The following is a 72,089-nucleotide window of genomic DNA, read 5'->3' as shown; positions in this document are numbered from 1 at the left end:
ACCTAAAGGCTAAACTTTTTTTTTTGGTTTTGGATAAAGTGGAGATGGAGAGTCACCCTCTCTATCTGTACTGTTTACTGTTATTGTCAAAAGTAAAAGAAAATCCCAAATTTTGAGTTGACGTTATAACAGGAATAGAGGGAAAATCTTCCATTGGGGACACCCTGGGGATCCCAGTCACTTCCTGCTTTGGCTATGAGACAGGAAATTAAGGGACATCTCTCCAATAGTACACAGGTGGCAAAAATAAAACTGCCAGGGGTTATAACCCTCCTATACTCTATCCAAAATGAAAAGAATGTTTTGACCTTAGTTCTACATTAAAGAGGAAGTAAACCCTCCTCTACAACTTTTACCTATAGGTAAGCCTATGATAAGGCTTACCTATAGGTACTGTAAATATCCCCTAAACATGTACCGTTTAGGAGCTATTTACCTTACATGCAGCCAGTGACATCACTGGCGCATGTGATCTGAAGGGACGGCTGCTCGTACCGTTCCTTCAGAGTTCCGTGCCGTGACTGTCGGCTCTCCCGCGCGTGCGCAGGAGTGACGTCACCGCGGCTCCGACCAATCAGATGGCCGGATGCCGCGATCCCGGAAGATGGGCAACTGGACATGTCGCCCGTCATAGAGGTGAGTGAGCGGCACGGCGGGGGCTCGTTCTAAGGTAAGTATTGCATAATGAGCTAGTATGCGATGCATACTAGGTCATTATGTCTTTCTCTTGCAGGGTGTAAAAAAAAAAAAAAAAAACGAGTTTACAACCTCTTTAACCACTTTAGGTCCGCCCTATAGCATTTTTACTGCTACAGGGCGGCACCTGTGCACCAAATCACATACACACTTTATTGTCAAAAGTATTGAGACACCTGCCTTTACACGCACATGAAATTTAATGGCATACCAGTCTAAGTCTGTAGGGTTCAATACTGAGTTGGCCCACCCCTTGCAGCTTTAACCGCTTCAACTCTTCTGGGAAGGCTGTCCACAAGGTTTAGGAGTGTGTCTATGGGAATGTTTGACCATTCTTCCAGAAGTGCATTTGTAAGGTCAGGCACTAATGTTGGACGAGAAGGCCTGGCTCGCAGTCTCTGCTCTAATTCATCCCAAAGGTGTTCTATCAGGTTGACATCAGAACTTTGTGCAGGCCAGTCAAATTCTTCCACCCCAAACTCGCTCATCCATGTCTTTATGGACCTTGCTTTGTGCATTGGTCCAAATCATTTTGTGGAGGGGGACTATGGTGTGGGGTTGATTTTCAGGGGTTGGGCTTGGCCCCTTAGTTTCAGTGAAGGAAAAGCATATCTCCTAACTGTCCCTGATTCGCCGGGACTGTCCTTGAATTTCAAGCAAAGACAGGTGTCCTGAGAATGCGGGCTGAGTATAAGTACTAGACTCCACTAATCCCCCTGTCTGGTACTCTCAATGCTCAGCAGCACATTCCCCCACCCACTCACCTGCCCGCCAGCTCGCCCCATCCACTGTACAGGATGTACGAGGAGGGAGGAGGAGGTGGACTAGGTCAGCTTTATCTCCTCTCCATGTCCCCCTGTGCTTGCCCATAACCCCCAATGTGCAGCCAATCTGGAAAGGGGTTGTGTGGGTGGGATATTTTAAAGCAGCAAATGATCCTGATGTCTGCCAGAGCCTGGGGTGAGTAATCTCTCCCCTCTTTCTTCCTTCCGTTCCTTCCGTGTGCCACAGCGTTCCTGCCTTCCGTGTGCCACAGCGTTCCTGCCTTCCGTGTGCCACAGCGTTCCTGCCTTCCGTGTGCCACAGCATTCCTACCTTCCGTGTGCCACAGCATTCCTGCCTTCCGTGTACTACAGCGTTACTTCCTTACTGCCTTCCAGGTGTCACAGTGATTCTTCCTTACTGCCTTCCACGTGTCATAGTGGTTCTTCCTTACTGCCTTTCATGTGTCATGATTCTTCCTTCCAATACCTAAAGTAATCCTTCCTGCCTTCCATGTGTCATAGTGATCCTTCCTGCCTTCCATAATCCCATTGGGATTCTTCCTTATTGCCTTCCATGTGCCATAGTGATTCTTCCTGCCTTCCAGTTGCCATAGTGATCCTTACATTCTGCCTTCCTTGTGTCATAGTGATTCTTCCTTCCTGCCTTCCATGTGTCATAGTGATCCTTCCTCCCTTCCATGTACCATAGTGATCCTTCCTTCCATTCTTCCATGTACCATAGTGACCCCTCCTTCCTTTCTTCCATGTATCATAGTCATCCTTTCTTCCTGCCTTCCATGTACCACAGTGATCTTTCCTTCCCTTTTTTCATGTACCATAGTGATGCCTCTTTCCTTATACAGATATCATAGTAATCCTTCACTCTTTCCCTAAAGGTTGATTCAAACTGGAACACAGTGCAGGAAAGGGGCATTCCGTGTACATTTCCCGCACTGCATGCAACCATGCTACCCATGCGAGACGCACGTTAGTGCCATTAATTGTTAATGGCAGCATGTTTGCGGCCACCAAAACACATGGTACTGCAGTGTTATCCGGTTTGGTGTGGAACGATTTGAAAAAGTAGTGCTTTGCAGAGCGTCCCCATTCACTTGCATAGGTTGTGGTCAGAGGGCAGTAGTGCCCACCAATGCATCACCCCCCCCCCCCCCACTGCTGCCTCTTCAGCTAAAGGGGGCACACTTGGCGAGGTGGTAAAACCTTGTGGTTGAGCCACGTTTTTACCACCCCTACAACCACTACTGTGAATGTGCCCTGTTATGTTGCATATTTCTGACATTTGAGATAAGATTTCTTTCTGATACACATTTGTTCAAGCAATGCTGCACTATATACAGCAACAAGGCTTAGCTTCTGTTTAATCATCCCTCTTTAAGCCACTCCCACTGTTAGGAAACTTGACCATGACCATGTGCTACTATGTGCTACATGTACTGCAGTACTTATTCTTTGGCTTCATCCTGGATTTATCAGCTCCTTCCTAATCCTGGGTAAGCTTTCTGTCTAATTTCAGTGTATACAAAACCAGATGTATTGGAAGTAATTTTCTAAATTATTGTGTTGAGGTTTATATGTATCCCTGAGACTCCAACTTGTGGCACAACATTCAATCACACTTTATAGGTACAAGGAAGCGCAGATTATTTATAACCACTGCCCTTAAGCCCCTCCCACTATCATGTTTGGTCACACACACTTTTTGCTACACCAGCCGCAGGTGTATATATCCCTAAAATGTTCCTTAAGCCCCGTACACACGAGTGGAAATTCGGCCAGGAATTTTCGTCCGACGACCGATCTGCCGATTTTCGGCTTGTTAGTATGGTGCTCTCCAGAACCGACTCCGACTTTTTCGGCCGAAAAAATCCTGGTGTGCAGGCTATAAAATTTTTGTCCTCCATCAAAGCACGTCCGATTTTCGTGCAGTCAGTACAGATTTTGATGGGGAAAAATCTTATGAGCCAGACTAGGCATGCTCAGAGATGAAAGAACACATACAAAGCAATCCAACACATGACATCACTTCTGAAGTAGAATTCTGTCGTGCGGGAAAATTCGTGTGCAGTCTAGAGCACATTCCAACCAACAGACACCACTCTGGACAAAAGACGGACGACCGGTCGGCGGAAATTCGTTGTGTGTGTACGAGGCTTAATTCTTTAGTTCAAAAGTTGGAAGGTAAAGGTGTCAGCATACCAAGACATTTTGGACAATTTCATGTTCCCAACTTTGGGGGAAGAGTTTGGGGATGACCTCTTCCTGTTTCAACATGACTGCGCACCAGTGCACAAAGCAAGATCCATAAATACATGGATGAGGAGTTTGGGGTGGAGGCAGGGCAGCTTACTCGCTTGCATTAGGCCTGGGCCCCCCTGGGCTTGACCAAAATTCCCCAGGGCCCGCCAACTGGCTGTACCACCAAATTCACACACTGGCCATCCACCACTTTTATCTCTCTATATGGTTTACTGCATTTAGAGGGCATATCAAGAGCAGCTGATGAATTTTTCTTTTTTTTTTTGCCATGAAGGGGCCCCCTAACCCTCAGCCGGACCCCTTCCCTCTGAGCCCAGCGGTGGAACACCAGGGTCCAGTCACAAGTGCGACCGTTGCAACCCTGGTAGTTCCGCCACTGGCTTCAGTAGTTTTTATGTTTTATTTATTTTTTTACAATTTTATTTTTTTACAATTTTTTTAGGAGCCCCAGTGGGGGGCTTTGGTGAGATATCAGGGGTCCAGACCTCTGATGTTTCACCTTCGAGACAGAGAAAAGAAGATTGAGGACACAGCCCTCCATCTCAATTTCTATAACCTCAGCAGTACAGAATGAATGGACAGGAATATCATTCATTAAGACAAGCAAGGGCCTGGTAAATTACATATTTACTGGCCCCTTCCCTGCTCTCCACCCTGACACATCCCTTGCAGCAGCCAGCAGGAGAGGGGTGGGAGGCGCTGAGAGTGAACAGAGGGGGGGGGGCAGGGGAGAGCACAAAAATAAAAAAACAGAGCTGATTAAATACCACCAAAATAAAGCTCTATTTGTGGAGAAAAAATATATAAATTGTAATTGTGTACAGCATTGCATGACCACGCAATTGTCAGTTAAAGTAACACAGTGCCGTATTGCAAAAAATGGCCTTGTCATGAAAGGGGGTAAATCTTCCAGAGGTCAAGTGGTTAAGCAATTTTTATTTAGAGGGCAAAGGATTGTATAGCAATACTCCATTTTTAAGTCTGCTTTTGTGCTTATAAGAGATTTTACTAATTAACTACTTCTGGACCGCCCGCCGCAGTTTTACGGCAGGACTTTGACGTTAAATGCCGGTGTTATGGCAGCAGATATCTGCCATAACCCCGGTATTTTCTTACTCGGCCGGCCATCCTGTTTCCCAAACCATGCAGAGCTTATTAATAATGTTCATATAAAAGAACATCTGGGTAACAGTGACCATAATATGATTTTATTTAATGTTAGCTGTAAGCAAAAAACGCATACAGGAAATATAAATACTTTTAACTTTAAGGCCCCGTTCACACTGGGGCGATCCGACTTCCAGGGGCGACCTCGGAGCGGCCGGCACGGACTTCATAACATTGAAGTCTATGACGGTCGCTCCGGGTCGCCCCAAAGAAGCTCCGGACCCTTTTTCTAAGTCGGAGCGACTTGTGTCGCTCCTATTAGAACGGGTCCGCAGCTTCCCTATGGAAGGCGACCTATGGCGACCTGTGAGGCGAACCAGGTCGCCTCACAGGTCGCCCCAGTGTGAACGGGGACTAAGAAAGCAAATTTTCCAAGGATGAGGGCTGCTCTCCAGGACTTAGACTGAGAGGGAATATTGGCATCGATGAACACCGAACAGAAATGGGAATTTTTTAAACCGACTGTACTATATGCAAACTCACTGCAAAGTATATTCCCATGGGCAATATATCTAAAAGGCTATTTAAAAGGCTAAACATAAAACCTATGTGGCTCATGGCCAAAGTTAAAAAAGCTATAAATAGGAAAAGTGCTTTTAAAAAATATAAAAATGAAGGAACACTATCATCATTAAATTGTTATAAAGAATATAACAGAATATGTAAAAAGTAACTCAAGGACGCAAAAAAATTAAAAATGAACAACAGATTGTAAAAGATAGGACAAACCCCCAAAAATTCTACAAATAGATTAATAGTAAAAAGGTCAGGTCTGAGCATGTAGGCCCTTTACAAAATTATCTGGAGTGGGTGACTGGGGACAAAGATAAGGCAAATTTATTAAATACTTTCTTCAGCTCTGTGTATAAAAAGGAGCATGGGGGAGCTCATGACCATGATGAGGATGGTATTGACACAGCCCCAAACGATCCACAATGGCTCAAAAGTGATATGGTCCCGAAATATTTAGACAAAATAAGGGTGGATAAAGCCCCTGGACCAGGTGGCATCCACCCACGCATCCAAAAGAATTGAGCGCTGTAATTTCAAACCCTTTGTTTCTAATTTTTAGGGACTCGTTAACCGGTTGCCGACCGCCGCACGACTATATACTGCGGCGGTCAGCTCCGGCCAGGCAGAGTGACGTATGGATACGTCACTCGCCTGTCACTGACTTGCGAGCCTATTGCGGGCGGGCGCGCGCCCGCCGAGGCGCGCGCCCGCCGCGGCTCGTTCACAGACAAGTCAGTGCGTGTGTCCGGCGGACTCGATGTCCGCCGGTCACACTACGATCGCTCCTGTGAAGGGAGAAAGGCGGAGCGGCTTATGTAAACAAGCCGCCCGTCATTCTCCCTGGTGTAAAAATGAAGATCAGACGGTTCTACTATGTAGAACCGTTGATCTTTGCTTTTACACCAATAGCCATGTCCCTGCACAGTTAGAAACACGCCCCTAGGACACACTTAACCCCTCCCTGTCCAATAAAGTTAACCCCTTCCCTGCCAGTGTCATTTTTGCATATATATAGCACTGATTACTGCAGTAATGTCACTGGTACCCCCAAAAGTGTAAAAAATGTCAGTCAAGGGTCCGATCTGTCCGCCGCAATGTCGCAGTACCGCAAAAAAATCGCAGATCGCCGCCATTACTCGTTAAAAAAAAAAAACACCAAAAATGACAAAAATCTTTCCCTTTGTTAGTAAACGCGATAACTTTTGCGCAAACCAATCAAAATACGCTTTTTGCGATTTTTTTTTACCAAACATATGTAGCGTAAAACAATTTGGCCGAAAATGTTAAAAAATGTTGATTTTTAAATTTTTTTTGGGGGGAATTTCATATAAAAAAAAGTGAAAAATATTGTTATTTTTGCAAAAATTACGCTCTTTTTTTGTTTATAGCGCATGATCAAAAAATCGCACAGGTGATCAAATACCACCAAAAGAAAGCTCTGTTTGTGGGAAAAAAAGGACGTGAAATTCGTTTAGGTACAGCGTCGCACGACCGCCCAATTGTCCGTCAAAGTCACGAAGTAAAAAATCGCAAAAAACCCCCTGGTCTTTTAGCAGCCAAATCCTCCGGGGCTTAAGTGGTTAAGGACTGGAATACTACCACTGGATTGGCGTAGGGCCAATGTGGTGCCTATATTTAAAAAGGATCAAAGTCTTTGCCAAGTAACTATAGACCTGTTAGTTTAACTTCTATAGTCGGGAATATACTGGAGAGTTTAATAAAAGACCACATGGATGAGTTCTTGCTATAAAAAAATATTTTAAGCAACAGACAGCATGGATTCATGAAAGACAGAAGTTGTCAAACAAACGTGATTGCTTTTTATGAGGAGGTAAATAAAACCTTGGACAGAGGGGTGGCTTTGGACGTAGTATACTTGGATTGTGCAAAAGCGTTTGACACAGTTCCCCACACAAGGCTAATGTGTAAGGTAAAGTCTACAGGGTTGGAAAGATCAGTTTGTAAATGGATAGAAAATTGGCTCAAAGATAGAATTCAGTGAGTAGCAGTTAATGATTCTTACTCTGAATGGTCTAAGGTTATCAGTGGTGTACCCCAAGGTTCAGTGTTGGGACCCTTACTTTTTAAAATCTTTATGTAGCAATATTTCCAGGCCTGGGGCCTGAGGTGGGTCTGCCATCAGTACCGGTAACACTTCCAACACATTTAAGTTGTGAACCCAGATGTGAGAACTGAGACAATGACCATTCAGACATCTTTGGTTTGTTTTGTTTTATTGTATTTAGGGGATGGGAGAAGGGAATGAGTCAGATACTCCTCTGGCTCTTCTAGGCTTAACTGGGACTTTGTACAAAAATGCTCACTAACGCTGTCTTGGCGCCAGCTGAATGCCGACCAGCGCTCCCTGACGTTTCAAATGCTGCTTGACTGAATTAGTGCTGGAACCTCAACTTTAACTTGTTAGCTCAGATGCTCCAAGACTGTAGAACTCTTGACTCCTGATACTCGATTTAGCTCAAAAGTCACTGAACAGCTCCCTCCAACCCTTCACTGGCTGAGGTAGCTCCTTGTCACTACTTGTGCTGCTGCAACTCCCAACTCTGTACACTGTACACTGACTCTTCAGGGCCCAAACTGCAGGTACCCCTCTCTAATACTTCAGGGTCCTCTGACTAGGCACCCCTTTTAACAGTTAGCAGACTCCTGGATCCCTAGAACCTTGTCCGGAGTGGTCCCCTCTGACACTAGGCAGACCCCTAGGGGCAGTCCACAGTACTCACGACCTTTGTAGGCTTTCCTGGAACTGGACCCCTCTCTTTCTCCGCTTGTTCTTGGCACACCGGATCCTCTCTGCAGCTCAGCTCCGCACTCTTTGGATTCCCAGGCCGCCACCCGAGACACCTGCTTTCTCTGACAGGAGGAGAGACAGCCGTACTCTCCCTACTGGGACTCTGCTTCCCGCCAAAAACGCTGCATCATGCGTTCCTTCAGAACTTATACCCACTTCCAGAATCCTCTGCGGCAGAATCTGCCTTCTGGGGTAGATACAGGCCTGAGTGTGTCTCTGATTGGGTTCATGGAGCCGGTGGTGAGACTCCCCTCTCAGCAGACAAACCTGGGAGACATGACAGCCAGCTGAAATCATGGCCCTGCTGTTAGGCAGCCAAGGCCCACTATACTTTTACCTAGCACCTACCTGTAGGGTGCTACATCTATAAATGATAGAGTCTGGGATTAAAAGTACCATTTCAGTCTCTGCAGATGACACCAAGCTATGCAGTGGAATAACTTCCTTACAGGATGTCTCCAACTTACAAACTGACCTCAATCCACTGTTTCATTGGGCAACTATGTGGCAAATGAGGTTTACTGTTATGTTGATAAATGTAAAGTTATGCACTTGGGGTCTAAGAATATGCATGCATCGTACATACTAGGGGGAGAAGAACTGGGAGAATCCATAGCGGAGAAGGATCTGGGTGTCCTGGTAGATCCTAAGCTTAATAATAGCATGCAATGCCAAGCTGCGGTTTCCAAAGCAAGCAAAGTCCTTTCTTGTATTAACAGAGGCATGGACTCCAGAGAGAGAAATATAATTTTGCCCCTGTACAAATCATTAGTAAGACCTCATCTGGAATATGCAGTTCACTTTTGGGCACCAGTTCTCAAAAAGGATATCGGGGAACTGGAGAAAGTGCAGAGAAGGGCAACAAACTGATAAGAGGCATGGAGGAGCTCAGCTATGAGAAAAGATTAGAGAACTGAATTTATTCTCTCTTGAGAAGAGGAGATTAAGGTGGGATATGATCAACATGTATAAATACATAAGGGGTCCATATAGTGAACTTGGTGTTGAGTTATTCACTTTAAGGTAAACACAGGGGACAAGGGGGTACTCTTTACATCTAGAGGAAAAGAGATTTCATCTCCAAATTTGAAAAGGTTTCTTCACCGTAAGAGCTATGAAAATGTGGAATAGACTCCCTCCAGCGGTGGTTCTGGCTAGCTCACTAAATTGCTTTAAAAAAAGGCCTGGATTCTTTCCTGGTTGTACATAATATAACTGGATACTAATATTTATAGGTAAAGTTGACCCAGGGAATATCCGATTGCCTCTCGGGGGATCAGGAAGGATTTTTTCCCCTGCTGGAGCAAATTGGATCATGCTTTGCTGGGTTTTTCACCTTCCTCTGGATCAACTGCGGGCATAGAATTGTGTATATGGGATTGTATGGTTGGGTTTTCTTTACTGTTTTTTGTTTATTGCTTGAGCCAGATGGACTTGTCTTTTTTCAACCTGTCTATGTAACATAAAAATGGTCACAGCGGCAAATTCGTCACAGGATCACTTTTTTGAGCAGCGGGAGAGGTGCCCTACCGCCACTTCCCGGTCGTTTTCCCCGCTTACCGGAGCCATCGGTCTCCGGTCCTCTGAGGTGCTGTGCAGGAATTCGAGTGAGGGCAAGATGGACCCAATTGACTCTATGTCCTTGGAGGACTGGAGCGACATCATACATCGCTTCCGATCAACGGCCTTAAAGGGCTTTTTTTTTTTCTTGGGGAAAAATACATTTTTCTTCTTTTTGCTTTTAAGTATAGATGTGAGATCTGAGGTCTTTTTGACCCCAGATCTCAAATTAACCACTTCTGGACCAAAAGATTTGCCCTCTTAATGCCCAGGCCATTTTTTGTGATACGGCACTGTGTTATTTTAACTGACAATTGCGCAATTGTGCAATGCTGTACCCAAATAAAATTTATGTCCTTTTTTTTTCCCACAAATAGAGCTTTCTTTTGGTGGTATTTGATCACCTCTGCGATTTTAATTTTTGCACTATAAACAAAAAAAGGGACAATTCTGCAAAAAAAAAAAAAAAACATATTTTTTCACTTTCTGCTATATAACATTCCCAAAAAAAAAAAATCTAAAATCACATTTTCATCATTTTAGGTCAATTTATATTCTGCTACATATTTTTTGTAAAAAAAATCCCAATCAGCGTATTTTGATTGGTTTGCGTCTACAACCTAGGGGAAAGATTTGTCATTTTTATTTTTTTACTAGTAATGGCGACGATCAGCGATTTTTAGCGGTGTAACGCGTTCATTCCAGATCCACTCACCTGTGCCCGCTCCGGCTCCCTCCTCCGCTCCCCGCTCACGTGGTTCCCGGCGCGTGCGCCCCTGCACCATAGGGCGCGCGCACGCCGGTTGTTTGAAATTTAAGGGGCCTGTGCACCAGTAATTGGTGCCTGGTCCAAACCTCCCTTCCTGTTTCCTGTGACCTGTTTCCTGTTTCTTATATAAACCCACTCCCCCTTCCTGTCCTTGCCGGATCTTGTTGCCTTAGTGCCTTGAGAAAGCAATTTGTGTTTGCCTTGCCTGTGTATCTGACCTTCTGCCGTTGACCTCTGACTTCGAACCTTTGCCACCTGCCCTGACCTTCTGCTACGTCTGACCTTGCCTTTGCCTTGTCCTATTGTACCACGCCTGTATCAGCTGCCAGTGAGGTTGAACCGTTGCCGGGGGACACGACCTGGTTGCTACCGCCGCAGCAAGTCCATCCCGCCTTGCGGCGGGCTCTGGTGAAAACCGGTAGTAACTTAGAACCGGTCCTCTAGTACGGTCCACGCCAATCCCTCACTGACACAGAGGATCCACCTCTAGTGCAGTCATCTGCCGCCAGTCCGGACCCTGACAGTAGATCCGGCCATGGATCCCGCTGATGTGCCGCTGCCTAGTCTCGCTGACCTCACTACCGTGGTTGCCCAGCAGTCCCAGCAGATTGCCCAACAAGGACAACAACTGACGCAGTTGACCGCCATGATTCAACAGCTTCTGCCGTCACAGCCAGCTTCTGCATCTCCTCCTCCCCGACCTGCTGCTGCTACTGCTAGAGTCCGCTTATCTCTCCCGGACAAGTTTGATGGGGACTCTAAGATGTGTCGGGGATTCTTGTCCCAATGTTCCCTGCACCTAGAGATGTTGTCAGACCAGTTTCCCACAGAATGGTCTAAGGTGGCGTTCATGGTCAGTTTATTATCCGGGAAGGCCTTGGCCTGGGCCACACCGCTTTGGGACCGCAACGATCCTGCCACTAACTCTGTCCAGTCCTTTGTTTGCGAAATCCGCAGTGTCTTCGAGGAGCCTGCCCGTGCCTCGTCCGCGGAAACAGCCTTGCTGAACCTCGTCTAAGGAGACTCTACAGTGGGCGAATATGCTATACAGTTTCGCACTCTGGCCTCCGAATTGGCCTGGAACAACGAGGCTCTCTGCGCGACCTTTAAAAAGGGTTTATCCAGCCATATCAAGGATTGTCTGGCCGCACGAGAAATACCTGCCTCCCTGACTGAACTTATCCACTTGGCTACTCGCATAGATATGCACTACATTGAAAGGCGTCAAGAGCTCCGCCAGGAAAAAGATCTTGGTCGCGTCAGGCGATATCCACGCCTGGCTCCTCTCTTCCAGCACCCTTTGCAGTCTGCTACCGTGCCTTCCACCGAGGAGGCTATGCAAGTGGATCGGTCTCGCCTGACCCAACAAGAGAGGTCTCGCCGGAGAACTTATGTTTATATTGTGCGAGCTCTGAACACTTCTTAAAGGACTGTCCTCTTTGTCCTCAGCGTCCGGGAAAACGCTCGCACCTAGTGAACGTGGGAGAGACGTCACTGGGTGTAAATTCTTCCTCTCTACGCCTGATCGTTCCAGTACGAATTTCTCTAGCCACTAAAGTCTTCTTCTCTGCGGAGGCCTTCTTGGACTCTGGTTCTGCAGGAAACTTCATTAAAGCCTCTTTCATCAACCGGTTTAACATCCCTGTTATCCGTCTCGTCAAGCCCTTCTTTATTTCCACAGTTAACGGAGAGAATCTGAACTGCACCGTGCGTTACCGCACAGAACCCGTGCTCATGACCATAGGGGTTCTTCACCAAGAGATGATTGAATTTTTTGTTCTGCCTAACTGCACTTCTGACATCCTTCTTGGCTTGCCTTGGCTCCAGCGCCACGCTCCTACCCTCGACTGGGCCTCTGGGGACATTAAATCATGGGGCCCTACCTCCCACACTCATTGCCTCAAGTCGGTACCCACCAGACAAATCTCCTCTCCTTTGCTCGGCCTTCCTAAAGCCTATCAAGACTTTGCTGACGTCTTTTGCAAGAAACAAGCAGAGGTCTTACCACCACACAGACCCTTCGACTGCCCCATTGACTTACTTCCTAGTACCACACCACCTCGTAGCAGGATTTACCCTCTCTCCGCTCCTGAAACCAAGGCCATGTCGGAGTACATTCAGGAGAATCTCAAGAAAGGTTTCATCAGGAAGTCTTCCTCTCCTGCCGAAGCAGGATTCTTTTTTGTTGCCAAAAAAGATGTATTGATTATCGCGGTCTCAACAAAATCACGGTAAAGAATCGCTACCCGCTGCCTCTCATCTCGGAGCTCTTTGACCGTTTGTGCGGAGCAAAGGTCTTCACTAAGCTTGACCTCAGGGGCGCTTAAACAACCAAAACTGCACATGAATGGTTGTTTATATCTTTAGCGGATGATGTATGCCTACAGGTGTCCCCCTTATGGTCATCCCGGCACGGTGAGAGGCGTCGTGTCCCGTCGACGCCCCTCATTGGACAGCTTTTCCATCTGTGCAATACTCCCTTCTGGGAGGGATTTGCATCGGCTGACCTGCTCCGTCTGCGTTCCACGCTATCGGAGCTCCTTCCGTGTCGGTGGAACGCAGACGCCGGCCCCGCCCCATTACGTCATGCCGCACGGCATACGTTGCAGTGTGAGGGCAGACCCGGCCCCTTCGAACCACAAAAGCCCGTGGTGGAGGCCAGCTGATGGCCATATACTCTAATTAAATCCATCATGCCTAATCCAAGGTAATATTTAAACAGACTCATGCCGTTCCGCAGCACACATCTTGCTTGTTGGAAGCCATGATGGTCTGTTTTGCAAACGTTCCCTGTCTGTGAAGGTAAGATAGTTTATCCAATACATGAATTCAGGGATCTCCATGTTTATCAAACATTGCCTTTGGGGTTGTTGTATTATTTTTATGTTAAATTACCTTTACAATATTGAACCATATATATATATAACTTGCATTTTTGACACTATTGGGGGTACCAGTGACATTACTAACAGTAATCAGTGCTAAAAATATGCACTGTTACTGTAATAATGACACTGGCAGAGAAGGGGTTAACCTAGGGGTGATCAAAGGGTTAAATGTGAGCCTAGGCGGTGTTTTCTAACTATGAGGGGGATGGGCTTGTGAAATCAATACAGAGACCTGTGATCCGATATAGGAGGATCACAGGCGCTCTGTGCTGATTCCTGAGAGAACGGTCTGCTGTGTTTACAACAGCAGACCGCCATTTTCTCTTCACTGGGAGCAATCGCGGGTGCCAGCCCCGTGAATCGGCTTCCTTGCTGGCGAGTGCACCCCCAGGATTGCTCCTGCAAACCACTGTACAGGTATGGCGATTCGCGGGAACCTGTATACCTATATAGGCGGCGGCTGGTCAGCAAGTGGTTAAAGAGGACCTGTCCTGCTTATTTCTTTTACAAGGGATGGTTACATTCTCTGTAATAGGAATAAAAGTGATAAAAAATATATTTTTAAAGGGACAGTGTAAAAATAAAGAGTAAAATAAATAAGAAAAAAAATAAAAAATTTAAAGCGTCCCGTCCCGCCGAGCTTGAACGCAAAAGCGAACACATACGCAAGTCGCGCCCACATATGTAAACGGTGTTCAAACATCACATGTGAGGTATTGCCGCAATGACCTCTTCTGTAACTCTAAACTGGTAACCTGTAGAAATGTTTAAAGCGTCGCCAATGGAGATTTTTTAAGTACCAATGGTTGTCGCCATTTCATGTGTGCGCGTAAATTTGAAGCTTGACATGTTGGGTATCTATTTACTCGGCGTAACATTATCTTTTACATTATAGAAAAAAATTGGTTAAATTCACTGTTTTGTTATTTTTTAATTTAATAAATGTGTATATTTTTTTTCCAAAAAAAAAATGTGTTTCTAAGGCTGCTGTGCAAATACAGTGCGACATAAAGTATTGCAACGATCTCCATTTTATTCTCATGATCTCTTGCTAGGAAAAAAAAAAAATATATATATATATATATATATATATATATATATATATATATATATATATATATATATATAATATTTGGGGGTTCTAAGTAATTTTCTAGCACAAAATAGATTTTAACAAGTGTCATTAATAGGCCTGGTTCTTAAGTGGTTAATATGTTCTATAGAAATTCATACAACATTTATTTTTTGGTGGATAAAGAAGAATTTGCTGTGATATTTGTATTGCTATTGACGTCACCAGCAGCCATTAGCTGAGGCGACGATGTCCATGAACAAGATGGCGAGCGGCAGGCGTGGCTTTCACATTCGGTCACGTTGCTCCTCGCTATCCAATGAGCAGCTGAGTTTTGAGAAGCGGAGAAGGCGGGCCTGGTATTGGTCGTAAAGTGAAGTGGCGTGTATAGAGCAGTAAAGGGAGTTCGTGAGTGTGCGCATTGTGTACTGCAGGTGTGTGTGGAACTCGGGAAGGAGATAAAGGAACGGAAGCCCGCGAAAGACGCCGGTGAGTGCAGCGTTTTCCTCACAGGAACGGCCCGGGCCTTCCTCTGTGCACCCTGCGGGCCGCGCTCATTGGTGTGTGTGCTGCAGGCCGCACCTGAGGAAAGCCCGCCATATACCGCCCTGTGTGCGCCGTGTGATGTGTATGACCGGAGACCTCCAAGCTTCCCTCACGCAGCATGGCGGCCTCTGGTGTCTTCCCTCATATGTGTCTTAAAGGCCCAGTCCACCTAATACTGCAATTGGAGATGTGAAGTCCTTCAGTCTTTGTGTTAATAATTAGACATAGAAAAAGGGGCCTTATTTTTAGTTGTTATCTGGGATGTATATTAGCAGTATGCACTACCTGGGAGGACTATAGGTGTTAATATACTCCAGGTAGATGTGTGATATATTGGTGGTGTGTGGCTGTAATGTGTGGTGATGCAGCATGCATGTATGTGGAATGGGCCCCCCCCTGACATGCTTGTATGTAAAATGGGGCCCCCCCTGACATGCTTGTATGTAAAATGCCCCCCGACATGCTTGTATGTAAAATGGGTTCCACCGTCATGCTTGTATGGGGGAATGGGGCCCCCCTGACATGCTTGTTTGTAAAATGGGCCCCCCCGACATTCTTGTATGGGGAATGGGGCCCCCGTCATGCTTGTATGTAAAATGGGCCCCCCCGACATGCTTGTATGTAAAATGGGCCCCCCCGACATGCTTGTATGTAAATTGGGGGCCCCCCCCCCGACATACTTGTATCCATTCAAGCATGTCGGGGGGGCCCCATTCCCCATACAAGCTTCTCGGGGGGGGGGGTGGCGACATTCTCAATACAAGCATGTCGGGGGGCCCCCATTTTACATACAAGCATGTCGGGGGGCCCCCATCTTACATACAAGCATGTCGGGGGGGCCCCCATTTTACACACAAGCATGTTGGGGGGGCCCCCATTTTACACACAAGCATGTCGGGGGGGGGGTAATTTGACATGCTTGTATGTAAAATGGGCCCCCCCCGACATGCTTGTATAGGGAATGCCCCCCTGACATGTTTGTATGGGGAATGGGGCCCCCCGACATGCGTTGGGCAGGTTGATGCTAGAACACACTCCTTTCTGTTCGGTCCCGCACGTTTCGCTAACCTATAAACTTAATTGGGCTGCAGAATGTGCAAAAAAGCGTACTTTTTTACAAATCGCACCACACCAAACTGCATGGTGCTGCGGTATCATTCAATTTGGTGGGTGCAAATGCAGAATGGTTTGGGTGCCATTAACAAACCCCATAAGGGCAGTGCATGCAGGAAATGGTGCACCATGTGGTATTGTGAATCCGCCCCCAGGCTGGGTTCATAGTCCTGGTTCACACCTCTGTTTGGTATGGCCCACGTTTGCCTGTGCACTAAACAAGCTGCTGTACCTGCAGGAAAATAGTCTCTGCACCTTTTAAAAGCTGCAGAGAAATTGTGATTTCTTGCAAACGCTTTATATGTTTAGATGCACAGGGAAGCCAATAAAGCGGCTCTCCAGGCTGGGTTCACATGTATGCGCATTAGATGTGGGTTTTCTGCATGACATGCGTGTGTGACCACCGGCTTTCATTGGAGGCGGTTCACACAGCTCGGGGGCGGCCGTGGAGCGGATTGCAAAAGGGTCCTGTGGGTGTTTAGGTCTGGTTCATGTGTGAATTAGAGTTGCCACCTCATCCCTTTAAAACGGAACACATTATTTACACCAGTTCTGTGGCTGATTTAAGGTGGTAATTAAACTTTTGGAGCCTTATCTGCATTAAATTAGTCTCAGAGCCTGAGTAATTCTTAGGTATTTAGGTTTAAAGGGATGAGGTGGCAACTCTAGTGTGAATTGAGGTAGAAATTCCGACCTGAAGCGCACCTAAACTGGTGAACAGACACCCAGTGAACCCACAGGCACACGTATGTGAACCCGGCCTTAACCTTGAAACAAATCATTAAGGCCCTGTTCACACCTGAGCGTTTTTCAGCTCATAAAATGCTCATCTCTGAAGTCTCAAAATGCCTTAACAAGCAATACCCCATTCATTTCGATGGCACCTGTTCACATATGAGCGTTTTGTTGCTTGAAGCTCAAAAAAGTACATGAGCATCTTTTTTGGCGTTTTACAAGCGTTTTTGTTATATGTCAATGCTTGCCTGCAAACGCCTACAAAAAAAAACGATTGAAAAACATCCAAAAAAAAAAACGCCTGAAAACTATGCTCGGATTTGAATGGAGCCTTTAACACAGCAGCTACAAATGAGTTTTTTTTTTTTTTTTTAAACATTTTATATTTTTATATACAATTGACTTTTTACTAAATATCATGAAGTTAAATATGAATTTGACGACCATTATTGGCAAGAAAAGCTCAGAAAAATGTATCCCTTTAAATTCTATGTTTGTCTTATCATTGGTCTGTTGCGATGTTGAAAATCTTGCTTACTGCATATTTGGTAAGTTTAAAAAAAAAATGCACCTCCTTGTTAAAAAAAAGCATTCAAAACACAGCAAGAACGCATTAATAACGCACCCGTGTTACATATTTGGCGCTGTTTTGGAGTCACACGATCTACGAAAAACACCATGAGCACAGCAAAATCGTGTGCGTTTTCAGCACTATTAACCGTTTTCTTGACACTGTGTCCCCCGCCCGTGGGTGCGCGGTCTAAGATGCTGTGCCGGCCAGTAATTGAGGCCACAGCTTTGCAGCCTGCTGTATGGAGACGCTTCCATCGGGGAACTGGTGACCTCTTGTGGTAGCCGGGGCTGCAACAAGCAGTCACTGGCAGCGCTGAGGGTTTCCCTGCCTGTTCTCACTGCTCGGAGAAGAGATTGAGGGCTTGAGGCGCCCTGTCCTTACTAGTGAGTGGACAGGAAATGTGGGGCAGCTGGTCGGAATAGCCTCAGCTCCATTTACAACCCCACAAAGATGGAAACAAGTTTTTTTATTTAATTTTTTTCCATTAAAATTCTTTTTTTTATTATTCTCTCCCTTTCATGCCACACAGCCGAAGGCCCCTTTCACACGGAACTGTCTGATCAAGTCCACCTGTCAGTTTTTCATGCGGACCTGATCAGACCCTCCAGTCTCCTCTATGGAGTGATGGATGTCCACTGACAACCACCGCCATCTGACGGTTCAAATCAGATGGCATTGGATTGAAATGGACAGGCAATCCATTTCCATCCTGCTGCCCAATAGAGGAGAGTGGACTGTGTCCATGTTTGCTCTGCATAGCGGAGCGGACAAGACCTGTCATCCACCTGCTCAGCTGGGATTAGCAGAGAAATCCCTGCTAAGCAAACGGATTCCGCTTAGTGGAGGTGCCGGTGTGAAAGGGGCCTAAAGTGGCACGAGTTACTGGATCTATCGTCTCCAACTTGCTGCACAGTCCTTCCCTAATGAGCCACTGCCCATCACACCATCAAGCCAAGTACACACGGGCCGAATGATGGGCAAGTTCATTAAAAACTGGCTGCCATTCGGCCCGTGTTTATGGCAGCCGGTCCAACAGAAGCCGGGCATTCGACATGCGCGGAAAAAAAAACTGGCTCCTAACTTTTTTAGCTGGCTCCTAGATTTCAAGCAAATTTGTCAAGCCCTGCAACAATGCAAGTCCTCCACCACATTGCACTGCACAGAAGACTAATCTTAATTTGCGTGTGTTTTATAATCCAAACTTTCTGGAGGTCTATGATGTCCTCTCCTCTCAATATACAATGCTGCCAGGCATCCGTCCTCATAGAGAAATGCTCACCACCCGGGACCAGAGATGCAGAATATAGTGTAGTATTTTTTTATAAATGCTCGTAAAACATAAAATTCCACATGGATATCCTATAAAACAAATGCGGCCGACACTTCAGTGGCCACCACTCACCTACATGGAGCCCGCGGAGTGACATCAGCATATAGGGTTCCACTGACGCATTTCATGTGCATCTTTAGGGGCTCCGCCTTTAAACTGATGCCCTTCAAAACCTCTTTAAATAGCTTGTCAGCGCGGCTAGCAATAACAAAAGAACGGGCGCCATTTTGTCGTGGATCGACCATAATTGTGAAGCCAATATTTACATAGCCCATAAGAGCCAAAATGGGTGCCGTTTTGCCATGGATTAGCTCAAAAACATGTGGCAACAAATATATGCAAGCAACCTGATATAAATTGTTACACATTTCTTTTATGAATATCAAAATTAATTAAAAAAATATACATTTATTTCTAATTCAAATAAATATAATATAAATAAAAATAGCAACATTTATAGTGGTTGTAAACTCTCCAACCCCACTTCAGCACATTGCAATCCTCATTAGTAAACATTTTCATTGCTGCCTGTAAGTCTCCTTGTTTCATCTTCTTGCAATCTGCCCCCTAATGTTTGATTACGTCACTGGCGCATGCGCTTCCCGTCCTGTGATTCACGGCACGCTCTGTGTACCGTCTCCTCAATTACAGCATGCTGTATACAAAAATTCTACTGTCTGCGGCACAGCTTTGAAGACTCGCGAGACTGGGCATTCATTATCGGCTTCCTGGTTCTCCCCTTGTGACCGTGTGATGTCACATGGGGGGAGTAAACCAGGGCATCCTAGAGACTCCTATAACGGCAATCATCTGCAGCTTACAACCTTGAAACACAGCTGCAAAACAAAATGGGTATAACACATGGCGGAGCTTGGTTGCTGTAGTAACGTCGGGTTAAGAAAGGCTTGGATAATACACTGTTGCGCATGCGCGAGTTTTAAGCAGGGGAAACAAGGAAGGGCGGAAATAACATCAAAACCGGAATCACAGAACAGTACTCATGATGGCACAACCTAATCCAGGAATACACATTTTTTACAAACTACTAAAAATAGTAAGAAGAAATTGTGCATACGTTTTATACTATGCAATGATTGTAAATGCGTTTTCATATCACAGTAGATGGGAATCGCAATAGGGAATGCAGAGTTTACGTCCTCTTTAAACCAAGGGGAAGGTATGTAATGGCACTTTTCCACTGCAAGTACCGGCTAGTACCGGCTCGGCTCTACTCGGCCCTGCTTGGCCCGGTTTGCTTTTCCACTGCGGTACCGCATGGTATGGTGTTGGAACGGTTCGGTACGGTACGGTATAGGTTTGCTTTTCCACTAAAGTAGTACTAAAGTTAAGTGGGTGGGATAACAATGGGGTGGGTGTGATTCTCTGACCAATCAGTGGCTAGTAGTGACTGCATGCAAAGGATTGTGGGATATGGTACCAGTTTGGTACCTGTTGGAACCACAATCGAGTAGGTACTGTTTTTTCAGAGCCGTACCGTACCGTTCGGTTCCATGCAGTGGAAAAGCAAACCTATACCGTACCGTACCGAACCGTTCCGACCCTATACCATGCGGTACCGCAGTGGAAAAGCACAAAAGCGCGCCGAGCCGGTACGGTTCTATGCAGTGGAAAAGCGCCATAAGTAAAGCTCCCCATGTCGCCACCTAGTGGATAAAGTCGAATTAAAAAGTAGGCTATTTAAAAATGAATATCTTTAGCCAATAAGGTCACACAATACATATTTAATATGTCAGATACATAATTGATTTAAAACCATATCTATCTTTAACAAAAATTCATAAATAAAAACATACATAAATATATAATCTCTTTTGTTTATACTGGCAAATTGGGCGCTCGCTGTTTTCTTCCTTTTTACGAGCAACGTAAGCAGAAACAAACTAAAGGTTTATTTTTCAATTTAAAAAGTTTGACACCAAGAGCTTTAGCAACTAAATACCTTCCAGTTGGGATTTGATTTTACCCAAAGAATAATTAGGGCAAAACATTTTTTTTATATTTGATGGGTTACAACCTCGTGTCAGATTTTTTTTTTTTTTTTTTTTCGTTGCTGTCTGCGTCTAGAAGACTCGCACTCTCTAAATGCCCTGATCACTAAGGGTACTGAGAATGACGAAGAGGGAGAATCCAGACTTTTTGCCACAAAAACAAGAATGAATGGGAATCTTTCAATAGGGACACTTATTCCTGGGATACCTAACATTGGCAAGATAGCATCTCACTTCTTGAGTCTTCAGGACAGAAAGTGAAGGGAAATATTCTTAATGAGTGGTTTAGCCCTCCCCTGCTCTATTTGGGGGGGTTGCCTTTGGATATACTTTTGGTTTTGTTCACACCATGTACTGTGACCTGAGTTTTTCTGCACCTCATCAACACAGGTCCTCACAAGGGCACATAGAAAATCCAGAATGCACCATGTCTACACTGCAAGACTGCCTTCAGATGGTTTCATGTTTACGCAATGCACTGCAGGAGTCAGACCTGTTTCATTTCTCTGAAAAACGGGAGATCTCTGGAAGTCTCCGTAAGTGCCGGTTCACACTTCCGCGTTTGCGGAGATCGCATGTAATTCGGAGCGCACTGCTCCTAATTACATGCGATCTGATGTGCGGATGCAAGTTCAGCCATACACTTTGTATGGCTGAATTCGCACTGTATCCGCACCAAACACGCACATGAAGCTTTTTTTGAGCCTCAGTAGAATCGGATCGCACAGTGGTTCACACTTGTGCGATCGGATTCTGTGCGTACTTACAGATCGCACTGCGATATGCGATCGCAACTGGGGGTGTCGTTAACTTTTAATTGACACCCCCTGTGTATCGCATATGGCAGTGTGAACTGCCAGATGTGCGGATGCGATGCGGGAACACAATGCATATTCGCAGCGTTCCTGCATCGCAGAAGTGTGAACCGTCACTAAATCATCATACTGCCTGCAGTTCAATTGTGGTGCATAGACATTAAATATTGACATTGTATTGAAACATTTCCATAAAGCTGTGATACCTTGTGTTATAACAAAATAAGGAATCGCTCACACTGTAGAATGAACAAAGAAGGTAAATCTGAAATGTTGCATGTTCATGTTTGTATTCTTTATTAGCCAACAGCTGTAGCTTAGGCTTCTTTCCACATCTTTGTTTATCAATCTGGGGGAAAGTGTTTTTCGTTTGTTTTTTTAATAGAGATCAATAGCTGCCGGTGAAATTTATACTCTGAAATGATTTGGCTCTTCTAGGTTTCATAGAAAGCCATTCTGACCAAAAGGAGATAATTACTGTGTTGTGGTCTCTTGATGGCTGATACTTCTCTGGGAATCCATTGTCATGTGTTAAATCTTTTTGCAAACCAGAAATGTTTTACATATTGTAAAAAAGAAAATGGCAAGAGTGGCAGCCACTTTTATCTGTTTGAGACTAGCACATAGTAAAAGTTGCATATGAGCTTTCAAAAGAATTTCAAAACCGTAGATAGGGGTTCCCCAGCGCACTCACAGCAACAGAAATAAACCTTTAACTTATCTGTTTCAAATATTTATATATTTAATGATACTTTCTAACAGGGCTTTGACAAGTGCCAGGTCGCAGTGGCGACTAGAAATTGCCTCCTGGAGTCTGGGCTTTTGTCAGCCTTTTCACTGTTGGCACCAGGCGTTTCTGCGTATAAGAAGGGGGGGGGGGGTTTGTCGGACTGTACAGGGCAGAAAGGAGCACACATCAGATAATATCAAATTTATTCATTCACATTTAAAAAATAGATGATGTGCATCTCCTTAACATACAAAATATAACCATATGAAAAACTAAAGATCCAAGTGGTTGCGGTTGCGTAACAAGTATTAACAACGATGGGTCCTCAAAAGCCAACTTGTTTTGATTGTTGCTTCATCAGGGCCTGAGGAGCCAAATAGTACTCATCTCAGCACCACAACCACACAAGCGTAAAATCTACCTTGGTGGGCGCAGAAGTATATAGCAGGAGAGATTGACCGGAGAGATCTATATCTGGAGAGTATGCAGGTATATGCAGCCAAATCATCCGTACAAGAATCCAATCTATATAAATTGTTTGAGTATCCAAGGCATCATATGTACTAAGAGTAGTATGACACTAACCTATTTAGTTTGTATATATTTTGGTAAACCCGTCTAGGTTATAGCTGCATCAATTCCTCAATACAATCCGGTTCCTCTTGGGTAGAGATCATAGCCGTTTAACAATGCCAAAGTTGCTGGAAACACGAAACAAAAGCTGCATCCCTTTGGATATTGCCAATCTTTCCGGTTTCTGCATTTCTGGGTGGAGGCTGCAGTCTCACTGTGGCTCTCGTGCCAATCACCTGGTCCCTGCCAATGATTTTTGGCTGGGGCCTGCTGATTGTCGGAGCGAGTGACAGGTAAATTTGTAACTTATAAGAAGTCCTGACTAGAATCACCTATCCACACCTTCTGTATTGGATGCAACCTTTAATTTCTTTGTTTTACGTGTGTAGAATTTTTTATTCTGTCCTTTTAGTCAATCCTAAGTTAATTATTCTGAATTGTCCTACTGAAAACAATGCACTCCCTACAAGGGTAACAAGTTATCTCTACAAATAGAAATGTAGTAATTGTACTGAGTCAATGAAAGCTTCTTTTAGCCCTGGTTCAAATCTACCCGGTTTCCCTGTGGCTGTGTTTGCTTGGGCACAGCAGCCCAGTTATTTGAATGGGCTGTTTTACCCACTAAAAACACAGGGAAAAAGTCCCTGCACCTTTTCAGAATACACGGCTGCAGTGCAGTTTCCAGCGCGTGGGGGTGCCATGATAATTAATGGTACCCCCCTTCAAATCTTCTAAACTGCATTGTGATTTTCCTGCAGGTGCGGAAAGACGTGATTACACAGCTTCCCACAACCTGCACCAATATGAAACCTAGCCTTAGGCCCCTTTCACACGGGCGGTGTGCCCGACGGAGTCCGTCCTGCTCAGCGGGGGATCGATCCGCCATTCCCCACTGAGCAGGCGGATGACAGCTCCGTCTCTGCTCTGTGTGCAGAGATGGAGCGGTCAGATCCCCGCTGTCCTCTATGGGGGAATCCGGTGAGAATGGATGGCCTGTCCGTTTCTTCATCTGATCCGATCCTCCAGACAGATGGAAAATAGGGTTTCCATCCGTCCGGATTTCATGGATCGGATAGCAGTGGGTGTCAGCGAAAATGTCTCCACTGCCCCATAGGGATGCATGGAGCATCCGATCAGGTCCGCCTGAAAAACTGACGGGCGGATCAGATCGCCCATGTGAAAGGGGCCTTAGGCTGGCCATGCACATGAAATTTTCTGTTAGATTTACCATATAATATGAGGTCAAAACTAAACAACACTTTACATTTTATCCAGTTAGGTAGGCCTCTCTTTACAAACTTCAGGATTGTTCAGATTAATAGGACTAAGCTAGAAAGAATTGTAATACAATGGGGAAATTAATGATTTTCATTTTGACCATAGATAAGCTTGAAGCTCTGTATCATGACATATATATTTTATACACACAAACACGTGCATCTGATAAAATTTTAATATTCTCAAAAAGGTTGTTTTATTTCAGTATTTCAATTCAAAAAGTGAAACTCCTATATTTTATATAGATGCGTTACACATAGTGATATTTCAAGCGTTTTTTTTTTTTTTTAATTTTGAAGATCATGGCTGTGAAAAGCCCTAAAATTCAGTGTCTCAGAAAAGTAGAATATTACATAAGACCAATTAAATAAAAAAAATTAATTTTAATACAGAAATGTTGGCTTACTGAATGTATGTCCATGTACAGTATAGTATAGTATGCACTCAACACTTGGTTGGGGCTCCTTTTGGATGAATTATTGCCTCAATGCGGTATGGCGTGGCATGTGCCTGTGGCACTGCTGAGGTGTTATGGAAGCCCAGGTAGCTTTAATAGCAGCCTTCAGTTCATTTGCATTGTTTGGTCTGGTGCCTCTCATCTTCCCCTTTACAATACCCCACAGATTATCTGCCAATCAAGCACAGTGATACCATGATCATTAAACCAGGTATTGGTACTTTTGGTAGTGTGGGCAGGTGGCAAGTCCTGCTGAAGAATGATCTCTATAAAGATGTTTAGCAGAGGGAAGCATGAAGTGCTCTAGAATTTCCTGGTAGAGGGCTGTGCTGACTTTGGTCATGATAAAACACAGTGGAGCAACACCCAGCAGATGACATGGCTCCCCAAATCATCACGGACTGTGAAAACTTCACACTGGACCTCATGCAACTTGGATTCCGTGCCTCTCCACTCTTCCTCCAGACTCTGGGACCTTTTGATTTCCAAATAAAATGCAAAGTTTCACTCTCGTCCATTGACAGACGTGACCTTCATACTTCATTAGCCATTGGGTTATGCTGCCTCCTGCAGGAGTAGTTCTAGGCAGGGAAAAAAATTTAATTCTCCACGCCCACGGGGCTGTACCCATAGGCATAACCCACACCCTCTGCTCCAGCAAACCAGTGTTTCTGCCTGGAAAAAGGAGTAGGACCTAGGTTTCCTGCTGGGACTTCTGTCTGTTTTTTTCATTCTTTTAAGAATATTTTGTTTTATCATTACTCACTTTGCTAGGGGGATCCTCCTGGTGATCTACAAGCAATGCCAGCTGGGGTTTCGCACTGGATAATCTTGATCCTTAAAGAGGTTGTACACCCATTAAAAATTGTATTTTTCAACCTGAAAGAGAAACACATTAGTATGCATCGCATACTAGCTCATTATGAAATACTTACCTTAGAACGAGCCCCCGCCGTGCCGCCCGCTTACCTGTATGACGGGCGACATGTTAAGTCGCCCGTCTTCCGGGATCGCGGCATCCGGCCATCTGATTGGCCGGAGCCGCGGTGACGGCACGGGGCTCTGAAGGAATGGAACCAGCGGCCGTTCCTTCAGAGCGCATGCGCCAGTGATGTCACTGGCTGCATGAAAGGTAAATATCTCCTAAAGGGTAAAGTTTAGGAGATATTTACAGTACCTATAGGTAAGCCTTATCATAGGCTTACCTATAGGTAAAAGTTGCAGAAGGGGGTTTACTTCCTCTTTAAGGTCTCCCCATCCTGGCCTACGAGTGTGAGCTGATTATAGTCCTGCACTAGGCCTCGCCATGACTGTGCCCTTTCCCGGATGGGGACGAGCCTGGGAGTGAATGTCTCGCTGGGACGCGACAACCTGGAACGTCCTGAGTCGCAGCTTACCTCTCGGCTGGCAGCCCCCTCACTCCAGGTGGGAGGGGGTCTGCCCAGAGAAGGGCCCACCCAGTCTATGGTATGTTGAGTAAATGTTGCCCCTTGCGGTCTTGGGGGGGGGGGGGGGCGGGAGGTCTCTCTCTTGTGGATAAAAGGACCTGGGCTTCCTAAAAGATCCCCCCCCCTGGCCTGTCATGTACCCGGCCCTGTGGGGGGATACTATAGCTGGGGCGCCTGGGGGGTGGCAATCGTACCTTGTTTCCTGCTGGGTCTGGTTGTAGATCCTTGAGGCCTTCATTTTGGGGGTCCCTGACCGCATGGCGCACCATGGGTGCCGCCATCTTTAGTGTTAGCAATAGGGATGCACCGAAATGAAAATTTTGGGCCGAAACCGAAACCGAAAATGCAGGATGCCCTTGGCCGAAAACCGAAACCGAAACCGAAAATGACTTTTTCCCCAAAAAAAATTTGAAATGGATAGAACAGGGACATAAACCAAAAACAGGCAGCGACGTACACCTACACCTGTCGCTGCCACCCTGTCACAGTATATGTACTGTGATGGGTTGGCAAGAGGTTAATTTAATTACCAATGCTATTAGTATTATGAGGCATGAGGGGTTAATGTATTGTCACTGCTGGTCACTCATCTATTAGTGACTGACCAGTGGCAGGTAATTAACCCCTTTGTGCTGCATTAGTGCAACCAGTGTTAATTAACACTGACACTGGTTGCACTAATGCAGCACAAAAGGGGTTAATTAACTGCCACTGGTCAGTCACTAATAGATGAGTGACCAGCAGTGACAATACATTAACCCCTCATGCCTCATAATACTAATAGCATTGGTAAGCTGCCTCAGCTCCCCTCCCCCCTCCCCCACTGCCTCAGCGTCCTCCTCCTCGGGTGTCCTCTCCTGCATTCAAAAGTCCCGCCTCTGGCCGGCGGCACCGCCTCTCAATGATGTCCCTACTACTCTGTGCATTATGAATGGACATACTAGGCGGGGGGCGGGGCGAGCGGCCGCTATAGAGAGAACTATTGTGATCCTTCACTGTCAGCTCCTCACGTCTATGTATGAATGAGAACTGAACTGAGCTGACACCGGGCGGGGGGGCGGGCGGAGCGGCCGCTATTAGCTGTGACTATGTGAGAGCTTCTCTTCCTTGTCAGCGGAGATACGTGCCTGTCAGGGAAGTGAAACTCTCACATAGTCACAGCTAATAGCGGCCGCTCCGCCCGCCCCCCCGCCCGGTGTCAGCTCAGTTCAGTTCTCATTCATACATAGACGTGAGGAGCTGACAGTGAAGGATCACAATAGTTCTCTCTATAGCGGCCGCTCGCCCCGCCCCCCGCCTAGTATGTCCATTCATAATGCACAGAGTAGTAGGGACATTATTAAGAGGCGGACGGCCGGCCAGAGGCGGGACTTTTGAAACCTGCCCTGCGCTGCGCTGCGCCCTCCTCCTTCCCCACGGCGGCCATTTTTATTTTCGGCACTGTTAACCCATTATCGGCCGAAATGAGAGAGGCTCATTTTCGGCCGATAATTTCGGTGGCCGAAATTTCGGTGCATCCCTAGTTAGCAATGTATAATTTTTCCCATTGACTTGTATGGGGCAGCCATTTTCCCTGTGCTTCCTATTGATTTGTATTGGCATCCATTTTTGTGTAGCTGCACAGGCAGCGTGACCTTTCACATACCAGGCTGAAATCACATCCTGTGATTTCTTCTTCCTGCTGCACAGTCCGATTCAGAAGGTTCCCTCTGGAGGTGGTACAGTACTGGGGTCTTCGTGGGCATATCCCTGCACACTCTGCTGTCGGTATATATTTAAGGGGGACTCTGCAGACCGCGTTGATCGGTGGTGGGAACGGCAATAAGCGGTTTTAAAGTGAAAGTACTCCTTTACCTGTTTAAATATGGAGTCCCAGGCAGTAAAATCACCCTCAGACCCGCTCAGTGCAACGCCTGGACTGTCCGGATCGCAGTTGCTGGTTGTGATTTCAGCAGCTCTGGAAAGCTTGGCGACCATGGTTGCTTTTGTAATAAAAAGGTTACTAGCTGAAAACGGCCGCTGCCTTCTCCATCATTGGTGTAGTCCTCTGATTCAGAGGCTTATATGGTCACTACGGACGCTGCTGCCCCCAACCCCCCCCCCCCTCTCAATCCTCCAAAGTTAAAACACCCTGTACTAAGCTGGGGCCTTCCTTTACCACTCATAGGCGGTTTTTTTGGTACCTCCGGGGTGCAAGAAAAAGGTAAGCTGTTCAGAGCTTCTGGAGGGACTAAGAAGCAATGGAGCAAGCCCGAGACCAGTCAGCACGGTTCTCCAGACAAGTCCTCTTCAGCATGGGGGGGGGGGGGATGTCTGCTTCAGGAACCCTGGACTTCCTTCATTCAAGACAAATGGGTTCACATACAACCGGGTCTCGGGGCCGAGTCGCAGCGTTCCTCCTGGCCGACAGCCTCCACCTTTTTAATAGCGAGGGGTTCTGTCTGGAGCGGTGCCCGTCTGGTTCCTTGTATGATGAGTAGCTGTACCCCTCTCCCCCTGGAGGGGTTTGGGGTGGACATGGGCCCCTCCATGGGATGATCGGACCCCTGGGTTCCCCTCCCTCCTGTTAGGCACCCCCCTCATCGGTCTGGTTCACAAACTGATTCGTTCAGGGTACAAGATTGAATTTCGGTCCCGGCTGGTGGACAGGTTTTTTCCAACTAAATCTTCACCTGTCTCCGGATCATTTGAAAGCTCACCGGGAGGCTGTGCAGGATCTCCTGGCTCAAGGAGTGATTGTGCCGGTGGAACGCTTTCACGGCTTCTATTCCATCCTGTTCACGGTGCGCTTTGTGCGGGTGCAGAAGTTTTGAATGGAGTACATTCAGTCGCTGGTGGCATCATTGCATCACAAAATTTTCTGGCCTCAATCGGTATCTGCACGTCCCAATCTTCGAGGAACATCAGCGATTCCTCCGCTTTGCGGTGGCAGAGGAGAACTTTCAATTTGTGGCGTTACCCTTCGGTCTTGCCTCTGCTCCCAGAGTTTTTACCAAGGTCCTGGCCCCAGTGCTGGTCTTATGTCAGAGTGGAATTACGATTTTGGGCTATCTTGAAGATCTCCTGTTGCAAACAGACTCTCATTCAGATCTGTTGGTCAACATCTCAATTACAGTTCAGACCCTTCAGGAATTTGGGTGGACTATCAATTTAAAAAAATCTGCTCCGACACCATCCATAAGGGTCACTTATCTGGGGCCGTCTCTCGACTCTGCCGTGGTGAGGGTCTTTCTCCCCTTGGAAAAGCTTCAGAAGTTGCAAGGGCGATCAGGTTGCTAATGGAAACCGATCGGCCTTCCTTGTGGGCCTGCATGAGGGCCGTGGGCCTGATGGTTTCAACCTTCGAGGTGGTCCCGTGTTTTTTTTTTTTTTTTTTTTTTCTCAGTCTCGCTCGAGGCCTCTGCAGAAAGATACTGGCAAAATGGAACAGGGACCCTTGGTCTTTGGACCAGAAGATATGTTTGCGCCATCTCACAAAGTCGGCTTTGTCCTGGTGGAGCTTTGTGTCAGGGCAAGTCCTTCCTGCCGCTGTTCCGGACGGTGGTCTCCACGGACGTCAGGCTGGGTGGAGTGCTAGGGAAGCTCTGTGCCCAGGGGACTTGGTCAACAGAAGAGCCTTCCTTGCCGATCAATATTCTGGTGCTCAGAGTGATCAAGCTTTGCCTGTTCCACTGGACAAGTCGGCTACGTGGGTCTTGGTTCCGATACAATCGGACAATGCCGTGGCTTACATCAATTATCAAGGGAGCACCAAGAGTGTCCTGGGGGCCACGGAGGTGGCCGAGATTCTTGTTTGGGGCTAAAGACAATGTTCCCGCTCTTTCCAGTCCACTTTCGGGGTGTTTAAAATTGGCAGGCAGATTACCTGAGTCGTCGGGTGCTGGATCAATGGGTATGGGCCCTTCATCCGGAGGTGTTTTCACCTCCTGTGTGTTTGGTGGGGGACTCCGGAGGTAGATCTGTTTGTGTCTCCCCTCAACAGAAAAGTTTAGCGGTTTGTGGCCAGGTCTCTGAATCCTCTGGCTGACGCCACATATGCTTTGGTGGCTCCTTGGAGCCAGTATCGGCTGATTTATGCCTTCCCTCCCTTCGTACTACTGCCAAGGTTCTTTGCCGAGTGGTGGTGGAAGGCAATTCCGGTCATTCTGATGGCATCAGACTGGCCTTGGCAGTCTTGGTTCGCGGACCTGGTTAAAAATGGTCGTAGATCCTCTTTGGAGACTTCCTCTGCAGGAAGATCTGCTGTCTCAGGGACGATCTTCCATCCTGCTTTACGGTCGCTGGCTTTAACGGCTTTTCTGTTGAAAGCAAGGTTTTGAGGGATAGAAGCCTTTCTGACTCAGTGATTCCTACACTTTTGAAGGCTAGGAAATCTACGTCCATGAAGATCTATCATTGTACGCGGAAATCGTACATTTCATGGTGTATCTATATATACATATATCTGGGATGTTGGCCTTTTTCCAAAAGGGGTTGAGCAGCAGTTGGCTTTGGGCACTATCAAGGGTCAAGTGTCTGCTATTTACTTCCAACGTACATTGGCTACTAATAGCTTGATTCACACTTTTTTATTTAGGGGGTGCGTCATCCGCCTCCTCCTTTTGAGATTAGGGAGATTTCTCTGCTTTTTGTCACAGAAGGTTGCCTTCCTGGTGGCTATTACTTCTGCTTGCAGAGTGTCTGAGTTGGAGACAGTGTCCTGTCCGCCTTATTTGGTGGTCAGAGACATCCTAATGGCTAATGAAGTATGAATGCGTCTGTCAATGGATGATAGAGAGAACTACATTTTTGTAAGGACTTACCATAAAATCCTTTTCTCTGAAGTCCATTGACAGATGCAGCACCCGCCCCTCTGGGGATGGTTTTTTTCTCTTCACTGCTTACAACCAAACTGGTTTGCTGGAGCAGCGGGTGTGGGTTATGCCTATGGGGACAGCTCCATGGGCGTGGAGAATAATTTTTTTTTTTCTTGGCTAGAACTACTCCTGCAGGGGGCAGCATAACCCAGTGGCTAACGAAGTATGAACGCTGCGTCCTGTCAATGGACTTCAGAGAAAAGGATTTTATGGTAAGTTCCTACAAAAATCCAGTTTTTCTACAGTCCGTGATGATTTTCTCAAGTTCAGTCAGCAGGTAAGTGGGGGTCCCATTAATTCCATGCACTGGAAACTGCACTGTTTTCCCATGCTGGGAACTAGGGATAGACGTTTTTTTTTTTTTTTTTTCTCAGAGCCGATACCGATATTTTGGTCACAACTTATCGGTATCGGCTGATATTTTGTACATTTAAAGTTCTATAAAGTGGATGTGTTGGCATCTGCAGATGCTTTTTTTGGCTGCAAGGTTTTGCAGGCTGCTATTTAGAGGACCTGGTCCTCTTTGAGGGTGTATTGTTTTTCAGGTGAGCTCCAGTTGTTTATGGTAGAGCTCTGTTACCTGATTGGCTGTGGTTGGCCTCTGGAATTTTTTTCTGATGGTTTTTCCCACCCCTCATGTTGAACACTGCTTTGGGACGTCCCAATATGGTTTTTCCCACCCCTCATGTTGAACACTGCTTTGGGACGTCCCAATAGTTAAGAAAACAGGAGCGGTGTCCGTCAATGAACGAAAGAGAAAATGGGACTTTTGACTTACCGTAAAATCCATTTCTCTGATGTTCATTGATGGATGCAGCGCCCACTCATCTGTGGAGTTGTAATTCTTCTGACCCTGCTTGTAACAAAACTGCGTTCCCAATAGCAAAGAGAAAGTATAATACTTCTCGGACTGCCCATAGGCGTAGCTAGACTTTTTTGTTTCCTGCCTAGTAGGGCTGCGCATCTTCACTTACCTCACGATTCGATGCGATTACGATTATTAGGGTCGCGATTCGATTCCGCGATGCATCACGATTACTATGGGGACCCTTTTCTAAAGGGGATCTATGGGGACCCTGCTCTAATGGGGGATCTATGGGGACCCTGCTCTAATGGGGGATCTATGGGGAGCCTGGGCCTGCATTAAGGGGATCCAGGGGAACTGAGCTCTAAAGGGGATCTATGAAATAGATCCCCCTTTAGTGCAGGCAGGTCTCCCGTAGATCCCCCTTTAGTGCAGGCAGGTCTCCCGTAGATCCCCCTTTAGTGCAGGCAGGTCTCCCGTAGATCCCCCTTTAGTGCAGGCAGGTCTCCCGTAGATCCCCCTTTAGTGCAGGCAGGTCTCCCGTAGATCCCCCTTTAGTGCAGGCAGGTCTCCCGTAGATCCCCCTTTAGTGCAGGCAGGTCTCCCGTAGATCCCCCTTTAGTGCAGGCAGGTCTCCCGTAGATCTCCCTTTAGTGCAGGCAAGGGCAGGTCTCCCGTAGATCCCCCTTTAGTGCAGGCAAGGGCAGGTCTCCCGTAGATCCCCTTTAGTACAGGCCAGGGCAGATCCCCATTTAGTGCAGGGCCCCCTTTAGCGCAGGCAGGTTCCCCCATAGATCCCATTACCCTTTAGAGCAGGCCAGGGTCCCCTACCAATAGAGCCCCCTTGGAGCAGGCCAGGGTCCCCCTCCCACAGACCCCCCCCCCCCCCTTAGAGCAGGCCTGGCCTGCTCTAAGGGGATCTATATGGGGACCCTGGTGGTCCTGGCCTTCTCTAGGGGGGATCGATGTGGGGGGGACCCCTGGCTTGGTGACTGGTCCCAACCCATAGATCCCCCACCCCCCTTAGAGCAGGCCAGGGTCCCGACTCCCAAGCGACCCCCTCCATTATAGATCCCCCTTAGAAGAACACTGCAGCAGACCAGGGCCCAGCCCAGTCCCCCCCAGGCCCCCTCCTCCATAAAGAACCCTTAACCTTCCTAGCGGTATTCCCGAGCGTGATTCAGGGTTAGATTTTAGAGCCAAAAGCGGTAACCCCGAGCCACACTCGGGGTAGCGCTAGGAAGATCGCTGGATCCTGGTAGAGGTTTTACTTACCTTTTCTCCGGGATCCAGCGAAGTATGCGGGCGGTATGCGGTGGCAGAGCTTCCTCCCGATCGTCTGCGAACCCCGACTTCGAGCCCCGGCGACGTGACGTCTGCTGGGGGGTGGAACTGGCGGCAAATTCAAATTTAAAACACACCAAACACACTGATACCATTCAAAATAAAAAAAAATCACATTACATTGCCCCCCAGTGCCCTTTTCCTGCAGTTTTACTGTTATTTATATATATATATATATATATATATATATATATATATATATATATATATATATATATATATATAATGTAATTCTTGTGAATGAGCAGCCCAAACCAACTGTGTGTGTATGTGTGTGTGTGTGTATGTGTGTATATATATATATATATATATATATATATATATATATATATATATATATATAATGTGTGTGTATATATATAATGTGTGTATATAATGTATACAGTTGGTTTGGGCTGCTCACAAGAATTACATGCAAAATAATGGTACCGCTTTCAGCACCTAAAATCTAAAAGAATCATACCGCCAGGGAGGTTAAAACAGGCTAGGCCCCAGGGCCAGAGCAGGTCCCATCCCTTCCTGAGGTGGCCTACTGCCCCCCCCCCCCCCCCCCCCCAACGTTAAAACTTTAAAAACTTCTTCTGTTACTGTACCTTGTGTAAGTTGTGTCTCCCCTCAGTCTCCGGGCCCCCTTCAGTCAGACTCCGGCCTCTCTCTCTCTCTCCACTGGTCCAGCAGTGGGGCCCGCTAGCTGCCTGCAACATCACGATTCTTCCAGTGACCAGACTCTGACTCTGCTCCTTCGTCTGCTCTGACTGAGCGCGCGGTCTCACAGGCCGTCCACAGCCACAGTGCCACTCTCCATAGTCCCTCCTCCAGAGTGAGGGAGAAAGTTCTTCTCTGGAGTCTCACTGCCACACCAATTCCACAGTCCATCCCCCAGCCAGCAGAGAGATAATCTCACTGGCCAGCAGGACTCGGGAGGCTGAGCGGGACTGTCTGCAGGGGGGAGCGGCGGGCGGCGACTCCGGCCGGCGAGGCAGTGTCAGTGAGCACATGATGATCATCTCTGGGTGTAAAAAAAATCAATAATGGCAGGGCAGCGTGGCGGACCCGGCAAGAACCACTCGCGGACACCGGTGTCTGTGAGCGGACACCTTGCCGACCCCTGATCCCGGGGCCAGAGGGAGCACCGATAGCTCCGCTCTCCTCTACCGCGCCGCAAGGAGGAGCTCCGTGTTCCACAAGCCCGGCCAGCACCGCCATGTCACTTCTGTCCCCGCCCCCCGGAACTGACATCATTAGTAATCGATTTTTCAATCACCCCGAATCGATGCAGAATTGCGAAGGGTCACATGCCTGCCTAGTGTCCTACTCCTTTAAGGGGCAGTATAACCCAATGGTTAAATAGATCAGGAGCAGTGTCCATCATTGAACATCAGATAAATACATTTTACAGTTTTTTTTTTTTTTTTTTAATTATCCTACAAAAAATGTGTTTAATAATTCGATTTTTTAAGGTGAACTTAAAGTATTGTACAATTTGCTCCACCAAGAAAAAAAATTCTTCAGGATCAATTCTCCAGGATCAAAAATCTTTGGTGTTCTTTGATGCTAGTGGTCAATTATATTCGATTCATTTCAGGAATGCATCCAGCATTAATTAAAACCACCAACTGAGCTGGCTAGAATGAATTACCGATGGAGGCTAACCCACTTTTTTTTTCACAGCTCTTACTGTGAGGAATCCTTTCCATGAGGTGGTTAAAACCTTTTTTTCCTATGGTCACAGAGTGCCCTTTTTCCCTATCAGCTCTAGTTTTTGAGATAAAGTATAAATGCTGTATACCACTCCTTACTCTACTCTGGTTGCAATTTAAAAATTAGGATAATTTAATGTAGTGTGTTTTTTTTTTTTTAAGTCCTTGTAGCATGAAGGAAACACATAAAAGGAAATAGCCATTAACAATACAGTGCTCAATCTGCAAAGATAAAACAAGTGGCAACTGCAAAGATAAAACAAGTGGCAACATACATACACCGCCTATATGATAACTATAATACAGTTAATAACGTTAGAACTCAATGTTGTCTATGTAAAATTACAGTTGGAAGTATGTAAATACTCTCACTATATCTGCTAACTTGTATGCAAAACCGCAAACTAGGTAACAGAAGAACAAGTTGATCCAACAAGATCTTTTTAACCACCTCCTCCCCAAGCCTATTCTGACACTTCGCTCCTACATGTCAAAATCTACTCTTTTTCATAGAAAATTATTTGGAACCCCCAAACATTACATTTTTTTTTTTTTTTTTTCTATAGGGAAGAGACCCTATAGAATAAAATGGTGTATGTTTTTTGCAATTTTTTTCATGTCATACAGTATTTGCGCAACGTTTTTTCAAACGCAATTTTTTTGTTTTTTTAAAAAAAAAAGCAAAACATTTATGATTAAAAAAAAAAAAAACACCGTAATGTTAGCCCAATTTTTTTGTATAATGTGAAAAATGTTACGTCGAGTAAATAAATACCTAACATGTAATGCTTTAAAATTCTGCCCGTGGAATGGTGGCAAACTACGGTGCTTAATTCTCAATTGGCAACACTTTAAACTCCTTTACAGGTAACCAGTTTAGAGTTGCACAGGAGGTCTCTCTCTGTCCCAGGCAGCCATCGCCGCCGGCCGCATTGCTCCCGCCCTCTGCGATGGGACCGGAGAGCTGGCGGGAGGGAGGAGGTACCCCCTTCAGCCACCCGCAGATGTGATCTAGTGGCTAATTAGCCACTCAGATCACTTCTGCCTTTTACAGAATCGCCGGCTAAAAATGATACCGGGGTGATGCCTGTAGGTGCAGGCATCATCCTGGTATAACCACTGAAACTCAAGGGTACGTCCTTGGGTGGGAAGTGGTTAAAAACTGACCAAAACATATCTAAGAAACTGGAGCTGATGTAGTCTAGCCAGTGCAATTTTCTGAATTGGCCCCCTAAATAACCCCAGGCTTTAGGGCTGTTCAGATCTGTGATCACATTTTGATAGAAGTCCACCGTTCGCCAGCTGGTTTTTATTTATTTATTCTTTTTATTATCTGAATCAAATGGTGAAATTTACTCTATATATCAGGGCTGCTGTCAGTCTTTTACCTTGATCAAGTTTTGGTAATGATGCTTTTCCAATTAATGCTACAACTTGTATAATAATGGGATTTACTTTCTGTTTTCGTAAACCTTTTTAATTTATGTCTAAAGGTTTAGAAATGTTTTTACACTACTTTAGATTACAGTTCACTGTGGTCACACAATGCTGTAGAAGAAAAATTGCAAATTAAGTGGTTGCTGTTTTTGACCGCAAGGTTTTCATCCTTTTGTATTAGTTAGTAAACTTAACAAATGTCATGAATAGCTTGGCCTCTCACAGAAGACCAACATTTATTTTATAAAACAAAAAGCGAATGTTTTTTTTTTTTTTTTCTACGGCGAACCTTCTGCTTTGGAATGCGTGCACACAGCTTTGCTGAAAACTTTACAAAATCTGCATTTTGGAAAGATCGCTTATCTTGTGTGTTAGCTATGTATGGTTTTAAAATGATATGCCTGGCCATTTTTTCTCTTTTGCGAAGTTCTTTCCGGATATGTCAGCCATGTCTTCTCGAAGGGATAAAAGCAAGAAGGCTTCAGAAAACCTTACAAAGAGTGAAGATCCCAACGATTTAGACCGAAGACTTTTTGTCGGCAATTTACCAACAGACCAGATGAGCCGTCAGGATTTTGAAAGCCATTTTTCTAAATATGGAGAGATCACTGGTTAGTAATGGTTTATGTAATTTTTAACAGAATTTCATTAGAAACATCACTTTGTTTTTGTAATTTTGCGTACATTTAGCATAATTCTTGAATCGGGAATAGAGACTTTCTGTTGGGACAAAAGAGGAAGAGCAGTAATAAAGTCACAAATCCAGAGTACAGGGGCACTGGATGATATGCAAGTTATCGCTGCCGGTCTTATTATGAAAACCGAAATATTCCCCACTCTGGGTACAGGAAACAACCAAAAACATGCACACACTACTATCCAAGCAGCCACCACTTACAATTTACAGGCTTTTAAGAAACCTTGTTCCTTACACCTTCTGTCAGTGCACTCTGTCCTCAAGCAGACTGGCACAAGGGGGGATTAATGAAAAAAACTAATGTAATATCCCTTAGTGGGCAGTGCACAAAAAGTTTAAAAAAATAGGACACGTATACAAACGGTATTAAAAAAAAAATAAAACTTACAGAAAAATTTTTATCCTGTTCCCTGGGTTTGATGGAATGTTGCAGATCATGTCCCAATATAGACTGGGACCCTCCCATATATGAGACTGATGAGGTATCTTCTGATTACGGCTCTCAACCTTCATACTTAAGGGATTGCAATGGAGTTACTGCCCTCCCCGCGTCTCTAATTGTATGAAGGGGGAGGACCGCTGCATCTATATGCAACCAGGCTCTTGCTAAATGTGTGCACTGTATGTTATGAGGGTTATGGGTTACTTCATCTTCAGAATTTTGGAAGAATTTGAAATAAATTAGTCTCAGACTAGGTGGGAACATTACTTCTAGACTGTGCTTATTGCAATGCAGATGTATAGACTGGTATCCAGTTAGTTTTGTTAACCACTTCTGGACCTCTCACAGCTTATTTACTTTGCTACTTTTGACATTTAAATACTGGTTTTATGGCAGCAAATAGCTGCCATAACCCCGGTATTTGAGAGAGAAGGATCCGCGCTTAGGATAAATTTCAGTCTATACCTACAAATTATTATATGTAAATGGCTGCTGCCTACCTCTAAACCATACAACAAGTGTACAGTAGGGAAATTGAAAATAAAGGGAGGTGAGTGACGCTGCCAATAGAAAAAAAGACAATCCAAGGTCAAATCAGCCTTGTATGAGGTAGATAAATATATGCACCCTAAATTCTGAAGAGCACATGCAAACTTCACACATTTATGTATTCGTTTTTCATATATTTATTATAAGTGACTTTCGGTGCAATATAAATATGTGCAAATATGTTTAGGTGACTGAGTGATTAAATTAATAGTGATAAAATTACAAATCCAAATAAAAAGTGCTAATGTGCTTCAATATATTAAGAAAAAACACTAAAGAGTGGATGTGCATACAAAAACATTAGTGTCCATAATGTAGTGGCAATAGATAAACTGATTGCAAAGGAAAAAACGTGAAACATTAAATATATAAAAAAAAATATGTGAAACTTATAATGGCAAAACGAAGTGAAGTCCTAAGTCGCACAATTCCAAAATTCCTGTGCATGGTGGTGTGTGATAATGGTCCCAAATCGCAGAGAAAAATGCTTCAGTGCAATTAATAGCAGTGTGGCTTCACAGCAGTGGTGATATATGCATCTCCAGTAGATCCTTAAATGTGGCCGGTGTGGTGGGTCAAGGTGCTCCCCACTCTCCCAGGACCACACTTAACATATGTAGGTACCCCTACAGGGGTAATGGGCCAGTATTAATATGGCGCCAATATCCTTCCCTGGTAATCAAGCGGTTCCTCAGGTGTTAGTGGCGTCATGTAAAGCCCCGTACACACGTACCGATTGTCGGCCGTAAATATTCGGCCGCCGAACGATCGGCCGATTGTCGGCTTGTTAGTATGATGCTTCCGACAACCGACTGCGACTTTTCGGCCGAACAGAATCGGGTGTGCAGGCTATAAAATTTTTGTTGGCCGTCACCAGAACGGCCGATTGTTCACCAGTCAGTCAGTACAGAATTCGGCCAACAAACAGCAGATTAGCAAGACTGGCATGCTCAGAAAAGAAAAAACACAGGGAAAGTTAACCATCACATGACATCACTTCTGCAGTCGGCTGTGTTTGGCTGACAAAATTCGTGTGCAGTCTTTTGCACTTTTCAGCCGACAGGACAGCACCGGACAAAAGACGGCCGATCGTCCGGCGACATTTGGTACGTGTGTACGGGGCTTTTGGGTCCTATCAGATGGATGTAAATAGTACTGAGGATCGTGTACTGTATACCTCAAAATCCCAGGTATGATCCGGGTAGCATATATGGAGAAAAACTCATATAGTGCAGTACTGTCTTTTAAAATTATCCAAGTTTAATCCAAGTACTCATTTCATTAAACTTGGATATTTTTAAGACAGTACTGCACTATGAGTTTTTTTTCTTCATATATGTTACCCGGATCATACCTGGGATCTTGAGGTATACAGTACACGATCCCCAGTACTGTTTACATCCATCTGATAGGACCCTTACTGAGGCCACTAACACCTGAGGAACCGCTTGATTACCAGGGAAGGATATTGGACCCCTATTTACTGGCCGAATACCCCTGTAGGGGTACCTACATCTGGTAAGTGCGGTCCTGGGAGAGTGGGGAGCACCTTGACCCACCACACCGGCCACACTTAAGGATCCACTGGAGACTCGTATATCGCCACTGCTGTGAAGTCACACTGCTAATAATTGCACTGAAGCACTTTTCTCTGCGATTTGGGGCTATTTATTATCACACACCACCCTGCACGGAAATTTTGGAATTGTGCGACTTGGACTTAACTTAGTTTTGCCATTATAAGTTTCACATATTTTTTATATATTTAATGTTTCACGTTTTTTCCTTTGCGATTTAACCCCATCAACATTTTTTGCAAATATTTATCTATTGTCACTACATTATGGACACTAATGTTTTTGTATGCACATCCACGCTTTAGTGGTTTTTCTTAATATATTGAAGCACATGAGCACTTTATATTTGGATTTGTAATTTTATTACTATTTATTAATTTAATCACTGTCACCTAAACATATTTGCACATATTTATATTGCACCGAAAGTCACTTATAATAAATATCTGTAAAATGAATACATAAATATGTGTGAAGTTTGCATGTGCTCTTCAGAATTTAGGGTGCATATATTTATCTACCTCGTACAAGGCTGATTTGACCTTGGATAAAATAAGCCCTAGGATTGTCCTTTTTCTATTGGCAGCGCCACTCACCTCCCTTTATTTTTAATAACCTCGGTATTGCTATACGCGGCCGGTGGTCCTCTTTCACATAAAAGTGGCTCCAGCGGTGGGTTCACTGTGGGATCACTTTTATGGGTGAAGGAGTGGTGCTGACACCCTTCCCGCCGCTTTCCGATCGTTTTCGCCGCCTTCCGGAGCCGTCGGTAGCGGGGAAAACAATCCGGTCCTCTCAGGTGCTGTGCAGGAAGTAAAGTGAGGGCAAGGTGGCCCCCACTCGACTCTATGGCCTTGGAGGACCGGAGCAATGTCCTACGTTGCTTCCCCCCAATGGCCTGAAAGGGCCCTTCTTCTTTTGCTTTTAAGGGTAGACGTGAGATCTGTGGCCCCAGATCTTGCATTAAAGAGGACCTGTCCTGCTTATTTCTATTACAAGGGATGTTTTTTTGAAGGGGCAGTGTAAAAAAAAAAAAAAAAAAAAAGGTAAAATATAAAATTTAAAGAGCCCCTTCCCTCTGAGCACACGCGCGTAGAAGCGATCGCATACGCAAGTTACGCCCACATATGTAAACGGTGTTCAAACCACACACATGAGGTATCGCTGCAATTGTTGGAGCAAGAGCAATAATTCTCGTCCTGGACCTCCTCTGTAAACTCTAAACTGGAACCTGTATACATTTTTAAAGCGTCGCCTATGGAGATTTTTAAGTACCAATGTTTGTCGCCATTCCACGAGCGTGCACAATTGTGGAGCCTGACATGTTGGGTATTTACTTGACGTAACCTTATCTTTCACATTGAAAAAAAAAAAAAAATTGGGTTAACTTTTTACTGGTTTATTTCATTCAAAAAAAAAAAAAAAGAAAAGCTTATGTAGGACCGCTGCGCAAATACGGCGTGACATAAGATATTGCAATGATCTCCATTTTCTCTAGGATCCCTGCGGAAAAAAAAATATAATGTTTGGGGGTTCAAAGTAATTTTCTAGCAAAAAATACTGATTTTAACTTGTAAACAACAAATGTCAGAAATAAGCCTGGTCCTTAAGTGGTTAAACTAAACACATTGTACATACATGACATTAGGGAATTATTCTCCTAGCAGTTTGACATTCCCTGGTGCATATATTTTTGTTCATTTGAAGCCAGAAACAAAATGGTGTTGCCTTCTGGCTGTAACATTTGTTAATTTTCCAGCCGTCTCCATGTTCCGTGGCTATGGGTTCGTGCAGTATGAACGCAAAGAAGATGCAGATGCTGCTTGCAAGGGTGAGAATGGTCGGATTTATAAAGGGTATAGATTAGGTAAGGCAAAACTACGACGTTTGGAAAAAATATTTGTTTAAAGGATGCCAATTTCTTTTTAACTATTAAATTACTTTTGCCTTCTGTTATCACTATATATCATTTGTTTGAGGCCTCATGTACCCTGGACTTAAAGCGGTATTAAACCAAAAATGTATTGCAGCTTACCACTCATTTAGATGTGGTGGCTGTATTCTTTTTCTTTGGCTTTTTCCTCTGTTTTTACCTGGTGATCGCCAGTAACACACCTCCTGTATTATGCCTCGTACACACGTGCAGATTGTTGGCCGAACGATCGGCCGTCTTTTGTCCAAGGTCTGTCGTGTCTGTTGAAAACTGCAAAAGACTGCACACGAATTTTGTCGGCCAACAACAGCCGACTGCAGAAGTGATGTCATGTGATGGTTAACTTTCCTTGTCTTTTTTCTTTTCTGAGCATGCCCAGTCTTGCAAATCTGCTGTCTGTCGGCCGAATTCTGTACTGACTGGCGAACAATCGGCCGTTCTGGTGTCGGCATACAAAAATTTTAATGCTTGCACGACAGATTCTGTTCGGCCGAAAGTGCGCTGTCGGAAGCATCATACTAACAAGCTGAAAATCGGTCGTCGGCCGACAATCTGCACGTGTGTACGAGGCATTAGTGAGACACAACTCATGGAGGAATGAGCAAAGAAATCTAAGCAAACAGCAGCATTGTCAGTCTAGGGGGGGGGGGGGGAGTGTTAAATGTATTAGCAGATTTAGACCCGCTAACAAATTGAAGCCAAACTCCAGCTCACACTTTATAATTGGTTACAGCAAACAAGATTTTTCATTTTGGGATGAAGGTTTTGCAAGAATAAATAAAAAACTGATCATTTTTAGTCATTTTGTCTCATCCATGTTAACCGATACATTTTGCGGGAGAACTTGTGCTGTAAAAACAGACTTTCTGGCTAGATCACAAGATGAAAATAAAAGAAAAAGAGCCTAAAAAGGAACTACAACATAATGTTTGCTTTTTGGTTTAATACAACTTTAGATGCCACTTTTACAGGTATTTTGTGTTTTTTTTTTTTTTTTTTTTTTTTTTTTCCAGCCTGTAAAGGCACCTCTATGTAAGCCTATGCATTCATGCACACATAGGTGTTTGCAGGTGTATTAGAAGAGGAATGTGTACAGGTTGGAAAAAAAAAGAAGTGGAGCTGAAGAGCAGATAAAATGCTGAACATGCCTAAACTAGTGTAAATGCATCTAGAGTTTGAGTGTTATTGCTATGGAAAATGCATGTGTGATGCGCATTTTTTAGGCTGCTTTGCTCCTCCCAGGATTTCTGGTGTTCATAGGGGCTAAACAAACGTCCTGTGCGTATGAGGCCTACAGGGAATTTCAGTTGTAAATAGGAATTACCTGTCTGAGATAGGATTTTCACTTTTACTATCTGGCTCAAAATATTGGTAACCTATTTAGTGTTTAGATACATTGGGACACGTAGGAGAATGTTGTATCAGTATTGCAGCAGAATACTAGGTAGGCTTTGTGCGCTGCAGGTGTAATCTGGCGTTCCAGTTCTCTTGGACCTACAGGATGGGTAGCAGCTTTCTGTGATACTTTTTTTTTATAGGAATTTTCACAATCCAATGAGGAATTTCCATATCTGTAAATCCTCTTCACATGTTGATATGTTATAAATAGCAGTCAGGTATGATATTGGGATGTATAAGTTGGAGGGTGGTCATTCTTTATGAAGTAGTGTAACTGTATATGGTGCAGAATGTATTAAAGGCTCTAGGCAAATCTCAAAATTTGGTTATACAAACTAAACCTTACATTCAGTAATAAATGTGGAAGGTTAAAAAATTATTCCCTTGTGTCGTCTGTTTTTCGATACATTGTTTGCAAGAAACCAAAAATGTCCTAAAAAGCCTGTCGGGGTTGGGGGGGGGGGGGGGGTTGGAAATTTTAATATATAAAACACTGCAGTACATTTTCTCCATGTTTCTAACTTAAGATCTTGCAAGTGCGGGAAAATAAATGTTCATGTGTCAGGAGTGCAGCCTGCTTCTGATTTCCTTCTGTGGGTGGACACCACATGCCCTTTTTTCTACACTGAAATTGCAACGAAAAGGGTCGGTCCTGACCAGTTACATGTTTGAACCACACTATCTCTCCCTCCTCCTCTCTACAATATACAGATTCGTTGCTCTGTAGTCCAATATGAAAACCAGGACTACTTGAGATAATAAAAGCGCAAGACTGCTTTGAATTTCTTTTACACAATCAAGAGCTGTATTTGCACTTCTCAAACTGATATATCACACACTTTTAATGGTATTAAAATTTTCAGTCTATACAATTGAACAATCTGTGTCAGACTATGCTTTTTTTTGGGGGGGTGCACTTTTTTTGGGCATGGTTCCCTCCCCTATGCACTTGGTAGTAATTTAGCTGAAGCACGCATGGAAAGGTTTGCAGATGATTGCAGTGATTTGTAGTGCTTTTAAATATGGCATAATACAAAACAAAATCCCTCAAGTCCGTACAGTGATTTTGCTGTATTGCTAACCGAACATTATTTTAGTTTTTATCAGTCCACTTTATAAATGTTCAGAACTATTTTATTTTTTTGTGCCACCAATGCTTAAATCTTTTTGGGTTATTCAAATTTAAAAAAAAGACAACATGCATGAGTCAAGTAAAATAAAGAGATTGTTCAATGTATCAGAGTTTTTTTGGTTTCAGCTTGAAATAAAAATAAAAAAAATACTGTCTATGCCGAGGGGCTCAGTTGGAATAACAAACAATCAGATGTCGTCAAGGGCATTTTAAAACTCTGTGCTAATTGTATTTGGACCTTGGAATGAAATTGGTAGTTTTACGTTATTGTGTGAGCAGAAACGCCTGGTGTGCAAACTCTGCTTAAAGGACTCAAGACTACTAGACTTGCAAACTGCTTAAATAATTAAGTGATCTTTTAGATGGCAACAGTTGAAATGATAACCGCGTTGCGATCTAGATTTTAAAGGAAAATGTAAAAAAAAAATTCAGTATGTTTCAATTTGGATTCACAACATTACCAGTGAAAACATAGCAGTTATGAGAAATACATTTTATATTATGACCTGAGTAAGTTACTACTATTACATTAGTTTGATTGAATTTCGTTGCCTGCTTCACCGTATAAACGTTAAACTCCTAATGTATTTATTTTTGTTAAACTGATCACTTGGCATGCCAAATTTATACCAGTCCTCACACTGCTTCTAGGATAAATAGTTTTATTGCTAAATTTGATAATTCAGGAGGCTTGTAATTTTTGTAGGAAAAAGCACATATTACTCTTACAAGACCAGTGTGCCTCAATTTTACATGCTGCATATCTAAGGAGCAGTCAAAACTCCACATTCAAATCTACTGTAGCTCTGCCTTTTAGGGTTTACGTTTTTCAGTATTTATTTGCTTGGTGGCTTTTAACATTCGTGTCTCTGTATTAAGAAGTTTTCTTGTGGGTTTTACCATTCATTTTTGTTCAATATATCAGGTATTTAAGTAATTTAGAAACGGCCACATTTATTTAGATGTTTGAGTCCTAGGGTAATCTTTTTCCAAACCTAAATAAAACCGTGTGATTATGGTTGTATTTATTGAGCTACAGATTGCTAGCAAACAAGGAACGTCTCCAGTACCTAGAAGGGGCATAGCACAATGATTTGTTACTGTATATGGATTAACTAGGCTTAGGTTATTTGCCCTGCAAAGGTTTGTTTTGCTACAGCAAATGGTAAATATAGTTGCACTATGCTCAGATGCTACCTCTTTTTATCTCCATTACTATTCTCCCAGCCTTACCTGCTTAATAGATCTCTAAGATGTTCCCACATAAACAAAAAATATATAATCCAGAGGTATTTGGCCAAACTATGCAAGTTTGTGTCACTCCCACAAAGGATGTTAAGCTTCAGTGGTGTACTCAGTTGAAGTGTAGAGTGGCTCAGATCTTGTAAGGTTTATAATTGCCTACTATCCATGGTGTTGGGCTGTTTGTGTACCCTGGCCCTTGTGCTGTGGTCTTTTGCATTTTTATTTTAAGCCAACTTTAAAAGCTGGGTGGTAAAATTTTGATCACTACTGTTAATAGATCATGTCCTTGTATCGTTGGAAGCCTCAGACTGTTCATATTTTTGTGAATTTCACTATATATGACCTTAACTTTGGGAAAAGTTTAATTCACGCAACCTGCTTCTTGGTACAATCAAAGGGACTGCCATTTAAGCAAAAATGGGGTAAAATGGTAAAAGTGATCGCATTTTTACAAGGCATAAATCTCCAAGAGTGGAATTAATAACGGTATGCTTCATTAATAATTACAATACTTGGTCTCTTGTTGATTTGTTACAGTAAGACGGGTTCATATATTGATTCTACTCAACACTAAACCTTATGTGCTGTTCATTGACCATTCGCCAAGCCTCCCCCCTCCATCCCTGGGCATTCAACCTGGTCACGTACGGCATAGACATTTCTTAACTAATAATTTTGAAAACGGGGCATTTTTCCCCTCTTAACAAAACGTTCTCATAAAAACATGTTGACCAGTTTGCGGCTGTATTACTCTGCATCAATAAAAACTCATCCTACTGCGGATATATACCGTTGTGCCGGCTTATCTTTTGGTTATCGTAAAATCGTCGTCTAGGCACATTTATATTTGTTGACAAACGTCTAAACTTGAAAAATATAAAACCAAGACTCTAAGCGGGAAAACCATGCTGTGTGGTTCATCATGCGTACCTTGAAAACCTATTTCATTTTATGGAGCCCTCTCCCCAGTCTGGACGCCCTAATAATTTATTGCATTTTTAGAGTTTTCTTAAATTTGTTATAAGTGTATGCTGAGCTGATCTTCCTGACAACCTACAACTATGTTGTAAGATGAGTGTTGGTAAAGTATTTTGAGATGTCCTACAATTTCTTGCGATATCTTGAATTCATGTACTGTAGATCAGGGTACTTTATACTGACTGAAAATAAACCTTCTTTGTAATCCGTTGCCTTAGTATCTGTTTTTATTTGTTTGATAAAATGTTTTCTCCTGTTGCACACTATTGAACAGATGGGTTAATTGTGCTTTTCAGATATTAACAAAGCAGTGGAAAGAAGAAATATGAATAAGGGTCCGTCCAGGTCCAGCCCGTCACGAAGGTAAAGTACTTGCGAGTTGTTCATGGACTGATCCTAAGTGGTCCCAGGAAGAACTCCTGCAGTAACTTCACTTTGTTGCAAATCCCCTACCTGGACCTCATCCCATAAAATGTTCTTCCTTCTTTTGGATGTATTTATGCCGAAATAATATCCCGGATGAACACTACAGTCTTGGATTAAATACGTACGCGTTCTGCTGCTTTGCTTTTTGCTCCATCTATGTAAAAACAACTTAAAGGAAAGTGACATTCTGTTTTAAATTTTGAAGATTTCAAATATCGGATTTAAAAAGTGCCACTCCTGTTAATCGATTTCCAGAGTAAGAGGTGCTTCTTGGTTGCCTCGTCTGCATCAGTTTGCGCCGCATCCAAAACAATATTTCCTATCCTTTAATACCATATATCCATACATGTGCCCTTAAAGTGGTAGAAGGGGAACTAACAAAAATAGCAGCTGGGATCCCATCTACATCTTGAGCTAGACCGAGGCTGTCACTGGGTTTCTTGCTATAGCCTCTCAAATGTTTAATTTAACATACAGGCTTCCTAGCATAGTAATTGACATTCCATAAAAGTGCTACTATATAATACAATGCAAAACCAAGTGCAGTGGAGGCTTTCACATTAGAAATGATATTTAAATGCAGAAGGGATTACCTTTTGGTCTAGAAGCTGCATTAAAATATGGTTCTACACTAAAAACATTTGCTACATGTGTTTAATACAATGCAGCATGTTTTTATTCACCTTTTTTTCCGATTAGTTTGTTGACAAGTTATTAGGGATAAGCAAAATTAAAAGATAATTTCCCAAAATTTTTATCAAATGTATAATTTTTGAAGGAAGCTAAGCAGAAACAATTAAGTATTTTTAACGGTGTAACGGCTCATTAAAGGGTAACTATCCCTGACCTGTTTGTACCAAAAGACTGTCCTTTTAAACTTTATTTTACTTTTTTGCAAAGCAAGAGGGGAAAATGACATGGGAAGGTGGTACACTAATACACAGAATGCTAAATGAAATGCAATAAACAACCCCAAACATCTCCTACCCCACCAACCCAAAAAATAAAAATAGTTCAAGCCCTTGGCCTCGAGCCACTACTCCACATTAGCATACTACCAAGCACATATAAAAATAAACATTTTAGGCCTGTTCCTTACAAACACCTGAAAACACATTTTCTAAAAACTGAAACCCTAAAGAATAAACTGGAGGCGGTTGCATTTTTTTTTTCCACACGCGAATTGTGATGCTGCTAATATTGCTCAACTTTTTTGTTAAAATTGCGTCGAGTAACTAACTAGATACAAAATATGTCAAGTCTAGAAATGGCAAAAATTGTCCATAGACGCCGTAAAAGCCCATACAGCTCTCTATTTTGCATTTAACCATGAATGACTGCCCTAAAATGATTTCTCCTTTTCGGCTACTTTTGCGCAGCGATACCTAATGTGTGTGGCACAAATCGTTTCCATCTGTATGTGGGGTCAGGGGGCTTACAAATTTTCTAGGTGTTTTATGAAACGTAACTATCGCAAGGGAGCTGAAAAGCCCTGTCTTAAAGCATAGTGAAGATGTTGGCTTTAGAGATTTTGGTCACTAATGTGACATTAATGTGCCTAATGTCATTTCTGCATGCTATTGAAGTCGGTGGAGCACATACTGTGCGCCATTAACTTCTTCCCTAGCCAGAGCAGCCATATGTTGATAGCTCTGAACCTGAAAGTGCTCAGAGGGCTTCCAGGTTCTTACTTGGGCAGATCAGCAGATGATGTTCACTGATCTCTAACCTGGCACCTGCCATTGAAGTCCCGAACACCCAGGAGGGGCAGGTAAGCCTGGGTCACACGGCAGGGGAAATGGAGTTGACACATTCCTGGCAGTGCAGCCACCCATATCCCTTCTACTAGAGAACCAGCAGCCTGCAGAGAAATGGTAAACAAACTGTTTCAGAAAAAGGGTTAAAACTTGAAAAATTTGGGACTTTGGTAATTTTTGCAACTAGATCGGTTGCACTAAAATCTTTAGGCTGCATTCACACAGACGTCTACATTTCAGAGTTTAGCTAAGTTTAAAATACTTTTCTAAAAGCAGCCGGACTCACAATGCAAAGTAAACATGTTATTAATACATAACAATTAGCAACATTTAGTTGCAGACCGTTTAGCTGCATTTAGGAAAAGGGAAATGCTGTGTCCAGGATCGATTATCTGCAGCCAAACGTGCACTGTGAAAATCCGGTGAAAATAAATCGCACATGTCCCCTTTCTTTTCCTGAGATGTATGTATTAACACACGCAATGTCAGTGCTGGGATCTTCCCGGCTGTGCCTTTGTATTCTGGCAGGGTGAAAACCAGCATCCAATCAGTGCTTGCAGCAAAAGTCAGAATACCATAGCCCAGCAGTGGAGATCATATCGCCACACAAACCTGGCTGGCTTGTATTGGTTTGGCAATCGGTCAGGTTCTCTTTTTTTTTTTTTCTTTATTTGCGTGTGACCCGCTTGATTTAAACAAAATAAACTTGTGTATCCTGCTTCATCCGATGGTTAGTTCTGGAGTCCTTTCAGTTGGAATGTATCTTTTTGTCAGTAAGCATGTGTTAGGTTTGTAACATTTGGGCATGCATATCTAGGAAAACAGTTTCTCATACATCCACTTGCCACTGACCTCAATGATGTTGTTTTGAAGTTTGTGTGGCATTTGTGTACATCTCCAATGTAATTAAAAGTCATGGTTTCAAGCGCAGTAAACCGAGAACCGCTGTCACCTGCTGGAAAGACAACAAAAACCCTTTTGTTCTAATATGTTCTATTCCAATTGCTATTCCAATTGAATGTTTAAAACTACACTATATTCTCTTCCTTTTACTGAGCGTTTAAAACTTGGGTTTGAGTCCAGCCTCCAATTTAACACAATCATTAAAAAGAAAAAGTTGAATTTGGTGTCTTACTGAACTCGTCAATCATGTATCAAAGATTTAATTTCACTGCATAAAAATGATTAACAGCAGTATAGTAAATGTCAGGTCTGTTGTTGCTCTTGACCTGATTGCTTGACTCTAAAAAGACAGTAGAACTCCTCGATCCCGTTTAATTGTAGAACTCCTCGATCCCTTTTAATTGATGGAACTAAAGTATAGAAACTTGATTTCTATACTTTTTTGCTTTCTGTTACTTTTGAAACCTAAACTAACAACTGTTTTTGGTGCTTCAGAGATTTGTATGGCTTTGGAGAAGGCCAGGAACCAAGACATGACCGCTCCCGCTCCCCACTGCGCTCTAGCCCAAGAAGAGGTAGTAGAGAACCACGTGACAGAGATTCAAGAGCGGCTCGTGATGGGCGAGATGGACGTGAGCCAAGAGACATAAGAGAGCCCAGAGATCGTGACCTTCGAGATTTGAGAGATGGTCGTGAAAGGGATTTCCGTGATGCTCGCGATGCAAGAGACCTGAGAGATCCTCGAGATACGAGGGAGCTCAGGGATGCGCGAGATACAAGAGACATCAGAGATGCAAGAGACAGCAGAGATTCTCGTGATACAAGAGACCTTAGAGATCTCCGAGATACAAGAGACACTCGAGAGTCCAGAGAATACAGGGACCTTCGTGACACAAGAGACAAAAGAGATGCTAGAGATCTTCGTGTGCGTGATACCCGTGATTCAAGAGATGAGAGAGATCCATTGTTCGAACGATACAGGGAGGCTCGAGACCCAAGGGATCCATTATACAGGTTTGAATTTTTTTTTTTCTAAAGGTTAAAAACTAGAATATTTCTGACTTGCACTATATTCATGATTGCATAAGTACCACAATTGATTATTTCTATTTAACTTGAAGCACATTGAAACTGAAAGAAAATCTCATTTTACAATATGCACTCATTTGAGTGCGCTGCTTTGTTGGCCTTACCCATTTTTAAGTATTTTAGCAGCACAACACCTAGACTTGAGACACAGTATTGAGCTCCGTCAGGAAATCTTGAAATTGTTCGTTTTTAAAAGTTTGCATGCGTACTTGCAAAACTGCCATATTGCTTCTCAGCATTAGTGGCAGGTGAGATTCCCTCAAGGGTAAGAGCTGCTTTTATAATTTGCTCAATCCTCCCATTCTCCTGTAATTTTATTAGCCATTTGTTACTTGTCTTACTAAATACAGCTGTCAAATGAAAAGCCAGACCCTTTGGAGAGTGATGTGCTATGTCCTTGAATGAAATGTAGAGAAGGTGTTAAACCTTTTGACTGCTGACCTATGCAGCTAGCAGAGATCAAACCAGAAGTCCGAGAATTGCAGTTTCATAGGTTTCGTTTACATGAAAATTGTCATTTTTTTGCACAAGATTTATTTTTAATTTTATTTTTTGCCAAAAAGAGTATCCAGAATAGGTCCAGAGGATTAAATGTTCATTAACTGTTTAAGTCTGATCTACTAGTTGGTGTGTTTTGAAAAGTCACGTGGCAAGAATTGTTTGTGTTGTCTCCTAATACTGCTCTGCTTTATACCATATAATTAAGGACTCTCCTGGTGTTTTTGTTTAGCAGTTATAAAGAACAGGTCTGTTTTTAATAAACTTATCACTAACATGTCCCCCCATACAACTATGTCCAGTATATTGAGACGAGACCAGCACAGCACCCACCCAGCTCACCAGTGATTTAAGAATGTCATTGGAAAGTGGCAGAGTGGAAAGCTTGAAACTTTTTTATTATTAGCCAGTCTTTATTCCTTTTAGCGCCCATTGTTTCATATCTAATAATATAGCCAGATTATTGTTAGCAAGGCTTAAAGTAGTTGTAAACCTCCAGTCATGAAATCTGAGCAAAGCACATATTTGTAGTGTTTTCTCTATCTCTCTCCAAGTGTTTCTATCTGGTGCTTCCATCCTCTGTTATCAGCATGAGTCACTTCTGAGAGGTTTCCCCAATACATTTTGTGTTGGGGCGGGGGCTCAGCAGTATAGTAAATGTCAGCTTGTCTATTCAGAACAGTTTTTCTGTTGTGTGGAGAGGGGGTGTGTTGCTTTCCTCCAATCAGCTCTCACACACTGCAGCCTCTCCACACCCTCCTCTGGGCTCCTTACCGATGAAGAAAAATGTAACACTTTACTGCCCTTTTGAAGGGGTGTAGAGAAGAGAAGACTGCAGATAAACAAGTAAAACCTATGTAGGAGGATTTTTTTTCTCTGTATCATGTGGGTCTACCTGAGGGTTTACAACCACTTTTAGGTCTGATAAAAATTATCCTGTCCATAGACAGCTCTATTCCATTTGCTTTAAAATCAGGTGGCAGGTGAGGAACTATACTGTAATTTAATTTACTTTTACATTGCATGCAAAGTACAATACATTTTTGCAAAAGGGGAAAGTGAAGATAGGTGTTATGTGCGTGTTTTGTGTTTTTTTTTTCTTTTCAATAGATGTAATGGTATTGCCATTCTACAGAATGCCGATATAGGCCGTGACACCTAGTACCATTAAACCTGGCCCATTCGTGTGTCTTTACCATTTCAACCCTAGGAACATAAGCTGTTCTAGTTGAATGTCATGCCTAGTGATGTGCTGAGAGGCTTAACTATTGTCTGGTACTTATGACATAAAGTAAGGCTTGGTTCACATTTCTGCATGTGGTTGCAGGAATCGCAGCAAAAACCACAGCCACACGCAGTGAAAATGCACTGCTCTGTGGAAATGCAAGGAGCTGCTATTTATGTAAAAAAAATAGACCATGAAATTTCCCTGCTGCTGCGTTTTTGAAAAATTGCATGCACCATTATCCCCCAACCCCCCCCCCCCCCCCCAAAGAAAAGCATGGCGCGGCCTGCAAAAATGCTTAGGTGTGAACCTAACATTAATCCTTTAAATTACAAGGTCTACCATGTTGTACACGTGGTGGTTACATTACTTAATTTAGGGAGGTCTCATTGCAGCCCTTGATTTCACCAAATTGTTGGACAGGAATGCATATGGAGTATGAAAGGTTGGACAGGAGATAGTCAGACTGCAGGCATGATAAAGGCATATTTGCAGACTGGGGATATGCTGCAGGTGACTGTCCGAGACTGGCAACACAAAACAAACTGCTAGAGAGCCCCCTTACAACTACCTTAAAAAAAAAAAATCTGGCACCACTTTGATATTCCTTTCAGTATGGTGCAATATATAGTCAGTGAAAAAATACATAAAAAGAGAAAACCATTAACTGCATGAAAGTGTGAAGAAAATAAACTAAAACTTTTAGCTAGTACAAACCAGTTTAATAGTTTCCATTACTGCCCTAGAAATAAACTCCTAGACAAAACACTGATTATTCGCTATTGGGGCACAATGGCTGCAAAATAAGGAATATAGGGCTGTGGGTTTGGCATCGGGGTCTTTTAATTTCAACATCATTGCTTTCTACTGAACTTTTACTGTTGTATATAAATGTTGAATCTGATGCTTCCTGTTGAAAGGTTTCTCAGATTGGCGTTTTATTTCCTTCAGAGTCGACGACATTGCTGATAAATTTCGCCTTGATGATTTCTATAGAAAGAGAGATGATTTGTTTGATCGGCTTAGGGACTCCCTCGATAGGTTTCCAGAAGGTGTGTATATTTTCTTTCTCTGCTCTATTGAATGTTTCAAGCTGTTTTTTATTCCCTGATGTACCTTACCAGATGGTATTGTAAAACGTTTCAAAGAAACCTTGTCTTTCAGAAAATGTCTGGGTCTCTCCTGTTCTGGATGCATTTTCCTTCTATACTGCTTAATAGGTCTATGTGTAACAGAATACACCTCTTGCTGCTTCCATTGTGGTAGATTGCCTTAAACTTAAAGGGCTGTATATCAAATGTTTTAGAAGTTGTAAACCCTAACTGAATTACATTTTGCTTAAGCATTGCGTCCTAAATGTTTCTCTTTTGTTCATTGATGGACACAGCTTCTGATCTTCTCAACCTTTGGGTTATGCTGCCCCTACAGGAGTAGGACATTAGCCCAAGTCGCAGCGTTCCTCCTGCCCGACAGCCCTCCATTTTGATTGAGAGGAGGTTCTGTCTGGAGCGGTGCCCGCCTTGGTTCCAGGTATGGTAAGTAACTGTCACCCCCTGGAGGGTTTTGGGGTGGACGTGGGCCCCTCCATGGGTCGGTCGGCCCCTTGGCTTCCCCTCCTTCCAGTTAGGCACCCCCCTCATCGGTCCGGTGGTCTTTGTAGGCCAGCTCACCTGCCATCCAACACCCCCCCCCCCCTCCCTTTCCTTCATGGACGCTGGGGCTATGGGGGCGGCGTGCGGTGACCGGGCGTTCTACTGTGGGGGCTGTACCTGGTGGAAACCCTCTAGTTTCCAGATTGAACAAGGCAACCATGATTCCGGTTGAAGATTTCCTGGCCTTTAAGGACCCAGCTGACAGGAAAGCGGAGGCTGTGGCCCGCAATATGTACACCCTGGCTGGTTCGGCACTTAGGCCGACATTCACCATTGCCCTGTTGTCGCAAACTCTGAATGAATGGTCTAGGCTTTTGTGCCGTGACTTGGGAGGGGAAGTAGCTCCCCCCTGCCTTTGCTGAGCTGGCGGACTATCTGGTCCAGGGGCTGCAGTTTATCTGTGATGTCTCTTTAGATACGGCTCCCCTAGTGGCTCTTCGCTCTTGTTTCGGCAGGGGTCTTTTGGCGTGTCTTTTGGCTCAAATGCTGGTCTGCGGATCAGACTTCCTAAAAGGCCTTGACTGATCTTCCCTTTCAAGGAAGATCGCCTGTTTGCTGCTACCCTGATGACCTAACTAAAGGCCTCGTGGGGAGGAGAGTACCTTTCTTACGCAGGCTACTAAGGGCAAGAACCCTCATCGTAAGACGTGGACCTTCCCTGTCTGCTCATGCAGTTTTTTCGTCCCTCAGGGTCTGACATGGGATCAGAGCCCTTTGAGGCCTCCTCTGGGGGATCCAAGCGAATTTGGTCTGGCAAGTCAAGAGCGGCTTCTCCAGACCCACGGACAAGGCCCCTTCAGCATGAAGGTGCGCTCTCCCCACTATCCAGGGGTGTTGCAACTGTCCTCGGTCTGCTTACAGTTTTTTTGGGGCGGTGGAAGACCTTTTTACTTTAAAGGGGTGATGGCCCCGGTTCCGACTTTGGAATGTTTTCAGGGGTTTTACTCAAACCGGTTTACAGTCCCCAGGAAAGAAGGCAAGGTGCATCCAATTCTGGACCTCAAGACGCTGAACTGCTTCGTGTTGTGCGGGTGCAGAATGTCAGAATCTAGTCCGTCCGCACGGTGGTTGCTTCCCTGCATCAGGGGGATTTTTCTTGCCTCCAACATCAAGGACGCTTACCTTCACATTCCAATATGTGTTGGTCTCCAGCGCTTCCTCCGCTTTTGCCATGAGAGAGGAGCATTATCACTTTGTGGCGTTACCCTTTGGTCTCGCTTCTCTTCCTCGGGTCTTGGCCCCTGTGCTAGCTTTATTACGCCAATGGGGGATCGCAGTACTGGGCTACTTGGACGACCTCTTTCTGCGAGCGGAGTCTCCTACTGCTCTGGTGCTTTAGCCAGAGTGCTCCTTCCTCTGGACAAACTTCAGAAATTGCAGGCTGCAATTTGTCTCCTGCTGTTCCATCAGTCCGGACTTGCATGCTGTTGGGTCTGAAGGTATCTACCTTTTGAGGTGGTTCCGTTTGCACAGTTCCATACGAGGTCCCTGCAAGGGAGATTCTGGCCAAATGGGACAATAATCCGCTCCTCCCCTTGTATTGGACAGTGGTCAACACTGATACCTGCCTGTCCGGCTGAGGAGGCACAGGGGTCTGGACACTGGAAGAGATCCAGACTACCAATCAATGTCTTGGTACTCTGAGCGATCAGACTGTGCCTGGAACAGGATCGTCTTCAGGAATGTCCAGTGCGCATTCAATTGGAAATTGCCATGGCAGTGGCTTATGTCAATCACCAGGGGGGCAAAAGAAGTGTCCTGGCGACTCTGGAGGTAGCCGGCTATCTAAGCTGAGCAGAACGGTTTGTTCCAGCCCTCTCCGCCGTACACATTCCCGGGATGAAAACTGGCAGGTGGATTACCTCAGTCAGCAGGCGTTGACCAAGGGGAGTGGTACCTTCATCCGGAGGTGTTTCATCAGTTGTGTCTCCATTGGGAAACCCCCGAGGTGGATCTGTTGGCGTCACAGCTCAAACGAAAGGTGCAGAGGTTTGTGGCTTGGTCACAGGTTCCTCTGGTGTATGCCACGGATGCGCTGGTGGCCCCGCGGGGTCAGTATCGTCTGATTTAAGTCTTCCCTCCTCTCAAGCTTCTGCCAAGACTTCTACGCAGGATTGGGGCAGAAGGGATTCCGATTATCTTAGTGGCCTCGCAGGTGCGGCTGGTCGCCGACGTTCCTTGAAAGCTTCCTCCTAAAGGGAGGATCTGCTGTCCGAAGGACCAGTCTTCCATCCTGCTTTACAATCGCCGGCTTTGACGGCTTGGCTGTTGGAAAGGCAGGTGCTGATTGATAGAGGTTTGTCTGAGTCGATCAATCCAACACTGTGTTAAAAGCTAGGATATCTACTTCTAGGAAGATCTACCATCGTAGGTGGAAGAACGTACATTGAATGATGGTTCATCCTCGCTCTTTATTTCGGTGGCTCAGATCTTGACCTTCAATGGGGGTTTGAGCAGAAACTGGCATTGAGTACTATCAAGGGCCAGGTGTTGGCCTTAGCGGTCTTCTTTCAATGGCCTTTGGCCACTCACTTCTTGGTGCATACATTTTTCTTCAGGGAGTTAGGCACTTGATTCCTCCAGTGCGGTCTCGGTTGCTGCCTTGGGCCTCAATTAGTGCTCTGTCCTCCAGAAGCCTCCTTTTGAGAATCTTCAGGAGATTCCCCTGCTTTTGCTGTCCCGAAAGGTGGCCTTTTTGGGGGCTTTCACCTCTGCGCGCAGGGTGTCTGAATTGGTGGCATTACCTGTTGTTCACCTTACTTGGTGGTTCAGTGGTAACGTGGTTCTTCGCCCCTGTCCGTCGTTCCTTCCTCGGGTTGTCTCTGATTTTCATTTGAATAAAGACATTGTGTTGCATCCCTGTGTCCCAGGCCAAAACATCCAAAGGAGATTGCTTTGCATGCATTGGATGTGATTCTGGGCGATTAGGGTGTGCCTGGCAGCTACGGAGTCTTTTAGGGAATCAGACTCACTATTTGTGCTTACGGATGGGCCTCGGAAAGGGTGGCTTGCCCGCTTCCTCTGTGACCATTTCCAGATGGATCAGACAGTCTGACCGTGGTTCAGGCCTATTCCATCAAGGGTTAGGTTCCTCCTTTTGACTGTCAAGGCGCACTCTATTAGTGCGCCTGGTTGCTCCTGGGCTTTTCATCGTCCTGCATCAGTGACCCAGGTTTGCAAGGTGGCCACCTGGTCATCGGTGCACACTTTTACAAAGCTTTTATAAAGTGGATGTGTTGGCATCTGCAGTTGCTTCTTTTGGCTGCAATGTTTTGCAGGCTGTGTTTAGAGGACCTGGTCCTCTTTGAGGGTGTTTTGTGTGCGTTTATTTATTTATTTATTTTTTTTTTTCAGGTGAGCTCATTTTGGTTGAGCTCCTTTTTTACCTGGTTGGCTATAGTTAGCCTTGAAAATTTATTTTTTGCTGTTCCCACCCCTCATGTTTAACACTGCTTTGGGATATCCCATTGGTTAAGAATATCAGGAGCTGTATCCGTCAATGAACGAAAGAGAAAATGGGATTTTTGGCTTGCCGTAAAATCCATTTCTCTGATGATCAATGACGGGACAACTCACCCATCCCTCTGTGGATGTGTGCGGTGGAGTTGTAATTCTGGCACTGCTTGTAACAAAGCAGAGTACCTATAGCAGAGAGGGCGTATACCCCCTGGGACTGCCCATAGGCTTAGCCAGAACTTTTTTCTGCCTAGTGTCCTACTCCTGTAGGGGGCAGTATAACTCAATGGTTAAGAGGATATGGAGCTGTGTCCGTCAGTGAACCTCAGAGAAAAGGATTTTACGGTAAGACAAAAATCCAGTTTTTTTCCCCACTGCTTATTTACATGCATGTAACCAGCAATAATTGCAAAGCTTTTCTCAGGGCAAGTTTCTTGATAGTGAGAACAGTGGACCATATCTACGCATGTTGAAAGTGCCAGTTGTCTTTTTTTTTTTTTATTGTCTACGTGTCAATAGAGGACCGCAATTCTTCTGAGGCTTGTACAGTGTTGTCATCCTATTAAAGGAAGTGCCTAAATATAGACCTTCTCCATGCCCACTCCTCCCCTGGGGACCCCACATAACCAGTGGTTCGGGACTTACTGCAAATGTGTTTGTTACCAGATACCTACGTATTAGGTACTGCCTTAAGTGAATTTACTTATATGCTGCCGAAGTTTTTGTGCACGTGATTCTTCCTCTTGTTGCTTCGGTTTCTACGACAATGTACCTCATTGGTTGTTTTTTGTTTTGTTACTGCTTTATTTATCAATAAAACTTTTCTGTTAAAACATAGACCTTCATGATCACCAGATATTATTTTTAATGAAAGTGAAATATTATTATGATAAAGCATATGAGATTTTACTGATTGGGGTAACATTAACTCGTAAATGTGTTGATCTGTGTAAGCAATGTATACATATTTTATAGAAAGGAAAATCTTTTAAATTATAAATGCTTAAAATAGTGTGCTTTTATATTTAGATCGATTAAAACGTGAGGAACGACGCCGTGAAGAATTGTACAGACAATATTTTGATGAAATTCAAAGAAAGATTGATGCTGAGCGCCCTGTTGATTGCTCTGTTGTGGTGGTTAACAAACAGTCAAAGTAAGATTGCAGATATGGTTTATCATCTTTCTTTCAGTGAGACCAGTGGCTTACGTTGACTAACATAATTGTCTTTTTATCCCCTCACCACCTTTCCTCCAGGGAATATGCAGAAACTGTGGGGCGTAAGGTCCGTGACCTTGGTATGATGGTGGACCTGATCTTTCTAAACACAGAAGTTTCACTGACCCAAGCCTTGGAAGATGTTTCTAGGGGAGGCTCACCTTTTGCTATAGTGGTAACTCAGCAACACCAGACACATCATTCTTGCACTGTGAACATCCTATTTGGAACCCCGCAAGGTAGTCCCTCTGGTGTGTGTGTGTGCTTTATTTATCTTAAAGTTGTGGGAGGATAAATGTTATATTTTTGTAGCATTTGAAAAGTAGCCATTTGCCAGAAATTGCATTGAAGTCACCAGGTTACTGCTAGGGACAACCCAGTTTTTTATTTAACTGGACTTTTTGTACACTTAGGGCCCTTTTTATAAGGGTGATTAGCTTTCTGATGTGGGAGGAGCTTTGGTCACACGCACAGGTTGTGTGCAAGCAGTTGCATGGCCAGAGTTGTATCCTGTGCAAATCAGTGACCATAGCTGACACTGTTCAAATGCTATCATTCTTTTGAGCGATTAAAGGCAATAAGGAACTCCCATGTTCGCGGCACAGACACTTTGCATTCTGGGCCAGTGTCCTCTGGTTGCATGCAAACTGGACACACTTGCATTGTGTGTGTGTGTGTGTGTGTGTGTGTGTGTGTGTGTGTGTGTGGTCATAACGGTACGGCTGGATCCAGATGTGCTGCTTGCCTGCATCTAAAAGCAGCAGCCTAATTGAGAGGGCCATGCACATTTTAACTGAATGCTCCGTCAAGGCTGATATTACTAGGGCAATTTTTAAGTAGCAGCTATAGATCTCTCCACATGTTTTCTCTTGATTTTTTAGCTCACTAAAGAGTTACTTTTGTAGCTGTTGCAATGTTCTTGTATACAGCTACAAATTGCAGGTGTGCCTTGGTCAAGTGCATTAGCTGCATTGAGTAATATGATGGATAGTTACTTCAGCTGGAAATTCTGTTGACAGCCCTAGCCTATTCTTCGTGTTTGAGGTACAAAATTTCATTGACTGCTTTTTGTTTTTTTGTTTTTGTTTCTAGTAGCAACCTAGTTTAATGCTCAAAAGTATCAAAAGTACTGCCTTCTTAATAAAATCCGGTGTTCAACTTTCTTTCATCATTTGCATCTCAGTGCTGCTGATTCTCTTTTAGACTTCTTTGCATCCTATGTTAGGCCTACATACAGGGCTGTATGGCATTTTAGTGGGTGTTTTGTGATGGTGACAACAGTGGACCATGCCTGTATATTAAAATGGCCTCTTGTAGTCCTAGAAAAGCCAGGGTGAGAACACTGTCGGGAGACTGGAGATCCCGCTGGTGAGTTTGTGTGTAGCTGGCTGTGTTGATTCAGTCTCTGCCCCTAACTAAGCTGTACCCCTCTGACATGTTTTGCCCTTCCTAGGGCCTCCTATCATTGATCTATGACTACCAGTGGGAAATCTGTGGAGGGCTGTCTGTTTTTATGTTTTTGCTGTACATACCAAGCTAGACATGCTTCTGAGACCTGCACCCGGAGCAATAGGCCTTCCAAGAGACTGTGTTTTTTTTTTGGCATATAGACTCACTGGCCATTTTTTTTTAGGTACACCTTAGACCTCCTTTTGCCTTCAGAACTGCCTTACTTCTTTGTGGCATAGGTGTTGGAAGCCTTTCTAAGAGATATTGGTCCGTATTGACATAATCGCATCACGCAGTTACTGCAGATTTGTCAGCTGCACATCCATGATGCGAATCTCCTGTTCACCACATCCAAAAGGTGCTTCATTGGATTTAGGTCTGTTGACTGTGGAGGCCATTGGAGTACAGTGAACTCATTGTCATGTTCAAGAAACCAGTGGTGAGATGATTTGAGCTTTGTGACATGGTGCATTATCCTGCTGGAAGAAGCCATCAGAAGATGGGTATACTGTAGTCTAGTCATAAAGGGATGGACATAGTCATCAATAATACTCAGGTAGGCCGTGTCGTTTAAACAATGCTCAATTGGTACTAAGGGTCCAAAGTGTGCCAAGAAAAAATCCCCCACACCATTACACCACCACCAGCCTGAACAATTGATACAAGACAGGATGGATCTATGCTTTCCTGTTTATGCCAAATTATGTTCCTACCATCTAAATATTGCAGCTGAAATATTTTTTTAATCCTCTGTTGTCCAATTTTGGTGAGCCTGCGCAAATTGTAGTCTGTTTCCTATTATTTTTAGCTGACAGGAGTGGCATCCATTGTGGTCTTCTGCTGCTGTATCCTATTTGCTTCAAGGTTTGATGTGTTTTACGTTCAGGGATAGTGTTCTGCATAACTTGGTTGTAACGAGTGATTGTTTGAGTTACTGATGCCTTTCTATCATCTCAAACCAGTTTGTCCATTCTCCTCTGACCTCTGATATCAACAAGGCATTTTCGTCCACACAACTGCCGCTCACTGGATATTTTCTCTTATCGGGCCATTCTCTGTAAACCCTAGAGATGCTTATGCATGAAAATCCCAGCGGATCAGCAGTTTTTTAACTTCTCACACCAGCCTGTCTGAAACAAACAACCACGCCACGTTCAAAGTCACTTAAATCTCCTTTCTTCCCCAATCTGATGCTCGGTTTGAACTTCAGCAAGTAATCTTAACCACGTCTAGATGCCTAAATGCATTGAGGTGCTCCCACGTGATTGGCTGAATAGCAATTTGTGTTGCCAAGCAATTGAACAGGTGTACCTAATAAAGTGGCTGGTGAGTGTATATCCTCTGTATATTACACAGCGCTCTACTTGCCTTTTCTACTGATGTGTTTCATCATCTTAAATAGTAGATTGCTTTTTCCGATGCCTGTAGAATAGAATAAGTGTTTACATTATTTACTGCATTTTCATATAAATGCATAGGATCCATGTCCACAAATGTTGTTTTACAGTGAGTGCTTCTAGTAAGTTCCTGTGTGGGCTTTTTTTTTTTTGATAAAAGCGCTACAGTAGTACTTTATAGCCTAAACATTCTTCAGCTTTTGCCAGAGTGGATGAGGGGTAGATATGTTTCTGCTGCTACCCATGGCCCTATTGGTGGAAATTTCACGTTTGTTTCAATCTGTTTGATGCATTGTCAGTGGTACAGATGTTGAGAGGGGAAAAAAAGGGAACGGCATTTAGAAGGCTAATTGAGAGGTTTTAGATGCCTCTTTCTACTGAGAGTTTTTTTGGGGTTCTTTTTTTTTTTGTCCTAGAGCTGCATGACTCTGGATAAAATGAGAATCACAATTTCTCTATCGTAAAATCCTATACTCTGGAGTCCTTTGACAGACGCAGCTCTCAATGCTACTTCACTATTGGGTTATGCGCCATCTATAGGAGTACACTGGGCAGTGAAAAGTTTTCACTCGACACGCCTATAGGCGTTGTCCCTCACGACATAACCCCAGACACACTGTGCTCTCAAATCTGTTTCTTGCTGCCTAGCTAAGTTGTAGGACCTAGGTTTCCCGCTGGGACTCCGGTCTCATTTTTTTTTTTTTTTCTTTTAAGAAGGTTTTTATGTTCATTTTACTTCACTCACTATCATTAGCTAGCAGGTTGTGGTCCGCCCAGGCCTCGCCACGACAGAGCCCCGGTGGATGGGGACAAGCCTGCGAGCAGATGCCTCACCGGGACTCATCGACCTGGAACGCCCTGAGTCGCAGCATACCCCTCTTTGGCTGGCAGCACCCCCACTAAGGGTGGGAGACGAGCTGTTTCGGAGCGGAGCCCACCTGGTCCATGGTATGGTGAGTGATGCAACACCCCCAGCGTCCCTGAGACGGACCTCTGAGGGGGAGATTTGGGCCCACTCCTGAGGATAACAGGCCTGGGTTTCTTTGAAAGATCCCCCCAGGCTTATCAGGACAGGCCCTACCTGCCCCGCTCCCGCTGGGGGTGCTATAGTCGGCGCCTGACACGTTGGGGGGGTGTAAAAGATGTTACCTTGTCCTGGGGGGGGTCCCTTGAGGTGGATTCCCGCGGTGGCCTCATGTCTGGGGTCCTGAGCGCTTGGTGCCATTTTCGGCCGCCATTTTAAGTGTGGGCATAGGCTCTCTGTAAGGGCAGCGGCCATTTTCCCTAAGCGTCCTATACTTTACTATTGGGACCATTTTATTATAGCCTGAGGCTACACGGGGTGTGCGGCCTCTAGTGGTGATATGTAACTTCCTCTCAGACGTTTTCATGCTGGAAATTATACTACAGAGCAGCTACTTCTCAGAGGTGATAAAGTAAGGCGTTTTGTTCCTTTGGGTATTCCTCGGGCAAACTTGGCTCAGGACAGCTGTTAAGGGGGACTCTGCATACATCGCGGTACAGCGGTGAGGACCGCGATCGCGATTTAAAGGGCCAGTGCACCTTTTTTTTTTTTTTTTTTTCCTTTCTAAATCTTGCAAAATGGAGTCCCAAGGTAAAGACAATCCCCCTTTGAGTTTATTAGTGTGCATGGCGGGCCATCCGGATCGCAGTCTCTCTTGAAAATGGATGATGAGCCCACACAGTCAGGACAGCGCGTAGTTTTTGCCTCCTGCAAAAGCCCAGAAGTCGGGTCAGGTGTTCCCTTGTCCTTAAGACTTTCATGATATGGTGAATGAGCAATGGCGCATTAAGCACGTACTAGTGATGCAAAAGCACTTTAAATGCTGTTATACCTTTGCTGACTCAGTCTCAAATAAGGTGGATCACCCTGTTTCCAGAACAATTGTACTGTGGCACCTGTAGAAGTCTCCCCGGTGTTTACGGACCTGATGGACCGATGGGTGGAATCCCTTTCCTGCCACCTGCATTTGCTGGCGGGCTCGATAATTGAACCTGTATTCGCATCCGTCCTGGTTTCTCAGACGGTTACAGAATGGGTTGCCGTGCTTAGGGGTAACTTGAACGCTGAGACAGTTCCTCTGGCTCTAAAGAGCTCACGGACCAGATTGCCCAGGCCCTGGTGTACCTGTGTGCTGCGGCCCGGGACGTGGCTCCTCTGGTTGCTAGAGTGTCAGTGGTGGGGATTGCCATACGCCGCATGGTGTGGCTGCAGAGCTCATCGGCGGACCAGGCTTCTAAGAATGCCTTAACTGATCTCCCATTTTTTGGGTGAACGCCTGTTTGGGGACGCCTTGGATGAGTTAATCAAGGGCCTAACGGGGTTAAGAGTTCTCTGCTACCCCAATCCTCAAAGGCAAGGCACCTCGCAGTAAGAGGGGACCCTCTTTCATAGCTCACAGGCCTTTTTTTTTTTGTGCCGCAAGGGCGCAAGCAAACGGTAAATAGTTCAGAGCCTCTGGAGGAAACAGGAAGGCTTGGTCGGGTAAGCCTGAGACTAGCCGGTCTGTTTGGGCGGACAAATCCTCTTCTACGTGAAGGGGCGTCCTCACCCAATTCTGGTTGGGGGTGGGGGGGGGACGTCTGCGTTACTTTCAAGAACCCTGGACGTCTCTGATTCAGGACAATTGGGTTCACAGACTAATTCGTTCAGGGTACAAGATCGATTTTCGGTTTTACCCAGCAGACAGGTTCTTTTCATCAAACCTCCATCTATCTTCCCTGGATCGATTGAAGGATCTCAGGGAGGCAGTGCAGACTCTCCTTGCACGGGGAGTGATTGTGCCGTTTCCTCAGCAGGAATTGTTTTGAGGTTTTTATTCAAACCTGTTCAGTGCCCAGAGAGGCAGGAAAGGTGCATCCAATTCTGGACCTCGAATCACTGCACCGCTTTGTGCGAATGCAGAAGTTCGGATGGAATCCATTTGGTCGGTGGTAGCGTCTTTATCAAGGGGACTTTCTGGCCTCCATAGCTGTAAATGATGCGATCTGCGGTGTTCATCAGCGGTATCTCCATTTCTCAGTGGCGGAGGAGCACTTTCAATTGTGGTATTACCGTTTGGCCTAGCCTCTGCCCCCAGGGTCTTCGCCAAGGTTTTGGCCCCAGTGCTGGCTTTGCTACGCAGAAAGGGGATTGCGATCCTCCGATATCTGGACAATCTCTTGTTGAGGGCAAGCTCTCATGTCACCCTGTCGGGTGATCTGGCATTCACGGTTCAGACACTTTGGGAGTTCGGGTGTACCATCAACTTCCAGAAGTCTACGCTGACTCCGGGCATCTGGCTCTGGGCATGATCTTAGACTCCTCTCAGACGAGGGTCTTTCTTCCAGAGGAAAAACTTCAGACCTTGCAGGGCAAGAGCAGGTTGCTGATGGACAACGGTCTCTCCTCCCTGCGGACGTGTATGAGGTCCTTGGGGGCTGATGGTGTCGACCTTCGAGGCGGTCCCATTTTCTCAATTTCACACACAGCCTCTACAGAGATCCTTGTCAAGTGGAGGAGGGACCCGCAGTCCTTGGACATATGTCTGAGTCGTCTCATGAGGTCGGAGCTTTCTTGGTGGCTTCTGTCGCCCACTCTGAGCCAGGGCAGGTTCTTTCTGCCGCTGTTGTGGACGGTGGTCACCACGGATGACAGCCTGTCGGGCTGAGGTGGAGTACGGGACAATCTTTTGGTCCACGGAACTTGGTTGACAGAGGAATTTTCCTTACTGATGAAAGTCCTGGAGCTAAGGGCGATCAAACTCTGCCTGCTCCATTGGACGCCTCAGCTGCACGGCTTTCCGGTTTGGTACAATCTGACAATGCCAAGGCTGTGGTCTACAATCATCAGGGGGGCACCAAGAGTGTCCGGGCGGCCAGGGAAGTGGCCAAGATCCTGATTTGGGCCGAGGCACATGTTGCGGCTCTCTCCGCTGTTCACATTCCAGGTGTGGAGAATTGGCAGGCGGATTACCTGAGTTGTCAGGTTCTGGATCAGGGGGAACTGTCCCTACAGCCAGAGGTTTTTTTGTCTCCTGTGTACCCGATGGGGAATTGCGGAGGTGGGTCTGACCATATAGGTAGAGCGGTTTGTGTCCAGGGCTCGAGACCCTCTGTCTAACCCCACAGACTCATTAGGGGTGCCTTGGAACTGATATCGGCTGATTTACGCCTTTCCTCCTATACAGCTCTTGTTAAGATTCCTCCGCAGGTTGGCGGTGGAACAGGTCCCGGTGATTCTGGTGGCCCCAGCCTGGCCTCGCCGGTCTTGGTACGCGGATCTGGTAAAGATGGACGTCAATCCTCCCTGGCGGCTGCCTCAGAGGATCTGCTGTCTCAAAGGCCGATCTTCCATCCCGCTTTACGGTTGCTGGCTTTAACGGCGTGGCTGTTGAAGACCAGGTGTTGAGAGACAGAGGCCTCTCTGATTCTGTGATGCCTACCTTGAGAGCTAGGAAGGCTACTTCCAGGAAGAGTTATCTTCGTTCTTGGAAGCTGTATATTGCTTCCTCGCTCCTTTTCGGTGGTGAGGGTCTTGGCCTTCTTACAGAAAGGGGTTGAGCAACACTTGGCTTTAGGTATGATTAAAGGTCAGGTGTTGGCCTTAGCCATTCACTTCCAACGCCCCTTAGCGTCTAATTCCTTGATCCACACCTTTAATCAAGGGGTGCGTCATCTGGCTCCGCAGAGGAGATCCCCTTTGCCGCATGGGATCTGAATTTGGTTTTGTCAATTCTTCAACGACCTCCCTTTTGAAAATATTAGGGAAATAGCTCTGCCTTTGTTGTCTCAGAAGGTTGCCTTTTTTGTGTCTATCCCTTCTGCCCGCAGGTCTGAGTTAGCGGCTCTGTCCTGCCGTTCGCCTTATTTGGTCGTTCATAAGGATATGGTTGTTCTACGACTTAATAAATCTGTTCTCCCTACGGTGGTATCTGCTTTCCACCTCAATGAAGATATTGTTTTGCCTTCGCACTGTGCGAAGCCCAAGCATCCCAAGCAAATTGCCTTGCATTCGCTGGATGTGGTTCAGGCGGTCAGGGTTTACCTGTCAGCCGCGGAGTCTCTTCGGACATTTGATTCTTTGTTTGTCCTTACTGAGGGATCTCGTAAGTGTTCGGCAGCGTCTGCTGAGACCATATCAAAATGGATCAGGCAGACAATTGTTTAGGCCTATTCATTAAAGGGTCCGGTTCCTAATTTCCCTGTGAGGGCATATTCTACTAGAGCGCTAAGTGCCTCTTGGGCTTTTCGCCGTCAGGCTTCTGTTGCTCAGGTGCGTAAAGCGGCGACTTGGTCGTCTGTGCACACTTTTACAAAATTCTATAAAGTTGATTTGTTGGCATCTTCGGCTGCTTCCTTTGGCCGCAAGGTTTTGCAGGCTGCTGTTTGCAAAGAGACTTGGTTTTCTCTTTACGGGGGTGAATTTTTGTTTTTGAGATAAGCTCCTGTTGGTTTGAAATTGAACTTTTGTCACCCAGTTGGCTATGTTTTAGCCTTGGATGTACGTTAACAGTTGGTTGCGTTCTTCCCACCCCTCATGCCTACACTGCTTTGGGACGTCCTAATAGTGAAGAAGCATTGAGAGCTGCGTCTGTCAAAGGACGATAGAGAAAATTGGATTTTTGTAAGAACTTACCGTAAAATCCTTTTCTCTGAGTCCTCTGACAGACGCAGCTCCCGTCCCTCTACTTTGGGATTGGTTGTGTCTTTCACTGCTTGCTACGAAACTGATTTGGGAGCACAGTGTCTGGGGTTTTGTCGTGAGACACAGCCCCTATAGGCGTGTCGAATGAAAACTTTTCACTGCCTAGTCTACTCCTGTAGATGGCGCATAACCCAATAGTGAAGAAGCATTGAGAGCTGCGTCTGTCAAAGGACTCCAGAGTATAGGATTTTACGGTAAGTCCTTACTAAAATCCAATTTTTTTTTTGCTTAGAATAAAGATCACGATTCTCGGGGTAACATCTTTTACATTCTACAAAAAAAATTGGGCTTGATTTACTGCTTTTTTTTCTTCATTAAAGTGTATTTTTTTCCCAAAAAACTTTGAAAGAGTTCTCCGCAAATAGTGTGACATTTAAGATTGCAACAATTGCCATTTTATTCTCTAGGGTCTCTGCTAAAATGTGTGTGTGTGTGTGTGTGTGTGTGTGTATGTGTATATATACATATATATGTATGTATGTTTGGGGGTTCGAAGTCCTTTTTCTAGCAAAAAATACGGATTTTAATTTGTAAGCAAGAATTGTCAGAAAAAGGCCTGGTCTTTAAGAGGTCAAACTGACCTCCCCTACAGGTGGAAGTTCATTCCATTGATCTAAAAGAATGAACTGATACATTATAAAGCATCGTGCAGTTCTATATCCTGTTGTCACTGCAACAGGATGTTAGAATGAGTCACACAAATTTAAATTCCATGTGAACTTTTAGCTAATGGATTTCCTAACTTTTTTCAGTTCCTTCACTTGAGTAAACTAAAAGTAACAAACTAACATCAGTAGAACACATCCAGCACAATCTGTTTCTGTAGAATTAGTGTGGTGCAGTCCTTACAATGGCTTTTTAAGTAGAATATATATACCACTTTGCTTGCCAGATGAGGATACCTAGGCTTGCTAAAAGGTCACCCTGTCACCAGGCATTGCAGTGTTGATTTGCCATATCTCCACTTCAAGAATGGGAAGAAAGAACAAGTGCTTCAGGCAGCTCTGCTCTGTACTCGTTTTGGTTTTTACATCTTCAGAAAGTGCAAATATATTCAGTAATGTGATTGTATTGTTTAAAGCATGTTTTGAACTGCTAAAATTTGACCTTCGGGAAGAAGTAACCTTTCACAGTGGGTGTGCCCCCTTTAAAACTGTTTGTTTTTTTTTTTTTTTTTTTCAACCAAGCTAAGGCTCCATTCACACTTGCACGACTCCACAAAGTTGTGCTGACTTTGGAGTGCAACTTTAGACGGGTCATACTTGGATACGACTTTGGCTTTGACCAGTACTTATGGACAACTGCCGCATTTTAACATTTTGCTATGACTTTCATGCAACTTTTGAGGGTTAACATTGAAGTCTATGGAACTAAAGTTGCATGAAAGTCAGACCAAAGTAGTGCATGAACTACTCTGAAGTTGCTGCAACTTTAAGTCACACATATATGAATGGTAATTATTGGAAAACTTGGGAACGACTTGTCATGCGACTTTGATGTCCAAAGTTCAGGGACAAGTCGCACAAGTGTGAATGGAGTCTTAGGGTTTTCACCCTTCAAATCTCTAATGAAAACATTGCTAGGACTTGCACCATATGCTTGTGTCCTGTTCAGTTCACTGTGCTGAAAAAAGTAGAACATGCTGTAGCCCACTGTGGTGAAAAATGCATGACCTGTCACTGACATTTTAATGAAGTTAAACAAAGTAAATGGTAAGATTTACTAAAACTGATTCACACAAACTGGTGCAGCTGTGCATAGTAGCCAATCACCAGCTCACTTCAGCTTGTTCAATTAATCTTTTACAATAAAACAGGGCTCGGAAAACCCCAGGTACCCATGGCGACCAGAAACTGCGTCCTAGTGCCAGGGCTGCCGCCAGCCCACTCACTGCAACTTCTGATGCCTCGGACACGCTGCTCAGAGTTCCGGACAGCTGATCCTTTGCTCCCTACCCTGTCAGGTCTTCATGTTTTCCCCGGAGGCATGAAGTAGTCTGATGTCCGGCTGCGCGTGACATGGGAGGAGAGGGGGCTGGACTCCTCTCAGGCGGCCCTCCTGCTCCCCAATGCCTGAGCAAAGTCCAAGGATTAATGGCTTTTCTCTGGGGGAGCACTCTTCTGCTCGTGCCACATTGCCGCCAAGCTGGTGGAGGATGGAGCAAGGGGGGTACCTGGGCTGTGTGTGCATGCTGCGACATGCTGAGCCAGTGTGCTATCCAATAGTGCACTTCTTGAAAGGTTTACGGTGTGCTTTGAGGTGGAGGATGGGAGATGAGGCAGGTGGATATGCTTTAGAAGAATCCTTTTATGTCCTCTGATAAAGCCCTGTTAACAATTGCCACTCTTTATGTACAGCTGGACTCCAGTATTTTATGGTGACCAGAAACGCACCAGAGCAATGAGTGGAATCACCCTGGGGGACACATGTAGGCAGGAAGTGGCGGCAAAGAGGCAGCAGAAGATCAGCAGCGTTAGGGTACTTCTTTCATCTTTTTTTGTATTTTATTTAAAGTGTCACTAAGGCTTCAGTAGATGTGCAGTAGATGCAAGCTTTTGCCACCGCTCAACAGACACCCTTAAGCTAGAATAGGCAGCAGAAGAGGGTGTTTAACATGCCGCAGTCACGATGCATTTGAATAATGAGTTTCCCCCTATAACAGGTTTTTAGTGTCATTCTTTTTGGCCAGCCTATAAACCTGACAAAATGGTGTTGCATTGGAGTTGACGGGCCCGCTCTGCAGTAAGTAAGTTAGGGGGGCGCAAAATACTTGCCTTTCCCTGGGGCGCTGACAATCCACACTGCTAAAACTGGCTCCTAACTTTTTTTAGCTGGCCCCTAGATTCAAAGCAAATTTGTCAAGCCCTGCAATAAAACCTAGAAGCTGATTGGTTACATTGCACAGCTGCACCAGTTCTAGTAAATCCCCCCCCCCCCCCCCCCCTCCCCCCAATGAATCCTTTCTGATGATGTGTTATAATGTAACCGCTAGTGTCAACAAGCCCTGAGACAAAAAGTATGCCATGTGAGTTGTCAATTTTCTGATTTTTTTTTTTTTTTTTTTTTATTCTTTATTAATAATAAACAAGAGTTGCATATTTGAGCTCTATACCTGAAAGTTGCAGTATTTTGTGGTTATTTGTCTTGAAGTTGGTATGTCATTTTTATTTTTACAGAACATCGGAACATGCCAATTGCTGATGCAATGCTTCTTGTGGCGAGAAGCTTTGAGCGGTACAAAACAGACTCACGCGAGAAGGAACGTGAAGACATTGCACGGCAAGCTGCCAAGTTGTCGGCAGAAGCTATATTAAGAGAGCGTGGTGCTCTAGATGAGGGAATAAGGGGGGGTCATCCTCCTGGAATAATGACAATCATAGGCTTGTTGGCAGACAATAGATATGTGACAGCTGAAGAAATAGACAAAGTCATCCTATATTTACAGCAACGGAAAGAGAGATTATTGGCCATGGCTGGTGACTCCTTAACATGTAAGTTTTATTGTGTTTAATTTGTGCTGTGTGTGTGTTTGTTTTTTTTTTTTTTTTTTTCCCTCTGATTTAATCCCACAAAATTTAATTCACATAATCTTCCTGATTTGCAGCACAACTCTCGAGACAAACTGCACCAGCAACTTCTCTTAATGCCCAATCTTCTCTTGCGGGCAGTCAGACACTCCAGCTGACTCAACAATTAAGCTCTGCTACTGCAGCACCTCAGACAACGAGCAGCTCTCAACAAGAGCTGCAGGCTAAAATTCTCAGTCTGTTCAACAGTGGAGGTTCTACTGCATCTAACCAAGTCAACCCTGCAGGGTCAGCTGTCTCAAACCAGAACTATGGCAATCTATCCAACACTCAGCAACGACCAGCAGCATCGATGGATGCAGGAATTCTTGGTCCACCCCCACAAAGATCTCAGCAAACAGCAAATCAACTATCTAATACCATGGTTGCAGGATTAGCAGTTAGAAGTGCAGCACCTCGCCCTGGCCTATCTCCTCAAATGCAGAACCTGTTTGGACAACTTCAAAATCGTGTCCAGGGACCTGGCAGTGTTCCAGGTCAAAGACCAGGAACATCGTCTGGTATAAATGTTGACAACCCTAGTGTGCAGAAGGCTTTAGACACACTCATTCAAAGTGGGCCAGCACTCTCTCATTTGATGGGTCAGGCAGTAGGCCAGGCTCTTCGTGGTGCACCAACGCAACAACCTAATATGGCATCATATCCCCGTCCCTTTTAGTGGATAGGTGCCATGTACATTGGTCTCCTTGTAGACATAATTTAGTAGTGCATTTCATAATGTAAGAAATTGATGTATTCCTTTCCTTCACCATTTATTGGTTAATAATTTTATATAATGCAGGCTCTAGCTAAATGTTAAATATTGTTCTCCGTCATGATCTACAAACAAGCTCTGAAGACCTTCTCTTCTCTCTGCTCATCCTTGGTCACCAAGAAGCTTGCATTTGTGAAACGGTTTAGTGAATTGTAATTTCCAGCACTGTTATGTTATTACTTGGAACTGTATTTCGTTGCAGCCTTTTTTTAAATAAAAAGTTCCGCCAAAAAAAAAAAAAGCTTTCTTCTAATGATTGCAGAAGGAAGGGTGGGGGGCGTTCAGCCTGTCTCCATACCATTTCTTAGGTGTCCCGTTCACTGGTAATCCATTTCTCATCAGTACATAAAAGAAAAGGAGTTCATCTACCTTTTGCTGGATTCCTTTAAATGTGTAAAGATGATACAATTTTAATCTCCGTTTACTAAACTTTTACTCATTCTTGTGTCGTGCACAAGCATTTTACTTAAAGTTCATTAGTAAAGAAAGAAAATTTCCCCTGGTTGCGGGACTTTTCAGGCACTCATAGAAAACTTTTTCTCATTTTCTATGAGTGCCTGAAAAGTCCCACAACCAGGGGAAATTTTCTTTTTGTCAAACCTAGGGATGTGGCACCACCTATCAGGGACCCCACTGAGAGCAACTCTTTCTAAAGTTCATTAGTATGTTTCTCTGAGCTGCTAGTCAGGACATTGGAGTTGAATTTCTAAAGGCAAATACTGTGCAGTTGCACTCATTTTCCCCGGAGCTTAGT

At 44.6% G+C, this 72,089-nt stretch overlaps 1 protein-coding gene across 3 annotated transcripts; it reads left to right on the top strand.

Moving 5' to 3' along the window:
* Window positions 1-14,859: 14,859 nt before the first annotated feature.
* On the top strand, window positions 14,860-71,558 carry NCOA5 (nuclear receptor coactivator 5). Of its 3 annotated transcripts, none has more exons than XM_082272377.1 (10): window positions 14,860-15,004; window positions 36,693-36,876; window positions 41,290-41,397; window positions 46,513-46,579; window positions 49,798-50,316; window positions 53,066-53,166; window positions 58,252-58,378; window positions 58,481-58,680; window positions 70,171-70,485; window positions 70,599-71,558. In XM_082272377.1, the coding sequence occupies exons 2-10, from the start codon at window positions 36,705-36,707 to the stop codon at window positions 71,237-71,239; spliced, it is 2,250 nt and encodes a 749-aa protein (XP_082128503.1). In that variant the 5' UTR covers window positions 14,860-15,004; window positions 36,693-36,704; the 3' UTR covers window positions 71,240-71,558. The 3 variants fall into 3 exon arrangements, with proteins under 3 accessions (XP_082128503.1, XP_082128502.1, XP_082128504.1); XM_082272376.1 differs by having other exon boundaries at window positions 58,481-58,692; XM_082272378.1 differs by lacking the exons at window positions 36,693-36,876; window positions 41,290-41,397 and having other exon boundaries at window positions 58,481-58,692.
* Window positions 71,559-72,089: the final 531 nt, after the last annotated feature.

This window comes from Pelophylax lessonae (assembly GCF_965119305.1).
Source record: "Pelophylax lessonae genome assembly, chromosome: 11".
NCBI classification, from domain to species: Eukaryota; Metazoa; Chordata; class Amphibia; order Anura; family Ranidae; genus Pelophylax; species Pelophylax lessonae.
The sequence above is the reverse complement of the archived record's forward strand: the minus strand, read 5'-3'. Positions and strand labels throughout refer to the sequence as shown.

Bases quoted from the DNA above. Each gene is read 5' to 3' on its own strand.
- NCOA5 (XM_082272376.1), top strand. From the start codon at position 36,705: ATGTCAGCCATGTCTTCTCGAAGGGATAAAAGCAAGAAGGCTTCAGAA. The intron at 41,398-46,512 runs GTAAGGCAAAAC...TGTGCTTTTCAG, and splicing joins TTATAAAGGGTATAGATTAG to ATATTAACAAAGCAGTGGAA. The intron at 70,486-70,598 runs GTAAGTTTTATT...CCTGATTTGCAG, and splicing joins GGCTGGTGACTCCTTAACAT to CACAACTCTCGAGACAAACT.